Here is a 62,434-nt window from a genome sequence, read left to right as displayed (position 1 = left end):
TTTTTTAGAAGAGATGGGGTTTCACCATGTTGATCAGGCTGGATCGAACTCCTGACCTCAAGTGATTCACCCGCCTCGCCTCCCAAACTGTTGGGATTACATGCTTGAGCCACTGTGCCCGGCCACCATAGGATATTAGAATGTTTAAATTTTACTCCCTTCAAATCCTAGAATTTTATTTAGTCCAACCTGGGTGTGTTTAAGGAAGCATACTGAGCTCTTAGTTTGTGAATTCAGGCAGATCCGTTGTTCCAGGCCCCGAGATCCCTGGAGTTGCCCTGGTGTCTGTAGCTCCTTCTTTAAACTTGTGAACTACCCCATACACTTCAGAAATTCCCTTCTATACTTATGCTAATATACATCAGGTGCCTGTAACTTGCAACCAAAATAATTTGTATTTTATGATTAAGCCCATGGGGTGTGAGGACTGTGTGAAGGGGAGCCTTCTCCACTGGGGACACTGAAGTCATAGAGTAGCCCCAGGAGGCCTGCTTCCTGCTGTCTCCCCAGCCTACCTGCCCTTATCAGGAAGGAGCTCCCTGACATCTGCCTCCAGGCTTCCCTGATCTTGTTCCCTTCATTCACTCTGCCCATTTAGTTCTGTCCTAGCTTTCAAAGCCCAGTTCAAGTTCTACCTCTCTCTGACTCCTCCTAGTCAATTTCATTTCTCAAAATCCTTATGGCATTCATCACCTGACCATTCATTCTTACACCCACTTGCGTTCCATATTTTATTTGGAAGTTTGGGCTGGGTGGTGTCTAAAGTCCTATCAGCTGTAAATTTCTGAATCTGTTGTCTTCCCATATGTCACATCTCCTTGAGGAAGTCTCCATCTTCTCCCTCAAGAAGAGATGAGGAAGGGTTTGAGCAACAGGGCTCAGCACAGGTTTGCAGAGCATCAACATAACTGCACATGGCAGCAAATGCGGTCCATGATCTCCATTCAAGAACCCAAAGGCTTTTATTTTTATTTTTTCAAAATGGAAGTATCTTTTTTCCTTTTATTATATAAGTAACATACTTATGGTCAAGTCAGTCAAATATTACATAAGTTTATAATGTGGAAAGGGAAAATCACCCATAATTCAATTCCTCAGAGATAACTACTATCAAAATATTATTTCAGAGTTCTGCTATACACAAATATGCATGTCTCAGTGGGTACTTCTGGGGACCACATGGAGATCCCTTAAGTTGAAACTGGACAAACAGAACAGTGGATGGTTCTAGCTGAGATTTGGGATAGTTTCTGAATTCAGAAGTATTCACCAGCCACATCGCATGTATTAGCTGGAACCATATATGAAACTACAATATTCAGCTGTTTCTAACCTACAAACACAGTGATTACATATGGCTCAACCTAATGTATATGAAGCCTAGAATGTCAGAACTGATAGAGCCTTAGAGACTTTCAAGTCTATTTCATTATGTTGAAGAAGAAAACGGATGAGAGATAGAAGTGTCCAGCCTAAGATCATATACCACCTTAAGTGGTAGAATCAGGGCTGCTTCTCTTCCTACTGGACCATGTACCTACGTCTCATACTCTGCTTCTTTTAATATAATAATCTTTTAGGTGTGATATCAGTCTTGTCTTGTCTTTTCTTTTCTTTCTTTTTTTTTTTTTTTTTTTGAGACAGAGCCTTGCTCTGTCACCCAGGGTGGAGTGCAGTGGTGCAATCTTGGCTCACTGCAACCTCCGCCTCCCGGGTTCAAACAATTCTCCTGCCTCAGCCTCCCAAGTAGCTGGGAATACAGGCACCCGCCACCAGGCCTGGCTAATTTTTGTATATTTTTAGTAGACGGGGTTTCACCATGTTGGCCAGGCTGGTCTCAAACTCCTGACCTCAGGTGATCCGCCCACCTTGGCAATATCAGTCTTTTAGAAGCAGATGCAATATGACATCCGAAAACTCACAGAGAGTCGTGGTGGCTCACACCTGTAATCCCAGCACTTTGGGAGACCAAGATGGGCAGATCACTTGAGGCCAGGAGTTCAAGACGAGCCTGGGCAACATGGTGAAACCCTGCCTCTACTTAAAAAAAAAAAAAAAAAATATATATATATATATATGTATATATATATATATATATATATATATATATATATATATATATATAAATTAGCTGGGTGTGGTGACAGGAACCTGTAATCCCAGCTACTCAGGTGACTGAGGCAGGATAATTGCTTGAACCTGGGAGGTAGGGGTTGCAGTAAGCCAAGACTGGGTCGCTGCACTGCAGCCTGGGTGACATAGGGAGACTGTCTCAAAAAAAAAAAAGAAAAAGAAAAATTTTCTCACAGAACTCAAAACTGAAGAGGCTGCTTTGGAGGTAGTTTAGTCCTGTTGGCTGGCAATGTGGCTGGGCTGGGAAGTACCTTGTGACTTGGTTCAAGAAGCATATGAACCATAGAGCTAACAAGGCCTAACATTCAGGGTCCTGACTCACATGAGCTCCTTCTTAAGGTCCCAGTAGGGGCCCTAGCAACATATTAATGTGGCAGTATATTTTCATAATGTTTGCAAAAGTAAGATATTTCAGAATTCTTTTTCTTAAAGAGTCCCCAGAATTGTATGACCTTCAGGCCTGGATCCACTCCTGTGTGGCACAGAGTTTTGAAAAGCACTAGGCAAGGAGACCAGAGTTCCTGGGTTCCAATCATGGCACTACTCAGGCCCAAATGGGCGGCACAGCACTTGCCCTGCTTTCTTTATGGGAGTGCGAGTGGGAGTGGGGGCGGGGTGGTGGTGGTAAATCATATCTGTGATATGGGATAATCATCACTGCTTCTCATGGCTTTTGAAGATAACACATAAAAAATGTGTCCCCAGAGCATCTTCCTGTCTCATTTCCCTCTGCTACAACTTCTCCTTTCTCCAACCTTCAGGCCCCCAGTACTTCAGCCACTGAACCAGTTATTGGTCATTATCTGTTGCTACTTTTATATGTTTGTTCATGGACTCCCACTGTTTATAAAGTCTGTCTTTTCCTGGGAAAAAAATCCTTATGCACAAGGCTTCAGTCTACCAGCCCCTCTTCTCCCACCCCAGTGACGACCTCCCTTAGCCCTGTTTCTTGTTGATCTTACAGATAGGGACACTGAGACCTGATGCAGTCCACAGCAGAGTTCTGGAGGCCCCAGATGCAATCCCCAGGTGTCTTGGTCTTCCACCATCCCAGCCCTCTCGTGTTAGATCATAGACACACGGTTCTTGATATACACATGATAGGGGTCACTACGCTTGTCCACTTTGCGGGAGCGGGTGTATCCCAGGATGAGGCTGCCCACAGTGACAGCAAATAGAAACATGACAAAGAGAATGTACATGTAGGAGTTGTCATCACGGCCAGGTAGGCTGGCCCGTCGCTCTTCAGTCTGGTTGTCTGGCCCCAGCCCTGGCCCTGGCCGGCAGAGCAAATTGCTGTGAAGAGTGGCATTTAAAGCCTTCAGCACGGCATGTAGGCTCTCATACCAAGTCTCAGTTCCATTGGTAGTCTCCATAGCAACAGGGATTGAGGTGGGGGAAGACTCGGTAGAAGCTCTGGTGGCAAGAGAAAAGAGAGAGGGCATGGCTCTGTCACCTGCAGCTCAAATGAACTCCTCCCTTCAGATCCCAGTAAAATCCTAGCATCATGGCTGATATGGTTTGGCTGTGTCCTCACCCAAATCTCATCTGGAATCATAGCTCCCATAATCCCCATGTGTCATGGGAGGGACCCAGTAGGAAGTAACTGAATCATGGGGGTGGGTTTTTCCCATGCTGTTCTCATGACAGTAAATAAGTCTCACGAGATCTGATGGTTTTATAAAGGGCAGTTCCCCTGCACCTGCTCTCTTGCCTGCCACCACGTAAGATGTGCCTTTGCTCCTCCTTTGCCTTCTGCCGTGATTGTGAGGCCTCCCCAGCCATGTGGAACTGTGAGTCCATTAAACCTCTTTTTCTTTATAAACTGCCCAGGTTTGGGTATTCCTTCATGGCAGTATGAAAATGGACTAATACAATAGCTTATTCTGGTTACTTGATTACATGTTTGTCTTTTCCACTAGACCACATACTAAATAATAAAGGCAGGGCCTATATTTGTTTTACTCACTGGTATATGTATACTATAATTGTAGTATAAAGCCTTCCCCGACCATCAGAACCCATATTAATCTCTCCTTTCTTTGGATTCTATAAATCACTGAATTTTAGGTTAGAAGGACCTTAAGGATTATTTAATGTAACTCTTGCCATTTTATACACAGGGAAACTGAGGCCTTGAGAGACTAAGTGGCTTGTCCATGATCACAGAATATTGGAGGTAGAGCCAAGACAGAAAGCCCTGCTCCATGTGGCTAGCTTAGAGCTGCTTCTACTTCCAAGCTAGCTCTCAGCAGGACTGTGTGGCACCATAAGAAGACATTCATCACAACTCTCCTTCAGCACAGTTCTCTTTATAGACTCCACAGACAGGTTGGGCACAGTGGCCCACGCCTGTAATCCCAGCACTTTGGGAGGCTGAGGCGGGCGGATCACTTGAGGTCAGGAGTTGGAGACCAGCCTTACCAACATGGTGAAACCCCATCTCTACTAAAAATACAAAAATTAGCTGGGCGTAGTGGTGAGCACTTGTAATCCCAGCTACTTGGGAGGCTGAGGCAGGAGAATCGCTTGGACCCAGAGGTGGAGGTTGCAGTGAGCCAAGATAGAGCTGCTGTATTCCAGCTTGGGCCACAGAGTGTGACTTTGTCTCAAAAGAAAAAAAAAAAAAGACTCCATGGACACCTTTTTGGAAGATGCCTGGGGATGGTTTAAATTTCATCCTACCTGGAGACCAGAAGCTGGATCATTTGACCTCTCAAGCATCTTGTGTCCCAAAGACTAGATATTCCTAGCTATTTGCAGAAATTCTGTTGGAAAGGAGGTGGTCAGGGAAATGGGAACAGGTTGGTAATCACTGCAGGCATTGGAGAAGAGAAGAACAGCTTGGGCCTGAGGGCGGGAGAGTGAAAGGAGTTCTCAGTCTGGCTTGGGGTTTACCTGCCCACAAAAAGAAGACACAAGCACACCAACTATCTTGTCTCCTGAAATAAAGTCATTATGTACCTGGCATATACTAAGTGATTATAAATGTTCCTTTTCCTTCTTCCCAGAGATCCTTAGTCTATAATATAGAAATAACTTTTTTTTTTTTTTTTTTTTTTTTTGAGACGGAGTCTCACTCGTCACCCAGGCTGGAGTGCAGTAGCGTGATCTCAGCTCACTGCAAGCTCCGCCTCCTAGGTTCACACCATTCTCCTGCCTCAGCCTCCCGAGTAGCTGGGGCTACAGGCACCTGCCACCATGCCTGGCTAATTTTTTTGTATTTTTAGTAGAGATGTGGTTTCACCGTGTTAGCCAGGATGGTCTTGATCTCCTGACCTCGTGATCTGCCTGCCTCAGCTTCTCAAAGTGCTGGGATTACAGGCGTGAGCCACTGCGCCCAGTCAGAAAGAACATCTTAAAACAGACTTGCATCCATGTCTCTGAAAAACCATATGTCATTCCCTGTAAACAAGGCCCCACACTCACTTCCTTTAGGGAAGCCTCCGTTCAGTGCTCCCCACCCCTCAGCCACACTACACCGCCTTTATCATCACAGCCTTCCCTTCCCCCCGGCACTTAACATATAAGGCAATATGTGGCTATCCTCTTGTTTTTGATAAGGATATCATCAGGCCACATGCACCTGGTCAGCAGGGCTATGTCTCTTCCTCCAATCTGGAGGACTACCCTGAGACTGGGTGTTCTCCTTTCCCAGGGCACTACCCTGCGACTGGCTAGGTATTCCCTTTTTCTAGGGGACTGCCCTAAGACTGAATGGGTGTTATCCTTCTCTCAATAGTTTCTAGTAAAGATGTCCACTTTAAGGAATTCTCTATGGGCCAAGTATTCAGTCCTCCATCATACGGGCAGAACTGTTAACAAACTAAAGTTAACTAATGTGACTATTAACCATAAGATCTCTTCCCTGGAAAAGATGATCATTCTGACCATGATAAATATTCATCAATGGCTCTATGAAAGCAATTAGCCAGGACTGGGCAGCATTTTATGCAAGGCCTTTGGGGCCCTCTGCCATCTAGTACTTGTGCTGTCCTGGCTGGATGGAGGAGGGGAGAAGAACAAGAGCTCACTGAGTTAAGATCCAGGAGATATACGTTCTCATCTACTACCCCATGTGTCAGGCAAAAGATCTGTGGCTGCTTCTTTCCTCATGTCTGCCAATAGCAAGTAGGAGCAGCATGAGGAAATAAATAACTCAAAAAATCATCCAGATAGTTATCACCAATATGGGCCAGGCCCTGTGATGGGAGCTCGGGGTGGCTCAGATCCAGTGCCTTCACCCAGATCCAGGGGCTCTGATACAATGCAGGGGACAAGCCAGGAGCTACTAAGGCTGAAAGGAATAAGTAATGGATACTGATCAGGGCTCAGAGAGTGTCCACAGTGATGGAGGCATTTGAGTTGGACCTTGAAGGGTTTTTAAGAGGCAGAGAAGACAAAGGAAGGCAACATGAGCAAAGGCGCAACAAAGTGTGTACATGTTTAGAAGAATGGAAAGTAGCATAAAGAGGTTGAAGTGTAAGATGTGTAGAAGAATAGTATAGAATGTGGGACAGGAGAGATAGGAGCCAGATCATGGGGAGCCTTGAGAGCCACGCTGTAGAGCTGAAACTTTATTCTGTAGCTAGGGAAGATAAAATGGTCAGATCTGTGCCTGGAAAGGATACTCTGGCTGTCATATGGACTGGAGGGAGCTGGAATTGAGGTAGTGAGCCCAGCTACAAGAGTCTTGAAATAGTTTAGTGCAAGATGCTGAGTCACGAGTTGAGGCAGAGAGGATAACAAAGTGGGGAAGTGGGGGTAGAGACAGATGTGAGACCTGAGGAGGAAATGGCTAAGTAAGGGTTGAAGAAGGAAGGGGCCTCAGGCAATTTCACAGGTAGACAACAAACAAACAGTGTAAGTGTCTGGAGGAGCCTACTTTGAAGGAAATAAGTTCCTTTCCCTGGTTGGGCTTCGGTTTCTTCATCTACCAAAAGAGATGACCATAGAGTTGTTGTGTGGTAGGTATAGAGTTTCAGTTTTGCAAGATGAAAAGGTTCTGGAGATCTGCTGCACAACAAGGTGAATCTAGTTAACACTACTGAGTGTACACTCAAGAATGACTAAGATGGTACATTTTTATGTTTGTGTGTATTTTAAGCACAATTTTAAAAAAATAGGCCAGGTGCGGTGGCTCACTCCTTTAATCCCAGTACTTTGGGAGGCTGAGGCGGGCGGGTCATCTGAGGTCAGGAGTTCGAGACCAGCCTAGCCAACATGGAAAAACCCCGTCTCTACTAAAAATACAAAAATTAGCCAGGCACATGCCTGTATTTCCAGCTGCTCAGGAGGCTGAGGCAGGAGAACCGCTTGAACTCAGGAGGCAGAGGTTGCAGTGAGCCGAGATCATGCCACTGCACTCCAGCCCAGGCAGCAGAGCAAGACCTCTGTCTCAAAAAAAGAAAAATGATCATCCTTGGCCTCCTCCTTCAAGGCTTGCTATGAGTATACACTTGTATTATACAGAAGATTAAAAACTTTTTATTTTCAAGAAGCAAATATGTACACATAGGTTTAAAAAAAAAAGAATGGACGCAGCACATGCTGTGAAGGTGAAAGCTCCCAGTCGCCCCGAGCTCCAATCTCAGGGCAGGGCAGTTACCATTCAGTTTTCTTAGGTATCATCGGAAAGGGGTTTTAACTGACAGGGAGAGGGAGGGAAATCTCAATCTGGAAGACTCACCAGCTGGCAAATCCGCTGGCTCTCAGTCAGTTTCAGGAGTCTCCTTGTGGACACACTAAGGCTCCTCAACCCCCAAGCCTCTTCAGGATGTCTCTGGACACATCTGAGATCTCAGTATTGACTTCGGAGCTGGGAAAGCCCAGAGCTAGAAAGCAGGAGAGAAGGCAGAAAAGGAAGGAACCAGGGTGGATTGCCCAAGGCCAGGCCCCAAGGATTGTGCAATAGTCCTGCTGTGGGCTCTGACCCCCTCCCACGGCCCCTCCCCTTCCTGCAGCAGCTGGGTCAGGCCAGCCTAGGGTTGCAGTTAAAGGAACTGTGCAGTGACCAAAGGGCCTCTGATTGCTGTCCCCCAACTCCAGACTTAGTGTCTTCATTGGGTGACTTCATGAGAAACCTGTTTAACATGTGGACTCCCACTCAGGGACCAGCTGATGGTGCAGCCTAAAACATTCCCTTTCCTAAGGGTTACCTTAGCAAGGGCCTTTTAGAATCCCAAGGGAATAGACATGAGTGGGAGAATGCCAGCTGGCAGATGCGTTGATATTTTACATAGGAACAAATGATGTGTTACCACCCAATCTATTCAGATAGACAGGATATGAACACGGTCACAGAATGAACACTATCTGTAGCAGAGCTTCGTTGTGAAAATTAAAGAACATCATGTAGTGCTTGGCACTAGACACTGCACAGATGGCGGTGGTTGTATTTTGTAGAGCAGAGGCTGGAAGGGCCTTCAGAGCCCATCTAGGCTATATGCCCTTACTTTACAGTGAAGGAAATGGAAACCCAGGGGGTTGTCCTGGCTCAGCTGCTCCTTGTGTGACTTTGGACATAAGACTTCCCTTTTCTGTGCCTCAGCTTCTGTCTGCATCTGCAAAATGAAGGGGTCCCAGTTGGTTCTAACGTCCTGTGATGATTTGAATCATGAAACCAAGCTGTGACACCATGGGAAGTTAGACAGGCTGATGGGAGAAGCATTTTGGAGGATTTCTAGAGCTTCTCAAATCCCAAGATAGAGAAGGCTGGGGACGTTTTCCTCACAAGTTAAGATGCTTCTGAGCCCTGGGACTGACTTACATCTAATATCTCAGCTGAGCCAAACTGAGGGATTTACTTGTTTTTCCTCTTCACAGCTCACCTGCCAGGATGATCCAGCCTGAGGAGGAGATAGACTCTGCAGAAAGTGGGAGAAGGGGACAGTGTGGAGGTCAGCGGGGGCTTTGAGGCAGTGTTCCATGAGGGGAATAAAGATTCATGAGACCTTTCACACCTCAGGGCCTCTCTGGATAGACTAGGATGTTTGTGATTCTGACAGGAGGAGGAAAGAGGCCATAGTTCCACACCTCTAGGTGCTGGGTTTGTGTGGGAGGGAGGGCCTGGGTGCAAGGGCCTCCTGTCTGAATTAGGAGAGGCAGAAAGCTGATGAAAGCACAGGTTGGTTCTCTATGGGGCTCTGGGACTGCCTCTGGGGCTCAAGCTGGGGACTGGCAGTCAGGAACAGGGGAGTTTTGCCACTGTTTCTGAGTTCCTTGGCTTCCCTGTCCAGGAGAGTCCCCGATTACCAAGATCCTTGGATGGGGAAGACAGAGCTCCTGCCCTGGAGAGGTCTTGCCTTGAAATAGAAGATAGGCCAGTGAGGAAAGAAGGTGAGCAGATGGCCAAGCTGACAGGGACTTTAAGGATCTTCTAGAATCTAGATTCCAGGCCAACCCTCCATTTCGTAGATGAGGGAACTGAGGCTCAGAAGGGAGAAGTGACTAGTCCAAAATGACATGGCCCATAAATGGCAGCACTCAGACAAGAACCCAGGTGTTTGGGGGTACTGTTCAGGTGCTCTTTCCACTACAAATGGCAGTGTTTCCTCACATCTAAGCTTCACATCACACCAGACACAGCCTCCTAGTGTCATGGGGCATCATCTCCTCTAACTTTGTTACTATGGCCTTTTCGTGCACCACAGATTCCCACCAATCTTAGTCAAGGACCCAGTGAGATGGAGCTTGGTAAGCTTCAGAGGAGGAGGTAGCCTTCCTTTATGCTCTCATCTCCCATGCACTCCGCTGCTCCAGACCTACTCCTGATTCCCTAGATGAGCCAGGTTCACTCTCTGTTCCTGCTATTTCCCACACATTAACAGGTTCTCACAAAATGCACTTGCCTTGCACTTGTCCAACCCCTATTTGGGGAATAAAGCTGTGATCTGAGGGATGAACTGGGGATCTTAGTGGGGTTTTCGTTCAGGTTGCTCTGGGGAAAAGTGAAACTCTACCCTTGGGTCTTTCTTTCCCATTGCTCCATTTCAGCTCCTCTTTCCGAATGAGCGTCTTCAGTGTCTGGAAATGAAGTACAGAGAGGCAGGTAGAAAAAGTCACATAAAGCAGGTAGGTGATCCAAAGACAGCTCCTGGGGTGTACAGTTTTGCCACCGTCCCCTCAGTGGTCTTACCACTCCTGTGGGCTGGAGAGCTGGTGGAGTGGGAGAGGAGTTGAAGGAGTAGCCCCTAGCATCCAGTTGGAAGGACAAAGGAATAGAATCTGAGCTGGAAGAAATCTTCATGATCATGTTGTTGGTGCAACCCCCTCATTCAACCAGTGGGAAAATAGACCCTCCTCCCCAAGGCAGTCACCTGCTTAAAGTCTCACAGCCCAGTAGTGGCAGAGTTGGAGCCAGAAACCAAGTATCTTGACTTCCCCTCCACAGACCTTTCCACTATAAGTTCCCTTCTGTCAGTAGGGCAGACTCTAAACTCTTCTGATTACCACTGAAACGCCTTGAAATGTGACTCTGGCACTGGCCTCATCTCCCCATAGCTCTTCTCAGTGGCCTGCACCCATGACACTGAACTACAGGCCACTCTCCAAATACTCCTTGCACTTGCACATCTCTTGCCTTTGTTCATGCTGTTTTCTTAAACAAGAATGCCCTTCCTCTTTTTGCCTGCCCAGCAAACTCCTTCTCATCCTTCAAGACCCAGCTCTAATTCATCTCTGTAGACCTTCTCCTGGGACACCTCCTTCCTCACTCCCTAGCCAGTTAGTCTCTCCCTCTTGTTTTTTTCCCAAAAGTGCTTTGCACGAAGCCTTATTAGAGCACTATGCTGTACTGACATTGTGTGTGTGTGTGTGTGTGTGTGTGTGTGTGTGTAACTGTACTTTGAGGTAAGAGGGCAGGGTCCTGTGCCTCATACATTTCTTTATTTCCCAGCCCTGATACCTAGCAGGCATTCAAGAATAAATGAATCAATGTCTCTTCTCTAAGAACATTCCTCTGCTCTGGCACACACATATACATTCATGAAAACAGCTTACAATATTTAAAAAGCAACCTCCAGGGAAGGGCAAAACAGATTTCATTTGGTCTGGGGAAGGGATGGCTCAAAGAAAAGAAGTCATCTCAGTCAGGTGGGGTGAGTCACAGGAGGAGGAATTCTAAGCTTTCTTTGGAAGCCCAGATGCTCCCTGCACCTGGACCCCATTCAATCCAAAGGGCAAACATTCTTGGCCTCAAAACACCAGCAATGGCTTTGCAACCCTCTTCCCTGTGTACCTACCCAGGGTGTGGCTACATACACCCACCCACTGCACACACACACACACAGTCCAACTCCCCGGTCCTTCGGCCTGTGATCTTGCCGTTCAAGTGTTCCTTTCATGAGTCTAATCTTGGCTGTATTCTTGGCTCTGTGTCCTTGAGCACTGCATTTACTTCCTCTGAACCTCATCTATAAGATGGGGATAATGATCCCTGCCCTGCCTAACTCACATGAGAACTGGAGGAGACAAGAGATGGGAAAGTTTTAGAAATTGCAAACATACAAGAAAATTATCAGGCAGGCCTGGTCACACTGTTTCCTTTTCTGTCTCCATATCTTTCCTTTCCCCCCATATTATCAAGAACAGCCATCTCTATGTCTCCTTTCCCACCCCAGCTCTCCTAGCCTCAGAAGCAACCAGGAGGTTCTTATTCTTCTTGATTCCCAGGAACCTCACCTTCTCCAGAAGCCTTCCTTGTTTCCCACCCTCTCTGATCATCCCTGCAGTCCTTTATCATTGAGGGGTACCATTCCGTAGTCCTGTAGCTGGTGGAGAACACATCAGAGGGGGAATCAGGAGACCTGGGTTCCTGCCCCTACTATGCCAACACGTCTAGTCATGCATTTTGGTTGAGTATCACTCTAGGCCTCATTTTCCTCATCAATAAGATGGAGTTTCTTGTCTTTCTTCCCTCTCAGAAGGTATTTTGACCACTCGCACATTAAATTTATGGACGTGCTTTGAGAGGTATGGAGTAAGTGAGGGATGGAGAAGGTGATGGTTATCATCTCAAGGAGTCAAGAAAATCTGAAAGCAGTTTCCAGGCCCCCAGCATGGGTCTCCTCCATCAGGAACAGACAAAGTGGACGGATGCAAGGAAACAAGGAGGCGCTCACACGTTTACAATATGCCTTTGTAGGTGAAGTGGAGAGAGCCCTGGGCTAGGACTGAGGAAACTTCGGTTCTAATTCTATTTGGTCTCTGTTGTAACCTTAGGTAAATCATCTCCCCTGGGGTATCAGTTTCCTTATATGCAAATTAGTGGGGAGCGGGAGAGGATTTTAGGAGGGGATACTTCGGTGGGCTTTCATGCAAGGACTAAACTCACTTATTTTCGAGATAAGAGACTCCCAGGTCCAATCCCCCTTTCTCCTTCTGTCCCACGGGGTATGCAGGCAACAGGAGCAGGAGGCCCATTTTACAAATGGTGACCCAAGAAAAGCGAGCGCAAGGCGCAGAGCTGAGGGGTGACTACCCGGGTTTACACAGCCTGTAAACTAGAACTCAAGTCTCCCGACTCCCAGCCTCGACCTATGTTACTGGCAGCAGAAGATGATTTGGGAAGTCCCCAGCTTTCCCGGGACTAGGTGAGACAGGGTGAGGGACACAGTGTGGTAGAGGGAATGGGCAAGTCAGCTCCGCAGAGCCAGTGGTCCCGGCCAAATAAGACTGTGCTGGGTCCTGAAGTGTCGTTTCTGCGCGTGCACTGGCTGCCAGCCGCAGGTGTTCGCTTGCACTCCTGTGGGTGTGGAGGAACTTTTCTTGCCGCCGTCTTGAGGGCTGGGAGTAACGGCGCAAGTCCCCACTGTTTCCAGACGGGGCGCGCAGAGCCCAGCTCCCTACTCCCACATGCTGCTCCGCGATCACTGGGCTCGGGAGGATCGGGGAGGACCCTGGAGGACTTGCTCGGTATTTGCAGCGCCCACCCCTGCCCCACTCCCCGTCGGTTCCACAGTCTCATGGAGAGCGCGCCGTGACCCTTGGAAGGGAGGCAGGAAGACCCCTCACTTGCACCCCAGGCTGTAGCTCAGCCTTCCCAGCTCAGTGGGTGCCTTACCTGTCTCTCAGCAAGGCTCTGGGGCGCCCGTTTGCTCGCTGGCCTCTGACCGAGGGTGACCCAGGCACTGCGACCCTGTGCATTCCACCGGCCCCGTTCCACTCCGCGGGTGCCCGGCACCGCCCAGCGCGCTCTCTGGCTCTGGGCTCCCACCCGCGCTCGGCTCCCTTTTCCCTCCCCCAGGCGTCCCCTCCCCCGGCCCCGCCCGGGCCCCAGCACACCCACTTCTCCCGGGGCTGGCCTTGAGTGCCTCCGCCCAGCTCCTTGGCCTCCGCCGGCTGAGGGCTACGACCCTTCCGTCCCCTGCAGCGCCTGCTTCCTGGACCAGAGACCGAAAGCCTCTCGCTCCGCTGGGCCTCAGCAAGCCCAACATGAGGCCGATCTCCAGGGGCCGACTTTGCTGCGGTGTGGCTGTGTGGTGGTGGGCGAGTCGCTGCCCCTCACCGGGACTTGGCCTCGCTGTACGGTTGGTATAGTTCCACCATGCATTCTTCACAGGCTTATGGTTGGGGTCAGATGAGACCTTTGAGTCCAAAGTATTAAAACCAAAGGGTCAACAGCAAATTAATACGATTCTTACACAAACTTTTCTACATAGGATGCAGAGGCCCAGTTGGAGAAGGGATTTGCCCAGGTGGCAGAGCCCAGACCCAAAATCTGCTACACACACCTCTCTCTCTGAGTAGCACCAGCAGGTGTTTCCTCCATCAAGCCTCAAAACTTCCTGACGGTGCCTGGCCAACTTGTGTACCGCCACACCTTACTCATCTCTGTCCCACAACAGTTTATTTTCCACCACCATGCCCTCACTCAAACTGTTGTTTCCTCGCTGGTGACATTGCAGGCTTCAGAGAACTGGGGCAGCTGGGGAATAAAAGCCAGGACGCTAGTGGCAGAGGAAAGAATAGTTCCAGAGAATTTCTCCCAGGGACCCTGTGGAGCACCCTTTTACCAGCTCACTGCCTCAGAATAATTAATAACAGCCTCAGGCCAGCTCTCTCACTCCCTTGCAGAGGTCTGCTCCAGGATATCTGAGGCACGTACTCTCAATTACAGAATCTCAGAATATATCTAAGGCATATTGTACCCACCTTGTTTTGACCCAACTATTCCTTTTTCTCAATCTGGAGATCACCTCTTAGAAAAGTCATCCTTATCACCTAAGCTTGCAATCTCATTTTTCCTTTTTCTTTTTTTCTTTTCTTTTCTTTTTTGAGACAGGATCTCACTGTGTCACCCAGACTGGAGTACAGTGGAGTGATTATGGCTCACAGCAGCCTTGAACTCCTGGGCTCAGGTGATCCTCCTCCCTCAGCCTCCTGAGTAGCTGGGACACACCACCATGCCTGGCTAATTTTTGTATTTTATAGAGACTGGGTTTTTTCATGTTGCCCAGGCTAGTCTCGAACTCCTGGGCTCAAGTGACCTGCCCACCTCCACCTCCCAAAGTGCCAGGATTACAGGCATGAACCACTGTGCCTGTCCTGCCTCAGTTTTCAATCTGCCTAAGAATCCCCATGGGAGTTTGTTTTACTGAGTAGACTCTTGGGCTTCACTCCAGAGGTTCTAATTCAGGACATCTGGAGTGGAGCCCAGAAATCAGCATTTTTAAACAAGATTTCCAAATGACTCTGATGCAGATGGTTCTTGAGACTAGCCATGCAGTCCTGGCTTGGTCAGGGTTCCTTCTCAGATCCTGCCCATGGCCTTGCATTTACTCTGTAGGACTGTTTATGACAGTTATAGAAAGAAACCATTTGTCCACCTCATCTGCTAGGTTGTGAGTTCTTTGAAGATAGGGATTGTCTTTTGTTCTAATAAAATCTTAGAACCAAAGTCTTAGAATCATATCTTAGGATTCTAGAATGTAAACTGGAAGAATTCTCACAAGTTTCCTAGTCAAATCCCTCATGAGCCTAACAGATCCTCCCATTTCTTTATTTTTGGAAACATATCACCCAGGCTGGAGTGCAGTGTGCGATCTCAGCTCACTGCAACCTCTGCCTCCCAGGTTCAAGCAATTCTTGTGCCTCAGCCTCCTGAGTAGCTGGAATTATAGGTGTGCCAAAATATCCAGATAATATTTGTGTTTTTAGTAGAGATGAGGTTTTGCCATGTTAGCCAGGCTGGTCTTGAACTCTTGACCTCAAGTAATCTGCCTGTCTTGGCCTCCCAAAGTGTTGGGATTACAGGCGTGAGCCACCACACCCCACCTCTATTTCATTTTTGACATGAGGCTATCCAGCTTCTCTTGCACACCTCTAGGGAGCTCACTGCCTGCAAGGCAGCCAGACAGCTCGGATTGTTAGGATATTCTCACATTTTAACAAAAACTGCCTCTTGTTGACTTCTATCCTTTGGTCCTTGCACCCATTGGAGACATAAAATAGAAGTCTGATCTGTGTTCCCTTTTACAGTCCTTCAAGAATTTAAGGTCGGCCAGGAGCAGTGGCTCCTGCCTGTAATCCCAGCACTTTGGGAGGCCAAGGTGGGTGGATCACTTGAGCCTAGGAGTTCAAGACCAACCTGGGTAACATAGTGAGACCTCATTTCTACAAACAGTACAAAGATTAGCTGGGCATAATGCCATGTGCCTATAGTACCAGCTACTTGAGATGCTGAGGTGGGAGGATTGCTTGAGCCCAGAAGGTCGAGGCTGCAGTGAGCCGAGATTGTGCCACTGCACTCACTACAGCCTGGACAACAAAGTGAGACCCTATCTCAAGAAAAAAAATTGTTGGGCACAGTGGCTCATGTCTGTAATCCCAGCACTTTGGGAGGCGGGCGGATCATGAGGTCAGGAGTTCAAGACCAGCCTGGTAAATATGGTGAAGCCCCATCTCTACTAAAGATACAAAAAAAAATTAGCTGAGCGTGGTGGCATGCACCTATAATCCCAGCTACTCAGGAGGCTGAGGCAGAAGAATCACCTGAACCCAGGAGGCAGAGGTTGCAGTGAGCCAAGATTGCACCACTGCACTCTAGCCTGGGTGACAGAGCGAGACTCCATCTCAAAGAAAAAAAAAAAGTAGAATTTAAGGTCTATCCTTTACTCCCCCTTCTCTGGGGTGAGGATAAAGCAAGAACCATGTCAGGGAAAGCAGCTGGGCCTTGGAAAGGGGGCTGAGCTGCCTCATGTTCCCCAGCTGTGCCCCGGAGCCTTGCCAGGAGGCTTAGATGAAGTGATGTGTATAATATGCCTAGAGCCGGGCCTAGCATGAGGCATAGGCTTAATAATGGCAGCTTCTATTGTCATTGGATGAGAAAGAGCAGGAGGAAACAGAGTTCCTGTCCCTGGGGATCTCTAGTCTGACAGAGACTTCAAGGAGCTCCCTAATCCAAAGACATTGGAGACATGGCCCTGACCCTGGGATGGGGAAGATGGGGGAGTGGGGTGGATGGTGTTTGAGGGTAGGATGAGCTGATTGAAGGGATAAGGGGAAGACTCACCTAGAGATATGCTGCCAACAAGTCTTGGCTTAAATGCCACCTTCTTGGTGAGGCCTTCCCTGAGCATCCAGTTTATAAATGCTAATTCCTCCTTTCTCCTGTCTCCCTACCTCCATCCCCTGCCTCACTTTTCAGTAACACCTTACCAGATGATTCTGATCTATTTCACTTACTTAAAAAAACAAAGTCTTTTGTTGTTGTTCTTGCTGCATCTTCACCTGAGGCTTATAGCTCCCTCTGCCCTCAGCCCTCTCTTAGAGCTCTCCCTGAGTCTAGATTCCTGTAACCACCTCCTTCTCTTTCCTCTTCAGGCCTAGGGGTGGTAGTGATGCCCAAGTGCTTTCAGCTCCAGGCTATCTCACAACCCCTGTGGTTTCCCCACTCCCTGCACATCTCTGAATAGAGCCTTCTTGAATTATCCATATGAGATAGCCATCTTCTTCCTGCAGGACCTGACTGGCACAGAGGCCCACTTTCTCTGCTCCTACAGCCCCTTGGGCTTTCCTCTCACACAACATTTACCATTCTGTGTTACAATTGTCTCCTCTATCGGTTGACTCCACACCTAGAACATAAATTCATCGAGGGCACCAAGACATTCCCAGCACCAAGCCTAGCACAGAGGAGAATGAGTGAGTGAATAACGGTCCATGAGAGGGAAGACCCCTAGGAATTATGTTATCAGAGAAAGCTTCCAAGAAGAGATAGAACCTGAGAGAGCCTCAAAGGTCAGTAGGAGACTTTTTCAACCTGTGGCCCAAAACTTTCCTCTGAGCATCAAACTCCCATATCCAACAACCTCCCTGATGTCTCTGTTTGGATAACGTGGGGACCGGAACTCTTGACTTCTTTCCCTTTCAATTTTCTATGTCTCAGTCAATGGCACCATCATCCACCCAGATCCCTGTTTGTTTTCTTCATAGAACTCAACCCAATCTTCTGTTTATCTGTTTGGGGCCTGCCTTTCCCATTGGACTGGAAGCGCTATGAGAACAGAGACCAGTTGTGTCTTTTCCACCATGGTATCCCTTGAGTTACATCTTGACTTTTTAGTGCACCTAACCAGATGACTCTGATATATTTGAGGTTTCTAACTCAAGGTCTAGGAAGTGGGGGGGAAATGTTGAGAGAGTGAGTGTGGATGGTACCTGTCAACAGTTTCAGAAGCCTGGGTCACTGGGGGGAAATGCAATGTGACTCACAGAGGAAGTTTAACAGTCACATCAAGTTACTTTATTTCATTACTCATGAGGAGCCCGTGTCTGTGCCTCCAGGGTCTTATCTCCTCCTGGCTTATCAGTTTGGTCCTTAATCCCTTGCATTCCCCAAATCTGAAATGCTATAGCCCAGAAATCAGCTCGTTTCCTCTTCTCTATCCCCTCTTCTTCTCTGTCTTCCAAATCCCTCTCTAAGGGGAGTGCTACGTCCTTCTCACTGATGTGTTTATGAGGTGTCTGAAGATGTGCATTCTGGATTCTCATTCTGATTCCAACAGCAAATATTCATCTTTGGCGGAACTACTTGTCCTCTCTGGACCTGTTTCCCTCTCTGCACAGGATGGTGTGAGACTGTCTGATCTCTAGGGTTCCTACCAGATCTGACCTTCTTCAAGACTCAGCCTTGTGGGGAGGGACAGGCATCACACCACAGTTCTTAGCTCAGACAGGTATGGTGGCTCTTCATAGTCGCAAAAGCATCTTCACACTTGCTGTCTCATTTGGTCCTTTGGAGTCTAGGCTGGAGTCCAAACAGTGGACTTGCCTCTAATTGACTTCATGAATTTGGGCAATTTCTTCTTCTGAAACTCAGTTTCCTCTTCTGAAAACAGGGTCAGTAATACATCCTTGTGGATTTGTTATTTGCTGCAAATATTGTGCTTAGAACAGCTCTGGACCCTCATGAGTTGGACTGGCGAGAGGCAAGTGAGGGGCCCAGCACAGTGGCTCATGCCTGTAATCCTGGCACTTTGGGAGGCCGAGGTGGGTGGATTACCTGAGGTCAGGAGTTCAAGACCAGTCTGGCCAACATGGTGAAACCTATCTCTATTAATAATACAAAAAATTAGCTAGGCGAGGTGGCGGGCACCTGTAATCCCAGCTACTTGGGAGGCTGAGGCAAAAAAATTGCTCAAACCTAGGAAGCAGAGGTAGCAGTGAGCTGAGGTCACGCCATTGCACTCCAGCCTGAGTGACAGAGCGAGACTCTGTCTTGGAAAAAAAAAAAAAAAAAAAAGCATAGGCAAGTGAGGTGGAATTGAGCTGAATACCAATAACTCCTCCCAGGTTTCCAGCATTTTGCAAGGCTTAGCACATCCTGTCCATCCTCTAACTGTGGATTAGGGCTGTATGTCACCAGGGTCCAGGTAGGAAACAGTTGGCACCCTGAAAATGGGTAATTTAGAGTGTGGTGAGGGCTTAGAAAATCAAGACAAAATAGTGCAGTATGTCTGGCTAGCAACAGTGAGGATGGAAACTACTTGGGCTAACAGTGCGAGGGGAGGAAGGGGTTATTACTGGAACTCAGAGAGGGCAGTGGAGGGGAGGGCATCAGGACTGGAGCTGTGGCCTTTGGTAGAGGCTAACCTCTCACAGGGAGAGAGCCAGGGGAACAAGCACATTTCCCTCTCTCCCCTCCCATCCTGTGGTCTTCTACCACTGCCTTCTGTTGGCTCAACCCAGACTGAAGCTCCAGAGTCAGGCAGCCTACTGTGGGTGGAGAAGGGTGGTGAGCCCATGCAGGACAAGTGGAAGGATCCAGCACAGGCAGTGCATCTGTCAGATGGGTAGGGTCCTTCCCTGTTCCTTTTCAGCCTGCTCCAGGCAAGGGGTGGGAGGAAGGAGTAGGAGAACTAAGGAATGCGGGTGGAGGATGCAAGCTTGGGTTTTCACCCCAGAAAGGAGCAGGAGGGGACAATCTCAGTTCTTCAAATACTCACATGCTCTGTGTCATCTTCAGGCCTTTGCTTATGCTGCTTTCTCTGCCTGGAACACCCTACCCTTCCTCCTGGGGCAGGCTAACTCACCCTTAGATGCTACTTCCTCCTGGAAATCTCCCCTGCCCTAAATTAGATGCCTTTGTCTGTGTCCCCTGATGGCTCCCATCCCACGAGTCTCCCCTTTTTCATATGTATCATCCTTGTGTAAGTCCCTGTTCTTGGGAAGAATGGCCCTGACTGCATGGAAAACAGTCTCTTACTGGGAGAGCCCCTAGTCCAAGAGGGAGCAATAGGTAAAGCAGCCCCTGGGGGGATCAGAGTGCTGTTTGTTTTTTGGTGCTTCTAATCTTCTACCTTCAAAGTTATCAATGTTTAGAAAACAAGCAACAGATGTGGGTGTCTTTACTGGAGCTCTGGCTGAACCCACAGAGAAAGGAGGGATTCCCTAATTATTCTCAGCGATAAGAGACCACCTGGATGGTGCTGACACAGGCACAAGCCAAGAAAGGGGTCAGCCAGGGATCATCAGCTCTGGGACCCTGGGCCAAGTCACTGCCTCACTTTGAGCCTCTGTGTTCCTCACTTACACAAGAATCTTGGTCCTGCAAACCTTGCAGGTTTCCAAGGAGCAAATGGATTCGTGGCCGAGAAGGCACATGAAATGCTTATTATTGCCTTCCCCTCAGACCAGGAGCTCCTGGAAGGAGGGGCTGTACCTCAGATGTTATGCATATTTGTTATCCCACCTAAGTAAATAGGACAGTGTGGCAGTAAAACAAAGCAAAAAAAGTGTTGACACTGACTTAAGCTTTATTTTTAGAAGAATGTGTTTGAGGCTATTTTGGATTCTCCCAGAAACAGGCCCTGGGACATGGATTTGAGTACAAGTGGTTCATGTGTGACGTGATCCCGGGAAACACAATTAGGAGAGTGGGAAAGTAACACAGGAGTGAACGGAACCTTTAATAAGGTGTACCTTTAGCAAGCTTAGCCCTGCTAGGGAACCCTAGAGGCCTGGGTAGAACACATCCAGAGTTACCTCTCATTAGAGGCAAGGGGGTTAGGGGAGTCAGTCATTGGCCGAGGGCTGCTCGAGGGACATGAATTCTCCAGCATGTCTAGCCTGACACATGGGTTGATAGCCCTGGTCCCTCCAAAAGTCCTGAGACAAAATGTGCGGATGCTGGCAGGTAGAAATAGACATATTTCTAGAATATGACATAGAATAGAATATGACAATGTTGGTGGCATTTTAGCTTTGAGGAGTAACTTTCTAACAATCAGAACTATCCAAGAATGGAAGGCTGCCTCAGGAGATAGTAAGTGCTCTGTGTCTGGAGAGATGTGTGAGCAGGGCTGGGACAACCACTTAACAGACTGGGTATGTATTTTTTCTTTTTTATCACTTTATTTTCAAATTGTCTATGTCTTTTAATGTTAAAGTATGTTTTTTGATAATAACATAGAATTGCTTGCATTTATAAAAGGTCAACAAATGCTGCCTTTTAATGAGAGTATTTAATCCATTTACATTAAATTAGTATGTTTGGATTTATCTATCATGGTGTTTGATTTCTATTTCTGTTTTCAGATTTTCGTTTCTCTACCTTTAGTTGGAAAATTATTTTTATTCAATTTTATCTCCTATGTGAATTATCATTAATAATTTAATTTGTGTCACCACTATTGAATTTCTGCTTATGTCCATTTGTCTTATTTTTGGTGGTTGCTGTATAGATGCATATGCATCTTCTTTTTATCATTACTTGCCTGCCAAAAATACTCTTGTATTTAGGAATATAAGAATCTTGGTCAGGCGCGGTGGCTCACACCTGTAATCCCAGCACTTTGGGAGGCCGAGGAGGGCTGATCACAAGATCAGGAGTTTGAGGCCAGCCTGGCCAATATGGTGATACCCGATCTCTACTAAAAATACAAAAATTAGCCAGGCATGGTGGCGGGTGCCTGTAGTCCCAGCTACGTGGGAGGCTGAGACAGAAGAATGACTTGAACCAGGGAGGCAGAGGTCACAATGAGCCAAGATCGCACCACTGCACTTCAGCCTGGATGACAGAGCAAGACTCCATCTCAAAAAAAAAAAAATAATAATAATAATCTTAAAACAGTATACTTATAACTTTTTTTTTTTTTTTTTTAATGAAACAGTTTTGCTCTGTCACCCAGGCTATAGTGCAGTGGTGCGATCTCGGCTCACTACAACCTCTACCTCCTGGGTTCAAGATATTTTCCTGCCTCAGCCTCCCAAGTAGCTGGGACTACAGGCACGTGCCACCACTCCCGGCTAATTTTTATATTTTTAGTAGAGACAGGGTTGGCCAGGCTGGTCTCAGACTCCTGACCTCAAGTGATACACCCACCTCGGCCTCCCAAAGTACTGGGATTACAGGCATGAGCCACTGTGCCCTGCCTTAAAACGATATATGTCTGAATACCACCCTACTATCTTCATGGTTATATACTTTACATTCATATCTGCTATAAATTCCACATTATGTAGTATTATTTTGGCTTTATGGTAGTTATGTTCTATAAAGTTGTTGAAATCATGAACACTGAACCATGGCTCCTAGAGGAAATAAAGAGTTAGGTTCCTGTTTGTCTCTGGTCACAACATTTTCTTTTTTCTTTTTGAGATGGAGTCTCACTGTGTTGCCCAGGTTGGAGTGCAGTGGTGCCATCTCAGCTCACTGCAACCTCTGCCTTCCAGGTTCAAGCGATTCTCCCACCTCAGCCCACCGAGTAGTTGGGATTACAGGTGCACACCACCACACCCAACTAATTTTTGTATTTTTAGTAGAGACGAGGTTTCAACATGTTGGCCAAGCTGGTCTCGAATTCCTGGCCTCAAATGATCCGCCTGCCTTAGCCTCCCAAAGTGCTGGGATTACAGGCATGAGCCACCATGCCTGGCCTATTTTCATTAATTGAAAAATGCATATCCTTGTTTTATGTGTGTTTCCATTTCGAAACATCTTATTTCAAATATATTGTTGATTCATGAACACTGAACTCACAGCCAACTGCATTATGAGTCGTGCCTGAACAAAGCTTATGTAACACGTGTATCTTTTCCATAAGGCCCATTATAGTTTTCTTGTGCTTGGAAATACCAGACAGCATTTCAGCACTACTATTGGGAGCCATGTTAAATAGTGAAATTGCCATTGAAAAGCACAATTTTTAACAGACTGGATGTTGATGTTTATCAACAAAGAGGACCAACGTGGAGGCTGCAGGGAATTCCTCACAATAAGGCAAGCCATTAAAGCTCTGCTTCCTTCTGTATGTCAGGTACTGGGATAGTAAGACAAAAACAAAAATAAAAAAGAAACAATCTCTGGCTCACAGTAGAAAAGCTCACAGTTTAGAGAAATTTTTTAAACGTAACACTATGGCCTGATACCAGTGTCTCTTGAACTAGAATAATGCACAGACCACCCTTTGAAAGGAAAAAAAAAAAAATCATTGGGTTACTCATTGTTGATTTAATCTAAATATGTTAAAATTTAAACTCAATATAAACTCCAATGTATATAACTATAAAAGCAAATCTTTTATATAAGCAATTTTTATTCAGTACAAACTTACTGAATATGAACAAAACTAAAAAATGAATAAAATGCTAATAACAACACTGCTGCTGCTGCTGGTCATGATGAGTTCTTTTGAGCGCATCCTGTTGGTCCTGTAGAACTATTCCGGCCGGGTGAGGTGGCTCACGCCTGTGATACCAGCACTTTGGAAGGCCGAAGTGGGTGGATCGTTTGAGCCCAGGAGTTTAAGACCAGCCTTGACATGGCAAGACCCTGTCTCTATAAAAAATACAAAAATTAGCTGGGCATAGTGGCGCATGCCTATAGTCCCAGCCACTTGGGAGGCTGAAGTGGGAGAATCACCTGAGCCCAGGAAGTCAAGGCTGCAGTGATACAGTGAGCCGTGATTACGTCACTGCACTCCAGCCTGGGTGACAAAGTGAGACCCTATCTCTAAAAAAAAAGATTCCATCTGGTAAGTGAAGGAGGAATGATAGCATCTAATAAGATAATGCATCTAAGAAATGATCATTACAAAAAAGAGAGAAAAAAAGCCTGAGATTACTTCCCTCTTGCTGTAAGAACACACTACCATCTAGCAGCAGACACGCAAAAAAAAAAAAAAAAAAAAAAAAAATCATACCTGAATGAGACCAAGCCTCAGGAGCTACCTTTCAATGTTCAGGAAATAGAAGAGATAGAGAGACATGTGAAATGATACCAGGAGGACACAATGAACAAAATCCAGACTGTGGAAAACTTGATAGGACAAACATCTGTTTCCTCAAATAACGAGGGGCAAAGACAAAAAGATGGAGGGGGAACTTACAGATAAAAAAAGACTTAAGAGACATTTGTGAGACACATGAACCAAATACAGTGTCTAGATCTTGTTTGGATCCTGATTTGAATAAAACAACTAAAAGTAAAGAAAAAAGCAACTGGAGAAATGTGAATGTTAACTGAATATTTGTTGATATTGAAGAAGTATTTTCTACATATGGTGATAATGTTGTGGTTAAAGAGTTTAAAAAGAGTCAGGTTTTTTTGTTTCTAAGACAGGGTCTGACTCTGTTGCCCAGGCTGGAGTGTAGCGGTGCAATCTCGGCTCACTGTAGCCTCGACCTCATGGGTTCAAGTGATCCTCCCACCTCAGCCTCCCAATTAGCTGGAGCTACAGGTGTGCACCACTATGCCTGGCTAATTTTTGTATTTTTTTGTACAGATGAGGTTTCACCATGTTGCCCAGGTTGGTGTCAAACTCCTAAGCTGAAGCGATCCACCCACCTTGGCCTCCCAAAGTGCTAGGATTACAGGCATGAGCCACCATGCCTAGCCAAGAGTATTTATCTTTTGGGAATACATACTGAAATATTTATGAATGAAATAGTATGATATTTGTTATTTGCTTCACAATAATCCAGGGGGAGACAGGAAAAGGGTACCAGTTTAGACAAACTTATCTGGCCATTATGAGTTGAGGATGGCTTTAGCTGCATGATGGTTCATTACTGTATGTTTAAAATATTTTATAATAAAAAGCTTTAAGGCCAAACACAAAACCTGTAATCCCAGCGCTTTCGGAGGTGGAGGAAAGAGGATTGCTTTAGGCCAGGAGTTCAAGACTAGCCTGGGCAAAATAGCCAGATCTCATCTCTACTTTGGGGAAAAAAGAAAAAAAATGAGCTAGGCGTGGTGGCACATGCCTAGCTAGTCCTAGCTACTCAGGAGGCTGAGGTGGGAAGATCACTTTAACCCAGAAGGTCAAGGCTGCAGTGAGCCATTATCATACTGCTGCACTCCAGCTTGGGTAACAGAATGAGACCCTGTTTCAACAACAAAAAAAGGCTTTAAAAATAGAAAAAAGACACTTGTCTTTCCAGTCGTCCACTTGGCCCTTTTCCAACTGTACTTTCCTTCCTTTCGTTCCTGCTCTAAAGCTTTTTAACTTTCACTCCTGCTCCAAAACTTGCCTTAAAAAAAAAGAAAAAGCATTCTACAGTGCTGGAAATTTAAAATTCAGGCATTACATCATTACATTGCTGACAGGAGTATAGATTGGTATAACTTTTATGGAAGACAATTATGACAGTGTCCACTAAATTTAAAATACACATATCCTGACTCAGAAAACCATTTCTAGAAATGCAGCTTCGGTACTCACCATGTGTGAAACACACACAGACACACACACGAATTCTCATTATAGCTTTGTTTGTAAAAGCCTAAGATTAGTAATAACCTAAATGTCCTCAATAGAGACTAAATAAGTCATGGTAAATCATTCAATGGAATACTACATAGTCACTAAAAAGAATGAGGATGCCTTTTATAAACTGGTCTGAAACAATCACCCAAGTGCAAGACTGTGCATAGGGTATGCTACTACATAAAAAAGAATGAGTATAGTCATGTGTGCTTATATATGTATAAAATAACTCTGAAGTACATAAATAAGACACTTTTCATTATGTAGGCCTCCAGGGAAGGGATCTGGGTTTACAGGGGAGAAGGGGAGGAGCAAGACTTACATTTCAATGACACTATTCTGTACCTTTTAAATTTTATTCCATATGTATGGATTATCTCTATTAAAAATTGATCAAAGTTAAAAAATAAAATTAAGGCATTCAAATATACAGTTATGAAGACTAGCAGTGTGGGGAAATGTTTGTAGTATGATACTTGGTTTAAAAGAGTACACAGAGAGGGCCAGACGCGGTGGCTCATGCCTGCAATCCCAGCACTTTGGGAGGCCAAGGCGGGTGGATCACGAGGTCAGGAGATCAAGACCATCCTGGCTAACGTGGTGAAACCCCGTCTCTACTAAAAATACAAACAATTAGCCGGACATGCTGGCAGGTGCCTGTAGTCCCAGGTAGTCCCAGCTACTCGGGAGGCTGAGGCAGGAGATTGGCGTGAACCTGGGAGGCGGAGCTTGCAGTGAGCCGAGATCGGGCACTGAACTCCAGCCTGGCAACAGAAGACAGAGACTCCATCTCAAAAAAAAAAAAAAAAAAAAAAAAAAAAGAGTATACAGAGCGGTACGTCCAGCTTCCGAATGGGAACGTTCCTAGCGCCAGCGACAAAAGAGAGAATTAAATATGGGTGATATTGAGAAAGGCAAGAGGATTTGTATTGAGAAGTGTGCCCAGTGCTACACCATGGAAAACAAAGGCAGGGACAAAACTGGGCCTAATCTCCACCTGTCCAGGCCACTGGATTCTCTTACACAGACGCCAGTAAGAACAAAGGCATCACCTGGGGAGAGGATACCCTGATGGAGCATTTGGAGAATCCCTAGAAGTACATCCCTGGAACAAAAATGCTCTTTGCCCACATTAAGAAGAAGGCAGAAAGGATAGACTAGATAGCTTATCTCAAAAAAGCTACCAATGAGTAATAATTGGCCACTGCCTTATTTATTACAAAACAGAAATGTCTCATGACTTTTTTATGTGTACCATAATTTGATAGCTCTCATACATCAGAATTCAGATCATGAATGACTGACATAATATTTTGTTGGGCAGTCCTGATTTAAAACTAAACCCTGGGTTATAGTTAAATGAATATGTTTAGTTTTTTGAATTTTAATAGTAATTGTGATTCAGTAAATGCTATCACTGTTTACCCCTTCTAAAGGTATTAGGCTTTGTTAGTAACGTTCAACTTTCCAAAGATGGTGAATGCTATCTTAAAACTTATTGGAGATTGGGCCAGGTGTGGTGTGGCTCACACCTGTAATCGCAGCACTTTGGGAGGCTGAGGTGGGCAGATCACTTGAGGTCAGGAGTTCAAGACCAGCCTGGCCAACATGGTGAAACCCCATCTCTACTAAAAATACAAAAATTAGCCGGGCATGGTGGTGCACGCCTGTAGTCCCAGCTACTCTACTCAGGAGGCTGAGGCAGAGGAATCGCTTGAACCCAGGAGGCAGAGGTTGCAGTGAGCTGAGATCACACCACTACACTCCAGCCTGGGCAACAGAGCAAGACTCCATCTCAAAAAAACAAAACAAAACTTATTGGAGATTGGTTTTATATTTAGATTAATATAACTGGATATGTGAATATATTTAAATACTGGGGAAATTCCTTCCCTGTCTCAGAACCAAGCAAGGTTTCACCTGTGTTTTGTGTTCGTCACTTCTTAAAGGCAAAGGTTGACGATAAGGTAGCAATGTATACTTTAAATTTTTGGCCTTAACTATGCCAATCTAATTTGAATTCCCTGTATCTAAAATGGTTCCTTTTATTTATTGAAAGGCATTTTGGTGTGGCTTATGTGTAATATCAAATAAGGATTAACACTTCTCACATTTTATAGATGATCTATAAGGTCAAATGCTTTAAAAATAGTAGGAAGTTAAACTTCACTCTTGAATTCTTTACAATCTAAGTCAGACTAAGTTGTAATTTAGGATTGTCTTTAAACAGCCATTCAAAAACATAAAACTGTAGAACTCCTGTGTATTTGTGATTGGGAATGGTGCTTTTGCCAACTTAAAAGGATTAGAGGAGATACATACAAATTTAAAAATTATGTGTGATCATAAGACTTAATTAAAAACAAAATCAAAGATGACGAAAAAAGTATACAAAATTTTGTTCACATATTAGAAGTATATAAAAATATGTCTGCTCATGATCAAATACTGAAAACACACATAAGTGAAAAAGATTGTTAGGTGGGAGTACAAGTATTTTTTGACTTTACAGATATTATAAAGTGGTTTGATAATATGTACAGTAAGTGACAATTTGGTTAAAAAAATCAGATTTAGATTACAAAAAGCTGGTTTCCATGGGAGCTTTCAGAGAGATACTTTTTAAAAATCACTTAATAAATCATTTATTTGTAAATCAACACGTGTACTATAAAGAACCGAAGACTTTAGACAATTTTAATAACCCATAAGCATGCTGTTTCCATTTGCAGATTTAAATTTTGTATAAATAGCAGTCATTGCAGATATACATCTTAAGTGTACTTTGTTTATAATCACATTTATGCTACCGATAATCTTCAGAAAAAAACAGATTCTACTTGGTTCTAGCTGAAGTATTATCAACTCCAAATAATGCTTTGAGGACCTCCAAAGGTAAAGTACTAATCCCTTTGGCCATTTACTGAGAGAGAGAGAGAGAGAAAGAGAGAGAGTTTTGAAGCATCAATGTAACAATGTACCATTCGTAAAGCTGCTGTGCAAAATTACCCCTCAGTCCTATTCTAAGCTTAGAGTTCAGTTGATTTTATTGTCCTCTAAGTATATACAATTCACATATGGGACAAAAACACTAAATCAAGGTGGTTATTTTCACTATTTTGCTTAAGATTCATATTTAAATATAAATCAAGAAGTTAACCTACAGTTTGAGAGATACTTTTTACATTAGAAATGTTTTTTAAAAAGTTAAACTGAAATACAATTGTAAATATTTATGGCATATGTACTGTTTCACATACAATGTGTATCAATCAAATCAGTGTAATTAGCACACCCATCAACTCAAACATTTATCATTTATTTGTAGCAAGAACATTCAATACATTAACTATAGTCACCCTACTGTGCAATAGGACATCCGAACGTATTCCTCCTAATTTAACTTTGTACCCATTAGAAGTGGTTTTGCGTGCAAATAACAGACAGATGTTCTACCCATACATTGTTTTCCAAAATTATTGTGTGGCTTTTTAAAAGAAAACCACATAACAAATTTTAAAAGGCACTGAGATAACATCTGCTTCTAGAGCATCGCTAGGCTCAAAAAAAAGTCTGTTCTACCAGGAATCACAAGTTAGAACTGAGTATTGCCAAAGCAGAAATTATATAGTGTCAGTCATTTCAGGCAAATGCTATTCGGCTTTCATCCCCAACTATGTCAGAACAATTAAAACAGGTCAAAACAGTCAAGCATAACTAGGCTTCATTATATAAGGCCATTTTGTTCTAAGATGCTAATAAACCAAAATAAGAAATATTAAAATCAAAATAAAAGATACTATTTGAGCTATTTTCATACAAACTGTTGGTTCCTTATATCCTCCCTTCTATAACAATAAAGGGCATATTTTACTGCAAAGAAAATTTTACTTTATATATATCACTAGCCATAAATTTTTGAATGTCATTAATTACAGAAATGTTGCCTAGTACCATTAACCAAATAGCATAACCATTTTATGTCCACATTTCATTTCTGTATTTACAAACATATCTATCAGTAAAGACTTAACAATGAGATGCAATCTAACATCCATATTATCTGATGTTTTGTAGACAGCAATGTAGATGATTTTTAATCACCTTTCATTTGAGTGATCTTATATAAAAAATAAGTCAATAATTTAGAGGTTCTAAGTCTCCAAAGGAGATTTTCAAATGTAACTATAGACATGGTTATAGACAATGAGATTTTTAGGAAGCCTCTTTCATGTCTGCATCCTGTTGTAACGGTTGTATCATCTTTTCTTCCAGCTGCTTTCATTTGCCTGAAAGAGGGGTCAAGATAAGATGAGTTTTGCCTGACTTCTTTGATGTCCTGAGCTTTCTATAGTCCTTTATTTTTCTTCAATTTATTCATTATAAATTTAGCTTGGCATTTGTTTGATCTTTCCAACTGTCTTCATTGCATCAGTTTTATTCCATAGTTCTTGCTGGTATTTGACAGGCTCGTTTCTGTATTTTTCAAATTCAAATGAATTATCCACTGTAAGCTCATTATTATCCGATGCTTTACAGAATGCTTTAGTCCAATTTTCGAGAATTGCACTTCTTTTAAAGTTTTTATGCCATTTGTGTTTACACAATCTGAACACCTTGCAACAGCTGCAGATGAATATCATGATGTGGTCAGGGTAGATGGGCCCCAAGTTTTGTCTTATGGGTAAATGGTGGCTATTTTCACAGATAACATCATTAGTCCCATCCCTTACTACGATTTATACAAAAGAGGCTGGAGAAGAAGTACATTTTTACAGCCGGGTGTGGTGGCTCACACCTGTAATCCTACTTAGCACTTCGGGAGGCTGAGACAGGAGGATCTCTTGAGCCCAGGAGTTCGAGACCAGCCTGGACAACATAAGGAGACACTGTCAGAGAGTGATTTTTACACAAAGCGAGGTGCCTGATACCTGGTCATGCTGCCAGAGCTGGCTCTGTTCGGTTTCCTGCCAGCCTCAGAGGGGAACAAGACACTGGACTAGTAACTGCAGTTGGTCACGTCCTCACCCTCAGCACTCATTCACCAGACTCTGGACAATCTGTTTATTTTGAGGAAAAGACTCTGAACAAACAAGAAGAGGCTTTTTCAAAGGAGGAAAGTCAGGGTGTTAAATATCCTCCTTCATATGCTCAGCTTCCTTCCTTAAGGAAGGGCCCTAGTGGGACACCGGAGGTAGGATCTGTCCAAGCAGGAAGGAGAGCCAGGAACCCGCAGCAGTAGCCTGACCTGATGCCACAGCTAGACCTCAGCCTAACTCTGGCCTCCTGTTCTATATCCTCCCGCTTTGCCTACCCACTGACCACCTGTTACTGGGGGCTCCTCCTGCAGGCCTGCCTCACTCGCCCTTCAGAGCCTGCACTGGAATCCCAGACTCACCTTGCCCTTATCAACAGCATGACCTCTCTCACAAGGCACTTGACCTCTCGGAGCCTTGGTTTTCTCATCCATAAAATAACCTTGCCTATCTTGCTGGGTTGCCGGAGGAAGAGACTGCCAGAGGATGAGACAGTCATGTTGTCCCATTCTGTGCCCCTGCACCACTTATTCTCTACTTCTCAATCTACTTGGCCTACTCCTCCTTGCCAGCCCATGCCTCACACAGCCTATGTCTCACACTTATCAGTCCTCTGCTCTCCTCTCTTAGAGCTTCTACACCTAAACCTTCACTCATCCCACTCATTCTCCAGACCCAGCTGCCTCTTGGCTCTCTCTGCTTGCCTCTCCCATGAGTATCTCAAACTTGATTTATCAAAAACTGAATTCATCATCTTCCTCTCCAAACTTGGTCCTTATCTGGTGTTCTCCATCCCAGCAGTATCTTTAGCATCCATCCACCCAGCTGCTCAAGCAAGAAACTTTGATTCTACCCCGACATTCATGGATAGCAGCCGCAGTGGCAGGAGCAGCAGCAGCCATGTTCCACCATGTGGCCTGGGAAAAAGAGAAAGCTGAACTGAAGCAAGACAAAATGAAGCAAACACATGCCACAAAACATGACAGAGAGTGGGAGGGAAAAAGACTACCTAAGTTCCTAAAGGGCTTCACACTCTGGTTCTGTTCTTCAGCTGCTGCCTTACTCTTGGATTCTATGAGACTCTAGTACCTTTTCCAATAACCCCCACCCTTGTTATTTTTTTGGCTCATGTTAGAATTGGCTCTCTACACTTACAAATATAAGAGTTCTGATTAATATAAACAATTACGTTAGTTATAGCAGGCTAGGTTGTGCTGTGACATATACGTGGCTGAACTCCAATGCATGTCCATCATCAGCAGGGGGCTCTGATCACTGCAGTCCCTCAGGAAGCAGCCACCATCTTCAACGTTGTTGGTCACTGTTCCAGAGGGAAACTTTGAAGGGCCTGGCACCAGCTAGTCAATGCTCCAGCTCAGAAGTGACATGCCACCTCCATTCATAAATTAACCAGAAGAATTTGACCTTGTCCCTACTTACCCACGTGGGGGCCACAAAGCACAATCCTGCCATGTGTCCAGAAAGCAGAGAGCCAGAAATATTTGGTGAAGATTAAAAACTATCATACATTTTCTGCTGTCTATTCTGTGCCAGGTCCTGAGCCAGGGGCCAGGGACATAGGGATGAGTAAGTGATGGCCCTTTCTTAAAGGGCTCCCCATGACTATGGTGTAAAACCAATACTATGATGGGTCCACCGAGACTCTGCTGTGTCTCAGAACAAGGAAATGTCTAGATTAGGGGTCACCAACTCAAATGCCTACAGGGGCTAGGAAGCTAATGTCAACAAGTGGGGAAGGGAGGAGAGGTGCTGCAGCCAACTGGAAATTGCAATTTTAAAAACATACCTGCTTCTGGCTGGGCATGGTGGCTCACACCTGTAATCCCAGCACTTTGGGAGGCCGAGGCGGGTGGATCACTTGAGGCCAGGAGTTCAAGACCAGCCTGGCCAACATGGTGAAACCCCATCTCTACTAAAAATACAAAAATTAGCTGGGCATGGTGGCAGATGCCTGTAATCCCAGCTACTTGAGAGGCTGAGGCAGGAGAATCGCTTGAACCCAGGGCGACAGAGTGAGACTCCATCACACACACAACAAAACAACAACAACAAAAAAAACCATACCTGCTTCCAATTGTCAGGCAGATGGCCCAATGTTTCCAGATCTCTCCAATTTTCATGAGAAGCCAGAAAACCAAATTTTTACATGACAATTTCCCATTTTTTAAATGTTGGCAATTATTAAACTTAACCAGATACATACACACATATATAAAATTCCGTAAGCCAAAAAGAACACCCCTGCAGGCCAGCACCACGAGGGCCAGTTTGTGTTCCCCAAGTCCAGCACAGGAAGCAACAGTTTCCTATACTCTGTGCTGGTCTGTCCACACCAAGACTGCTGTGCTCAGCCCCGAGTGCTGCACCTAATGGGACACACATGAGCTGGGGCTGGTGCACAGACAGATAGGCAGGCTGGGAGAAGAGTTTAAACAGTTCAATTCCCCTTAATTGATATGTTCAAATAGCCTTCTGTATGTCAAGCCCACTACTACGTGCTGGAGATGCAGAAGGAAACAAGGCAGAAGCAGCTCTACTCCTGCGGAGCCTATTGCCTTGAGGGGAACTCAAAGGATCTGGGGATAATTTCCCTGGAGAAGGCTCATGGAGGACAGACGGTGATAACAATAATGTTAAGATTTACTGAAGTTTTACTCTGGGTCAACATTACCCTCAATGCTTTACCTATAATTATGTCATCTAATTCTTACCACCATCCTTGTTTCATGTAATGAAACTGAGTTCAAGAAGGTCAAGCAAATCAGCCACTACAACTGTGTACAGATTCTCTATGGTCCAGAAGAATGGAACAGGCTGTCAAATGAGAGCATGTACTTAAGAGGCTAACACAGTATGACTGTATGTGGCACTATACATAAGTGCTGAGTACATGTCTATTTCTTTTCCAGTCTCTGGAAGCATTCAAGAACAAGTTGTATGGTCATTTGTTAGGGCTGCTAGAGAGGGAGGCTGAGTATCAGATAGGTAGAAACACTGTGCATGGCCTTCCATCTATGAGAATCTAACTCCACTTTTCCCGGAATAATTATTTTCCTTTTTGGCAATAATAAAGTAATTATCAATGACTCCTCACTCCCACACCCCTACAACAGCAGCAGTGGCCCTGTGGATGGGAAACTAAGGCCCAGGAAGAATATGGACCAAATTACAGGTGATAAACCATCAGTCAACTAATATTGATGGAATGTCCATGACACTTAAACCTTATTGTTCCAAGCTCTAAATCAGTGTGCACAGCAGGAAAAGAGCATGAGAAAGGGGCATATACCTGAGACTCAGTGCTGGCTTTGGCATTAATTTACTTTGACTTTGAGGTTTTTCCTAATTCTTGTTTTCATCTCTTTACAATGAGGGGGTAGGAATAAACCTCTAAAGTCCTTTTCAGCTTGAATAATTGATATAAATTATTTGCATTAAAAAAATCAGACCTCAGATGTAAGGAGGATTTACCTTTCTTCCTAGAAGCCAGTGAGACCACAGAACCTCGGGAACTCAAAGGGACTTTACATGTGAGAATGGCGGGTCTAAGGCACCATCCTCATGTGACCACTGAGCACTTTTAAAATGTGGCTAGTCCAAAATGAGGTGTGCTATAAGTATAAAATACACACTATATTTTGAAGACTCAGCATGAGAAAAGGAACGTGAAATATCTCAAGAAAACATTTATATTGCTTTATATTGATATTTTTGCATATTGGGTTAATTAAAATACTAAAATTAACATCATAGGCCAGGCATGGTGGCTCACACCTGTAATCCCAGCACTTTGTGAGGCTGAGGCAGAAGGACCCCTTGAGCCCAGAAGTTTGAGACCAGCTTGGGCAACATAGTGAGGCCTCATTTCTTAAAAAAAAAAAAAAAAATTAACATCACCCATTTCTTTTACCTTTTTCACATGGATCCTATAATATGTCAAATTACAATGTGGCTTGCATTATATTTCTGTTGAACAGCACTGGTTTAAGGAGAAACTGAAGACCAGAGAGTAAACGACTTTTCCACAGAGACAGAACTGGAACCAGGGTCCCCTGACTTCTCATTCAAGGCTCTTTCCACTCTTAAAAGGCTGTGGTAGGCATTCTTCAAGATGGCCCCTAATAATCCTCACCTCTCGTTGCCCTAGTTAAGTCCCTTCCACACTGAACAGGGCTCATCTTTAGAAGACTACAGAAATGCCTGTGTGATTTCTGAGGCTGGGTCATAAAAAACATTGTGGCTTCTGGCTTCCAGATTGTCTCTCTTTGTCATGACTTGCTCTAGGGGAAGCCAGTTGCCCTGTCATGAGAACTATCAAGCAGCCCTATAGAGAGGTCCACATGGTGAGGAACTGAGGCCTCTTGTCAACAACCATAACCAACCAGGCAAGCAAGTGCACCATATGGGGCGCCAATCCTAGAGCCCAGCCAAGTCTTTGAATAACTGCAAGTTCGTGGGAGACCCCAACCTAGAAACACCCAGCTAAGCTTCCCCCAAATTCCTGACCCACAAACGATAATTAATGTTTACTGTTAAGTCACTAAGTTTGATGATTTGTTACACAGCAACAGATAATACGCAGCCTTACAAACTTACAGGTCTCATATAAAAAACTCACTTCTATCTTTGGCATTTGTACAGTGTGAGAAATTATTCTTGTTCTTCCTCCAGTCTTTGGCCTAGCTCAGGGTAACCCAACTAAAAACTGCGAAATTATCAAACTTGGGGAATCAAACCCAGGAAGGTAAGATTCCATTTTATTCTTTGAAGGTTCTTCCCTTTTCCCTTTATTGCAGAAAGAACCCAGGTCTCTTGAGAATAAAAAAGCACCATATCGTATCACCTTCACCTGTGCCATTCAGGGATTTGATTTCCACAAAATTGAGGGAACTAGAGCCCAGAATTGCTCAGTTAGACACAGTATTGAGGAAGTAACAATAGAGAAATGACAATCTATGACATCTGAATTTCTCTAAGCTGAGACACTGCTGTCAATAGTAGTGCTAATGTTTTATACAGCATGTGTATACACATCTAGATATAAATAAAACAGGATACATATGAAAACAGTGGCTCAGAGCTCATGGTATGTCCTTAGTTTCATGATCAGTGAATGATACGCCAGGTCTAAAATCTGGGTTTCAGTAGGTGACTCAAGTCAGGCTTCGTGCTTCCCAAGGCAGGAGCATCCCCACTGTTATGAGTACTCTTCAGTTGGGGCTGTCCTCTGAGATCAGTGTGCACTTGTAGATCTCCTTAAAGGCCACAAGGAAAGGTGGCATTACTTCATCCACGGTGACGTGCCTCTGGAGCTCCTTACTCAAGGAAGTGACGCCTGTCCCAACCAGTCCACAGGGCACAATGTGCTCAAACCACGTGAGGTCCGTAGAGCAGTTGAGAGCCAGGCCGTGGGATGTGATGTGCCTTCCACAGCGGACTCCTGCAAGGCAAGTCAAAGCGTCTTAGAGTAGATACCCTCCACTCTCCGGGCTTCGGGGTCCCTCTCAGGGCGATGAGAGAACTGGACTAGATCACTGGTTTTCAAATTTTGTTTCTGGAGAAACAAGGGATTGTGCACAGATGGGAAAAGGAAACAAATGAAAGGAAGGGGTGCGTGGCTTCAAGGCAGCTGCACTCATCATGAGGATTCCAGGAAATGTCTTTTAACAGATTCCAATACTTAAAAAAAAAAAAGTTTGGGGACGGGCGCAGTGGCTCACGCCTGTAATCCCAGCACTTTGGGAGGCCGAGGCGCGCGGATCAAGAGGTCATGAGATCGAGACCATCCTGGCCAACACAGTGAAACCCCATCTCTACTAAAAATACAAAAAATTTGCCGGGCTGGTGGTGGGCGCCTGCAGTCCCAGTTACTCGGGAGACTGATGCAGGAGAATGGCGTGAAACCGGGAGGCGGAGCTTGCAGTGAGCCGAGGTTGCGTCACTGCACTCCAGCCTGGGAGATACAGCGAGACTCCGTCTTAAAAAAAAAAAAAAAAGTTTGAAAATTAGCACCCTTATTGCCATGACATTGTGATTCGCAGTAAGTAACCTGGCAATCCACTTCTCCTGTCTCTCCATTCACAGAAATGCGTGTTGGACTAGATGATGTAACGTGCCTTCTGCTTCTGAATATATGGTATCAGGGAAAGGGCTTAAAAACTCAAACGCAGCGGGTAGCTTTGATTCAAGGCCCGCGCTAGATACCCCTCCTCCCGGCCCGAGTTCTACCCTCACCTCCATTGGTCCAGCCCCGTCAGACCCTGCCCCCAGGCCTCAAGCTCCGACCCCGGCTCTCAGGTCCCGCCCTCTGCCGCAGCGCTCACCGATCGCGCAGATCTTGCGATCGCCCAGCCAGACGCCGGTGTAGGGCGGGGACCGTGCGCGGGCCCCCTGCAGGCCCTGGAGCTCGCACAGGCGCACGGCGCACGCCTCCAGCGCCGCTACGTGCATGCGCAAGCGCAGACCGAGACGCCGCAGGTCGAGTACCGGGTGGCAAAGCAGCTGGCCCGGGCCGTGGAAGGTGGCCAGGCCACCGCGGCCTGTGACGCGCACCTCGGCGCCCAAGGCCCGTAGCCGCGCAGTTTCCTCGGGCGTCAGGCCGCCGCGCAGCCCGGCCGTGTACACGGGCCCCGCGGGCTCGCAGAGCAGTAGCGCGCCCGCCTCAGTCCCCGACGGGGCTTCAGTGCCTGGCTCTGCCTGCAGCCGCCGCAGCCAGCGGTCCTGCAGCCCCAGCAGCTCGGCGTACGGCACCCGACCCAGGCGCACGAGCCGAACGGCGGGTTGCCGCATCGTGCCCACCGCTGCGTCCGCGGGACCCCGCCCTCTCCCTGGGCCTGGGGGCGTGGTATGAGGGGCGGGGACTCAGGGGCACGCCCCAAGCCACGGCTCCCAGGTGCGTGTTAAAAACTGGAGGGGTGATGTGTGATCCCAGCACCCAGCGCAGGCCGGCCTCCTCCGTTCATTCAACAACCAGTATTCAGTGCTTGCTGTGTTCTGCAGGCCCTGCCCTAGGCGCTTGATACAGCGGTGCATAGCGTATGAGAAAGCTCTGTCCTGGTAAGCTTACATTCTTACAGCAGACAATAAATATTTAAGTATTAAGTAAATAAAGTTATTTCATGTATAAGGTGTTAAGTGCTGTGAAAAGAAAAACAGGGTAACGTGGTGTGTCCTGGGTTGAGCCCCTGGGGGTCGCAAGAGGGAGATTAGCTTGCCTACAAGGTTATTGGTGCGGATAGGGAGAACTTAAAGATCAGCACCTGTAAGAAAGTGAAGGAGGAATTTGTAGGCAGAGCGAGAAATTGGCCTGCAAAACGGTTTCAGCAGAGGCCTTTACCAATCTCAAGGGATGTCTGGAGCCTAGGATGACCCTTCAGAGTAGTTCCACATTGAAGCAAGGAGGCCAGAAACTCATATCCTTGCATTGACCAGTCATGGATACAGGCCACACGTGGAGAGGTGCTGTGATTTTTTTTTTTTTTTTTTTTTTGGCAAGACTGCTTCTCTTGATGGAGGGGGGCCCCCAGAGAAGGACTCAGTTGTGAATCATCAGCAACCAACTCCAGAAGCTGAGGGAATGACTGTCTAGGCTCTGAGGGGGTGTCTGGACAATAACATCAGCTATGTTGCAGTTAGAATATCATTTAAACAAGTCTGAATTGAATGAACTTTTACTAAAGACTTTTCAGACACCATAGGTGTCTGAAAAACATTTCATAAACATAGACATAAAGATCCTAAGCAAATATTAGCAAATCAAATCCAGCAATTTATAAAAAGATTAATACATCATGGTGAAGTAGGGTTTATCCCAGGAATGCAAGGTTGGTTTTGCTTTCTGAAATCAAACAATGTAATTTACCTTAAAAGCCTTCATTGGAAGAAATAATAAAACAAAAACTTTTTTTAAATAAAAGCTATGATTATGTTCAATACATACAGATAAATCTGTTGGCAAAAATAAACACCTCTTCTGACCAAAATACTCAGCAAACTAGGAATAGAAGAGAAATTTTCCAGTCTGATGAAGGGTTCAAATTATCAGAGTTTGGACAAGAGAAATCACATATGTATTATTTTAATCAAATGTTTTATTTGAGAAAATTGGAGACTCATATGCAGTTGTAAGCAATAATACGGACAGATTATGTGTATCTTTTACCCAGCTTCCCCCAATGGAAACACCTTGCAAAACTGTAGTACAATATCACAGCCAGGATACTGACATTGATACAGTCAAGATGCAGAATATTTTCATCACCACAAGGATCCCTCATGTTGCTCTTTGTAGTTACACTGCTTGTTAATTCCTGGCGAACGTCTGTGTTGTATAGATGGATGGAATCATACAGTATGCAACCTTTTAGATTTTTTTTTTCACTCAGCATAATTCTCTGGAGACTTATCCAAGTTGTTGCATGTATCAATAGTTCATTTCTTTTTATTGATGAGTAGTAGTCCATAGTATGAATGTACTGCAGTTTATTTAGCCATTCACTCACTGAAGAGCACCTGGGTTGTTTCCAGTTTTTGGATATTCTGAGTAAAGGTACTGTAGACATTTGTGTACAGGTTTTTGTGTGAACGTAAGTTTTCACTTCTCCAGAATAAATGTCCAGGAGTGCAGTTGCTGGGTTGCATGGAGTTACATGTTTCGTTTTTTAAGAAACTATCAAAATGCTTTCCAGAGTGGCTATACCATTCTACATACCCACCACCAGTGTATGAATGATCCAGTTTCTCTGCATCCTCATGAGCATTAGCTTTTATTTTAGCCATTCTAATAGGTGTGTGGTGGTGTCTTGTGGTTTTAATTTGTATTTTCCTATTGACTAATGATGTAAGACATCTTTTCATGTGCTTATTTACCACGTGTATATTCCCTTCAATGAAATGTCTGTTCATGTCTTTTGCCCATTTTCTGATTGTTTTTTGTACTGTTGAGTTTTTAGATATCTTTATACATTCTAGATATTAGCCCTTTGTCGAATATGTGCTTTGTAAATAGTTTCTCATAGTGTATGGCTTGTATTTTCATCCTCTTAACTGTACCCTTTGCAGAGCAAAAGTTTGTCATTGTGATAAGGTCCAATTTATCCACTTTTCCTTTTATTGATGCTTTTGGTTTAATAACTCTTTGCCCAGCCCTAGATCCTGAAGACCTTCTACTGTCTATTTTTTTAAAGATTTTTTAATTTTACATTTAAGTCTATGATACATTTTAAGTTACTTTTTAAAATAGGTGTAAAACTTTGGTTGCTGTTGCTGCTGTTCTTCTTTTGTTTGTTTGCATATGCATGTTACATTACACCAACACCATTTGTTCAAAAGGCTATGTTTCCTCCATTGAATTGCTTTTATGCCTTGTCAAAACCAGTGGCACATATTTGTGTAATCCTATTTCCAGTTGCTGTATTCTGTTCCATTGATCTATATGTTTATTCCTCTACCAATACAGGTTGAGCATCCATAATCTAAAAATCTGAAATCTGAAATGCTCCAAAATCCTAAACTTTTTGAGTACTGACATTACACCACCAGTGGAAAATTTCATACCTGAACTTACGTAAGTTGCAGTGAAAACACAGGTGCACAACACACAGTTCATGCAACATCCCCAAGGGGAAAAGACCCTCCCAGCTCTTTGCTGCAATTTTTCTGTCACACCTGGATTTCCCCATGCATTCCCACAAAGGGTAATTAAATGGCCTGTGTGCAGGCTGGACACACCAACAACACGTTTCCCAAAATGCCCCACATGGGGCCAAGACCTATGTGCATTACTCACTGCATTTTTTTGCTTATTCTCTGCTGTGTGGTGTAAATATATTGTTGAAAATGTCAAAAAGATCTGAAGATACCCCTGTGAATATCAGTGATAAGAAAAAGAGGAAGCATTTATGTTTATCTATAGCACAGAAAGTCAAGTTGTTGGAGAAACTGGACAGTGGTGTAAGTGTGAAACATCTTACAGAAGAGTATGGTGTTGGAATGACCACCATATATGACCTGAAGAAACAGAAGGATAAACTATTGAAGTTTTATGCTGAAAGTGATGAGCAGATACTATTGAAAAATAGAAAAACACTTCATAAAGCTAAAAATGAAGATCTTGATCGTGTATTGAAAGAGTGGATCCGTCAGCGTCGCAGTGAACACATGCCACTTAATGGTGTGCTGATCATGAAACAAGCAAAGATCTATCACAATGAACTAAAAATTGAGGGGAACTGTGAATATTCAACAGGCTGGTTGCAGAAATTTAAGAAAAGACATGGCATTAAATTTTTAAAGATTTGTGGCAATAAAGCATCTGCTGGTCATGAAGCAGCAGAGAAGTTTACTGGCAAGTTCAGTAATGATGATGAACAAGATGGTAACTTGGAAGAATTCTGTATGTCAAGTGAGAAAAAAATAATGTCTGACCTCCTTATGTATACAAAAAATATACATCCAGAGACTGTCAGTAAGCTGGAAGAAGAGGATATCAAAGATGTTTTTAACAGTAATAATGAGGCTCCAGTTGTTCATTCATTGTCCAATGGTGAAGTAACAAAAATGGTTCTGAATCAAGGTGATCATGATAATAATGATAATGAAGATGATAACACTGCAGAAAAAGTGCCTATAGATGACGTGGTAAAAATGTGTGATGGGCTTATTAAAGGACTAGAGCAGCATGCATTCATAACAGAACAAGAAATCATGTCAGTTTATAAAATCAAGGAGAGACTTCTAAGACAAAAAGCATCATTAATGAGGCAGATGACTCTGAAAGACACATTTAAAAAAGCCATCCAGAGGAATGCTTCTTCCTCTCTACAGAACCCACTTCTTGGTCCCTCAACTGCTTCTGATGCTTCTTCTCACCTAAAAATAAAATACAGTGTACAGTAACCTTTTAGTCAAAACATAGCATCATACTTGGAAACTGAAAGCCTACTGTTATTTGTTATTGTTGCTTAACAGCTGATACAGGTATTCTCGTGACACTACTGTGCTGGCTCACTTAACCTGAATACACTATTTTTTTCATTGTATTACTGGTATGTCATATTTTTTACTGTTAAGTACTTATGTGTGAATAAGTGTTAGAAAATGATTGCTTATTGGTAGCGTATAAATTCAGAATCAGGAATGATGGTGATGCCAAACAATCACAGATCATCCATATGGGTGGTGGAGATGTTAACACCTTTGCTTTCTGATGGTTCAGTGTATCCACACTTTGTTTCATGCCAAAATTATTTAAATTATTGTATAAAATTGCCTTCAGGTTGTGTGTATAAAGTGTATATGAAACATAAATGAACTTTGTGTTTAAACTTGGATCTTGTCCTCAAGCTATCTCATTGTGCATGTATAAATATTTCAAACTAAAAAAAAAAAAATCTAAAATCTGAAACACTTCTGGTCCCAAGCATTTCAGATAAGGGATATTCAACCTGCACTGCAGTCTTGGTTGCTGTAACTATATAATAAATCTTGAAATCAGGTAGCATGATTGATTCCACTTTATTTTTTCCTCGAAATGGTTTTAGTTATTCTAGTTCCTTTGCCTTTTCATACAAATTTTAGAACGATATGTATGTCTAAAAAATACTGTTGGAGCCGGGCGCAGTGGCTCATGCCTGTAATCCTAGCACTTTAGGAGGCTGAGGCAGGTGAATCACAAGGTCAGGAGATCGAGACCATCCTGGCTAACATGGTGAAACCCCATCTTTACTAAAAATACAAAAACAAAGTTAGGCGGGCGCCTGTAGTCCCAGCTACTTTGGAGGCTGAGGTGGGAGAATGGTGTGAACCCAGGAGGTGGAGCTTGCAGTGAGCCAAGATTGCGCCACTGCACTCCAGCCTGGGCGACAGAGCGAGACTCCATCTCAAAAACAAAAACAAAAACAAAAACTGTTGGTAGATCTGGATTGGTGGCCACATAAAAATCTTTTTGGGATTTTTATAGGAATTGCATTAAACTTTATTATCAACTTAGGGAGAATTGACATATATGCTACATTGGGTCTTCCAGTCCATGAACACAATATCTCTCACCATTTATCTAGATCTTCTTTGACTTGTTTCATCAACACTTTGTAGCTTTCAGCATACAAATCCTATGTGTGTTTTGTTAGATTTATACCTAAGTATTTCACTCTTTTTTGAGTGATTGTAAATGGTATTTAAAATTTTTGTTTCCACTGCGAGTATATAGAAATGCAGTTGATTTTTGTATATTTATCTTGGGTCCTACTTCTTTACTAAACTCACTTATTAGTCCTATGAGTTTTTTGTAGATTCTTTAGGATTTTCTATGGAGACCATCATGTCATCTGCAAATTGGGACAGTTCTATTTTCTTCCTTTCTGATATGTATGCCTGTAATCCCCCTTTTTTTGCCTTATAGCACTGACTAAAACTTCAGTACTGTGTTGAATAAGAGTAGTAATAGCAGACATCCTTGCTTTGTTTCCAGTCTTGGAGGGAAAACATTAAGTCTTTCACCATTAAATATAATGTTTGCTGTAGGTTTTTGGTAGATGCTTTTTATCAAGCTGAGGAAGTTCTCCCTTTACTGCAATTTTTCTCAGAGTTTTTATCATGAATGGTGTTGAAATTTGAGAAAACTTTTTCTGTACTGATTGATAGAATCATGTGATTTTTCTTTAGCCCATTAATATGTACATTACGTTGACTGTTTTTTGAATGTTGACTAGCCTTGCATAGTTGGAATAAACCCCAGCTGTATAAATCTTTTACTACTTTCTTGCATTTGATTTGCGAATATTTCATTGAAGATTTTTTACATCTAAGTTTATGAGGGTTATTGCCTGTAGTTTTCTTTCTTTTGTACTTCTTTGCCTGATTTGAGTAGAAGGGAAATACTAGCTTCATAAGATGAATTTTTAAATCTTCAACTTTTAAGTTCAGGGGTACATGTGCAAGATGTGCAGGTTTGTTACATAGGTAAAGTTGTGCCATGGTGGTTTGCTGCACAGATCATTCCATAACCTAGGTATTAAGCCCAGCATCCATTAGCTCTTCTTCCTTATGCTCTCTGTCTCCCCACCCCACCCCGATAGGCCCTGGTGTGTGTTGTTCCCCCACCCCATGTGTCCATGTGTTCTCATCATTCAACTCCCACTTGTAAGTGAACATGGGGTGTATGGTTTTCTGTTCCTGCATTAGTTTGCTGAGGATAATGACTTCCAGCTCCATCCATGTCCCTGCAAAGGACATGATCTTGTTCCTTTTTATTGCTGCATAGTATTCCATAATGTATATGTACCACGTTTTCTTTATTGAGTCTATCATTGATGGGCATTTGGATTGATTCCATGTCTTTGCTATTGTGAATAGTGCAAATGAACATACATGTGCATGTATCTTTATAATAGAATGATTCATACTCCTTTGGGTGTATACCCAGTAATGGGATTGCTGGGTCAAATGGTATTTCTGCCTCTAGGTCTTTGAAGAATCACCATACTTGTCTTCTACAATGATTGAAGTAATTAACACTCCCACCAACAGTATAAAAGCATTCCTTTTTCTCTGCAACCTCACCAGCATCTGTTGTTTTTTGACCTTTTAATAATCACCATTCTGACTGGCATGAGATGGTGTCTCATGGTGGTTTTGATTTGCATTTCTCTGATGATTAGTGATGTTGAGCTTCCCCCCGCCCCCATTTGTTTATTTATTTAAGAGACAGGTTCTCACTATGTTGCCCAGGCTGGTCTTAAACACCTGGCCTCAAGCTATGGGCACTTTAAGGGATCTGTATTCTGCTGTTGTTGGATGCAGTGTTCTATAAATGTTAATTAGAATCAATGGTTAATGATATTGGGTGAGTTGTTCTATATCCTTGCTGATCTTCTGTCTCATTGTTCTACTGATTGTTGAGAGAGAGGTGTTGAAATCTCCAACTGTTGTGGATTTATGTATTTCACCTTTGGATTCTGTAAGTTTTTGCTTCACGTATTTTGTGTCTCTGTTGTTTGATACATACACATTTGTGATTGCTATGTCTTCCTGGTGAATTGACCCTTTTATTATTATATAGTGTTCTTCTCTGTCTCTAATAATTTTCTTTCCCCTGAAGCTTACTTTATATGATATTATTGTAGTCACTCTGCTTTCCTTTGGTTAGTTTTACATGATATATCCCTTTTCACCCTCTTACTTTCAACCTGCCTTTATTGTTATACAGTCATATACCACATAACGATGTTTTGGTTAACAACAGACCACATATATGATGGTAGTCTCATAAGATTATAATGGAGCTGAAAAATTTCTGTTGCCTAGTGACAACCTGATGATTGTGATGCTACTATGTGTATGTCTTAGTTTTTTGTTTTTTTTTCCCCAGCTGAGGATTTATTGGCGTAAATGCAACCATACAAAAACATGTTATGAAAAACACAGTCACGATGTGCCCTCCCCATCCCCCCAGCCCAGGCCCCTAAAACCCCCTTCTGTGGGAAGGAGGGAGAGGAAGGGGGAGCCCCGAAACCGCCTAGGAACGCTCAGTCCCTGGGCCCGTGCAGGGCGGGAGAGCCGGGCCTCAGCGCATCCGGTAGTCAGTGGAGCAGGACAGCTCGCACAGCTGGCCCTTGAAGTCCAGGTCAATGGTGAAGTCCAGGTCCCGGTTGTTCTTGGTGTTGAGCCGTGTGCCGATGGTGCCGAAGATCTCCTCGCCCGTCTTCACGGTCAGGTAGTCCTCCATGTAGAACACTGTCTGCTTCCAGTGCGTGTACGGGGACTCAGGGCTGGTTGAGAAGCCGGTCCTCTTGTGGTAGCGCGTGAACTCGATGTTGAAGTAGGCCACCAGGGCGTGCACGTAGTCATTCCGCTTCACTTGCAGGCAGAATGGGGAGGTGAAGGTCAGGTCTTCCACCTTGACGGTGTAGATGTCCACGTCCTTTATGAGGCAGGCGTTGGTGACCAGCTGCTTGGGGTCCACCACATCCACTAGGGGCTCCTTGATGGCCACATCTTTGATGCAAGACATGTTGAAGCCATACACGTTCTCCTACCAGTGGATCTTGTAGTCTTTGTACTGCCAGTCCTCTATGGCCGTCACATACAGCGTGGCCCGGTCTGGGAAGATGAGGCCGTCGGGCACCAGCCACTTGTCCCGGGCGTAGAGCACGATGTTGAGCATGGACTAGTAGAAGAGGCAGTAGCCCATCCACTCGCTGATGATGATGTCCACCTTCTCCACTAGGAGCTCCACCTCCTCCACCTTCCCCTTGATGATGGTCACCACGTGGTCTAACTTGTTGGCTTTGACGATCTTCACGGCATAATCAGAGATACTGGAACACTTGATCCCAATGACCTTGCGGGCCCCGGCCTTGGTGGCGAACATGCAGAGGATGCCGGTGCCTGAGCCAATGTCCAACACCACCTTGTCCTTGAAGAGGTGCCGGTTGTGAAACATGGAGTTGCGGTACGTGAGGGTACGCACCTCGTCCTTCAACATCTCCTCGTGGATGCCAAAGTGGGCGTAGGAGTCAAAGTAGTAATCTTTGGATGTCACGTCCTCAGCATTGGGCTTCTCGCTGCTTTCCGCCTGGCCACGGGACACCTCCATGATGCAGTTCGCAGCCTTGGCTGCTGCCATCTTCACCCGCAACTATTCCTCCTCCAGCTGCCAAGACCCCCCACCGTGTATGTCTTAGTTTTAACTAAAAAAATTAAAAAGTTTTAGAAAAGAAAAAATTTAAAAATAGAAAAAAGCATATAGAATAGGGATATAAAGAAAATATTTTTATACAAGTATACAATGTGTGCTGTAGGCCATTATTATAGAAAGAGTCAAAAAGTTTAAACATTTAAATGTTTATAAAATAAAAGTGTTACAGTAAGTTAAGGTTAACTTGTTTTTGAAGAAAGAAAAATATTTTAAAATAAAGGTAGTGTAACCTAAGTGTGCAATGTTTACACCTACAGTAGTGTACAATAATGTTTTAGGCCTTCACATTCACTCACTGTTCACACACAGACTCACCCAGGACAACTTCCAGCCCTGCAAGCTTCATTCGTGGTAAGTGCTCTATAGACCACATTTTTACTCTCCCTTTACTACGTTTTGATATGTTTAGATACACAGATACTTAACCATTGTTTTACAGTTGCCTACATTATTCAGTACAATAATGTGCTGTACAAGTTTGTAGCCTAGGAGCAGTAGGCTATAGCATATAGCCTAGGTGTATAGTAGCCTTATACCATCCATGTTTGTTTAAGTGTGCTCTGTGATGTTCACACAATGACGTAATTACCTAACAGCTCATTCTCAGAGTATGTCCCTGTTGTTAAGCCATGCATAATTGTATTTAAAGTGAGTTTTTTGGGAGCCCCAGGTTAGAGGATTGCTTGAGGCTGGGAGTTTGAGAGTAGCCTGGACAACAGAGTGAGACCTTGTCTCTACAAAAAAAAAATTCACTAGGTGTGGTAGTATTCACCTGCAGTACTAGCCACTTGGGAGGCAGAGGCAGGGAGGATTGCTTGAGCCCAGGAATTTGAGATTACAGTGAGCTGCAATCATACCACTGCACTGCAGCCTGGGAAACAGAGCAAGACCTTGTCTCTTAATTATTATTATTGTCATTATTTTGAGAAAGGGTCTCATTCCATTGCCCAGGCTGGAGTGCAGAGGCATGATCTCAGCTCACAGCAACCTCTGCCTCCCAAGTTCAAGTGATTCTCGTGCCTCAGCCACCCGAGTAGCTGGAATTACAGGTGTATGCCTCCATGCCCAGCTAATTTTTGTAGCTGTAATAGAGATGGGTTTTCGCCATGTTGGCCAGGCTGGTCTTGAACTCCTGGCCTCATGTGATCCACCCACCTTGACCTCCCAAAGTGCTGGTATTACAGGTGTGAGCCACCGTGTGAGCCAAGACCGTATCTCTTTGAAAATAATAAATAAATAAAATAGTATTTTATAGACAGCATATAGTTAGGTCATTCTTTTTTCCACTCTGCCAATCTGTCTTTTAATTGGTGTATTCTGACCGTTTAGATTTAAGGTAATGTTGATATATTAAAGCTTAAGTCTTACCTTTTATTTTTTGTTTACCTCTTTGTTCTGTGTATTGTTTCTCTGTTTTCTTTTTCTGATTTTCTGTGCTCAGCATCACTAATCATCAAGGAAATGTAAATTAAAACCACAATGAAATTCCATTACATTCTTACCTGAATGGTTAAAATGTAAAAGACTGACAACATCAAATATTGGCAAGGTTGTACTGCAACCAGAACTCTCATATATTTTTGATGGTAGTGTAAAATGGCACAAACACTTTCAGAAATGGTCTGGCATTTCTTATAAAACTAAATATACACTGACCCTATAATTTAGTTTTAATCCTAGGAATTTACTCACAATAAAGGAAAACACCTATACCACAAAAACGCTTATATGACAATGTTCACTGAAAATTTGTTACTAATACCCTAAACTGGAAACTGCTGAAGTATCTATCAATAAAATAATGGATATTCCATGGTATCTTCATGAAATGGAATATTACTCAGCAATTAAAATGGGCAAATTATGAGTTCCATAGTGTGTGGCTCACAGCAATCTCAAGTACTGTGACTAAGCTAAGCACTTCATGAATTTGATCTTACTGAATCCTTCTAGCCTTATGAGCTAATCACTATTATTGCCAAGTGCTTTGTGTTTATTTTCTTAACTTTTACTACCCTCTGAGGTAGCATCCTCACACAAACTGGTGTACAGAAATACAATTTAATTCTGATGCTAACCACCCAGTGTTGGCAATGGACTCCACAGGTTTAATGGCACAATCCCCAGTAAAACTATTTTCACTTCAGATGTCAGCTGCATTTTGGGGGGTCCCTAAGCCACCTGTGCTTCTGACCAACTGGCTGTAAATTCAAAGTTTCACATGACCCCCAAAGGTACAATAATTTTCTAGAATGACTCACAGAACTCAGGAAGGCACTAATGATACAAGTCAGGACCAGTTAAATGAAGATCCGGGTGGGTGGAGTCTGGGAGGGTTCTGAATGGAGAGCATTCATGGCCTCTCCCCCATGGCATCACCTTCCTAGCACATCGCTGTGTTCACCAACTGGGAAGCTCTACTGAGCTTTGGTGTTCAGAGTTTTTATTGGGGTCTCATTACATAGGCATGATTGCTTGGATCATTGGTCACATGACTGGACTCAATCTTTCACAGTCCTCCACCTCTCCTAGGAGATTGACCCAACCCTCTAATTACATTGTTGGTCTTTCTGGTGACCATCCTCACCCTGTGTCATCTCATTAGTTAGCATAAACTCAAGTGTAATCTAAGGAGCTCATAAATAACAAAGACACTCCTGCTACTTAGGAAGTTCTAAGGGTTTAAAGTCTCTTTACCAGAAACCAGGGACAAAGGCCAGTCAAGTTATTTATTACACAATAAGTAGGCATTATTATTATTATTATTTAATAGAGACAGGGGGCCGAGCACAGTGGCTCACACCTGTAATCCCAGCACTTTGGGAGGCCGAGGTGGGTGGGGATCACTTGAGGGCAAGAGTTCGAGACCAGCCTGGCCAACATGGTAAAACCCCATCTCTACCAAAAATATAAAAAATTAGCTGGTTGTGGTGGCACACGCCTGTAATCCCAGCTACTCAGGAGGCTGAGGCAAGAAAATCGCTTGAATCTGGGAGGTGGAGGTTACAGTGAACCAAAATTGGGCCACTGCCCTCCATCCTGGGGTGACAGAGTGAGACTCTATCTCAAAAAAAAAAAAAAAAAAAAATAGAGACAGGGTCTCACTATATTGGCCAGGCTGGCCTGAAACTCCTGACCTCAACCATTTCTCTTACTGCAGCCTCCCTAAATGTTGGGATTACAAGTGTGAGTCATCATGCCTGGCCAATAAAATTATTGTCCTCATTTTAGAGGTAAGTAGGGACCTATATTGATTGCTCAAAGTTACACAGTAACTAGGAGAATTAGGACGGGAACCTAGGTATGTCTGAATACAATCTTGCTATTGTCTACTATATATATTGTCTGAAAGTTATTGCCACATGCTATTTGTTGAATGAATAAATTAACAGGAAAAGATCACAGGTGATTCTGAAATTTCTACCTTGTGGGAACTGAGGAACTGAGAATGATCAAGGCCTTTTTCAGAATTTCATTGATGCTAGATACATTTATATTTGTAGGTCCTATCCCATGTTAAAGTGTGTCTGTATCCCACATCAAGTATTATTTTTTTTTTTTGCTGAAAAAAATATTGAAAGGATTTTTAAAAATTTCTTTAGAAATCATTTGGCTACATGCACTCAAGTTATTATAGGATTTGATTTCATGGCAGTCGCAGTGCATGGGTGGAATGTTTCCAAAGTGAGAAACTTGAACTTACGAATTATTTTCAAATGTAATAAAATGTTTATAAATAGTTCAGTACAGCCTAAGCTGCTATAACAAAGAGACTTCTCAGTACAGTGAGAGTACAGGGCTAGTAGGCAGGATTCTACCTCAGCATCCACTCCAGCTCTTGCCTTAAGGTCTGCATCACAGCCAGGGACAAAGCAGCCACATTCACAATGACAAAGAGCATCATTTGCACAGACTGCACTGCTCATGCGCCCCTGGAGTTGTCCATAGTAGTAACTCTCACAAGTGTGTAGGGAGAAAGATGAAGAAGAGCTCATCCCCTACTGCACAACCAAAAGTGGCAGGTACCACTTATACTCACTTCCCATGGTCAGAACTTAGTCACATGACCACATCTAGCTTCAAAAGAGGCTGGAAGTGTGGTCTTTTACTGAGTGACCCTTGCACCTACCTAAAACCTAGTTCTACTTATAAAGGAAGAAGGGGATATATGGTAGTCACTATCATAATAAAATTGCATACACAAGTAATGAAGTTGGTATAAATTTATGTTGGTAGACATTTAATTAAAAGTTTATTGTTTTTGACTTTATAGTTTTTTGTATTTTGGTTGTTAAAAAAAAAAGTGGGAGGGTTGTTCTTAAACATTTTTTTTTAGGCCCTTGAAAAGTTTGTCAGCTCCAAGTGCTGTGCCTAATGGATACACAATCTCTGTGGATCATGAGGCCACTAACCAGAGAAGGAATGCAGGGTGGCTGTGATTGCTCTCTGCTCGGTCCCCCTTCTAGGTAGGAAGGCAGCCCCTATGAACTGGGTAGGCTAGATTCGGTATGCAATTTGTGGGGCTAATGGAGTGTAGACACTCAAACAAATATTAACTAATCCTTACGTAGCTGGGGTTATAGTCCATGGGGCTGAGGGTGGGACAGGAAGCAGGGAGAGGCAGGGAGAAGGGAATAACAACTAGAATGAGACTAAGGGCCAAGAAATTGGTAAGGAAGACAAAATAACATGAACAAACATGCACAATGATAGGTTTCAGAGCAGATTATGAAAGTCATTGTGAGTCATCGGTGGTAGTGGTGGTGTTTAAAAAGAAACAGTGTCTAGATAACGCTGGGCTCTGAAGGAAAAAGAGGTTGGATTACACACAAGGTCCTGCCTCAGGACATCTACAGTTTATAAATAAATATGCCCAAAGTTGGGAAAGTAACTCTAATGACCTGTTTCCTGTAGAAGATGCTCCAGCCCGAGAACTGTCCTGATATAAAGTAGGAGCTATTAGTAGGCAGGCTGGGAATCTAGGTTCATGTTTGGCCTCTATCACTATTTATTTGAGAATGTGAGCTCCTTTGGAGTAGGTAATGCATAGTTTCATCTGTGGATCCTCACCTAGCCTAGTGCCTGGCACTTACTAAGTTCTTAGTAAATTCTTACAGAATCAATGAACAATTTGTTAAATAACTTGCTGCGTATCCTTGAACTGAGACCTTTTACCAGGGGCCTTAAACCTAAAAGGAAACAGTGGGTCAGGGTGGCCTCCAGGTCCCTAGTGACCTCAAATTTTCAGGATATGAGGACTGATATTTGGCTACTGTCACACTAAGAAGTGCACCTCATAGCATGCAAAATCAAATCTGAACTCACCCCACACATCTCAGCTCAAAGACTGCTTCCCCCACAATGCCTCCCCTACCCCTTTCCTCAACAAATTGTGCCTCTGCTGACACTCTTCTACCTTGGTTATTCTCAGTTGAGTTCATTACCTTTCCTTACCCCCTCAGGCCTGTGACCTGAGAACACAGAGTAAAAGCTAACACTTAGGTAAAATTTACCGTGTGTCAGGTGCTCTAAAGGGCTTAAAATCATCAGTGCATTTAATATCTTGATGACCCAGAAAGTAGGTGCTATGATTATCCTCATTTCAGAGATGAGAAAAGTGAGGTACAGAGTAAGTAACTTTCTTACCGTTAGGCTGCTAGTGAGTGGCAGGGACAAGATTCAAATCTGGGTAGCAATCTCCAGAGTCCGTAACCAGTTCCCTGTCTTGTTCATCTTTAAATACCCCATAATAAACATCCCATGGTCAGCACATAGTAGGTGTGCAGTAAATGTTTGCCAAATAAATGAATAAACAAATGCAGTAAACTAGGAAACAGGGTATCAGAAGGGCATGGAGTTCCCCCAAATACCCATCTGCCTGTTGGGCCTCTTAACCTTTCCCCAACATATTGAGTTAGTTTGTTGGTCCATCCATCCACTCACTTGTCCATCCATCCATTCAATGACTAGTTACTGTCCTAACCACCTCCCCACCACCCCACATTGGGACCAGGGATACAAAACTGAATTGGCACAGACAGATGGACTTATTCACAGACAATGGCAGTACAGCATCACATGAGCTACACAGAAGACAGAGCCACTAACTCTGCCCAGGCAGGGTCAGAGAACACTTTTTAGTCTATGGGACAGAGATTCAACCTGGATTTTTAAAACTCTATCTCCAGGTCCCTCGTGGGCCAGGGTCCTCCCTGACCCCAGCCCATATAGCTGGAGACAGAATAGCCTGTCCTCCCAGCTGCTGGCTGCAAACTTGCCTTGGGGAGTCCATAGCTCTGTCCATGGTCTGAATACTGGTGCTCTTGCCAGCTGCCATGCCCCTAGATTAAGCCATATGTTTTGGATCCTGGTTCTGAGTGTTGACCCTGAGCCTTTAGTGCCAGGCTCACAGCCAAGCATAGCCCACTTGCCAGATCCTTTCAGGTCTCTCCCTTTTAGCTGGGGGTGCAGGGGGTGGGGTGAGGGTGGGAGGACATATGGCATATCCCTAGGCATGTGCTAAGATACAGACCTGGGACCTCTCAGTTACGTGATTGCCAGTTTCATTGACCCCTTCCTCAGACTCTAAGGAAATTCAGGCCAGACTAAGAAAGGACTCAGGCTGGAGCAGGTCCCTGAGGGCTCAACCACACTTGTATATATTCTGCCTGTCAGAGCTGGCCTGGTCCCAGATACCATCTAGGTCCCTGCCTACCCTGAGGCTCTGGAATGGGCATGCAGTGAAAGAGACAGACCTGGACTTCAGGGCTCCTGATCCCAGTCTGACATTTGTTCCACTATAAAAAGGGGGTCTGGAATTCATTTTCAGTAATGAAGCCTTTCTCAATGAAATCTTAACAGGTATATAAAGGAGAATGGCTCGCCTGAAGTAGAGTTAGGGCATCCAAAAGATCACTGTCTTGGCCTCTGCCTCCCTTTCTCAGCCTTTAAGTCACTTCTAATAAACCTGTCTCATTTTTTATCATTCCTTTAATCCCAGTGCTTTGAGAGGCTAAGATGGGAGGATTGCTTGAAGCTAGGATTTCAAGACCAGCCTGGGTGGCATAGGGAGACCCTGTCTCAACAGTGGAAGTTGGTCCGGTGAGGTCCTAAGCCTTTGCGGAAATGGCAACTACTTCCCTCCGGCCTGTTTCACTCACTTCCTTCACCTTCCTCACTAGAACCAGAGACCTTTCAAAAACCTAGGTCTGTCTTTGCTACCCTCCAGTTTAAAAACATCCATTTTGCAGGGCTTGGTGTCTCATTCCTTTAATCCCAGTGCTTTGAGAGGCTAAGATGGGAGGATTGCTTGAAGCTAGGATTTCAAGACCAGCCTGGGTGGCATAGGGAGACCCTGTCTCTACAAATTTTTCTTTTTAATTAGCCAGGTGTGGTGGTGTGTGCCTGTAGTTCCAGCTACTTGGGAGGCTGAAGTGAGAAGATCACTTAAACCCAGGAATTCGAGGCTACAGTGAGCCATCACCACATCACTGCACTCTAGCCTGAGTGACAGAGCAAGACCCTATCTCAAACATCAGAAATAAACAAATTCATTTGTCCAACAATATTTACATAAGGACTATTATATTCATTGCACTTCTAGCTCCTTTCATTGTGGCAGGAACTGAAGTAGGAGCTAGAAGTGCAATGAATATAACAGTCCTTGCCTGTTTGTTGTGGTAGGGGAGCCAAAAAATCTGGTGACAATAAAATAAATTACTAAACAGAATCTGGTGATAGAGCCTAAAACAGGAGAGTGGTCTGAGGAAGCTGAAGGACAAGCCAGTGCCATCCAGGAGAAAACTGTTCAGCCAGAGATAAGAGCCTGTGTTAAGGTTTAGGGTGGCAGCTTTAGGAAAACAGAAGGCTCAGTGATGGTGCTGTGAAATGAGACCAGAGAGATGCACAGAGGCCAGGCCATGGAAAACCCTAAAGATCGCTTCCAGGTTGTTGGTCTGCATCTGAAAGAGCAAAGGGAATACAATTGAATGGTTTTAAATAAGGTAGTGACAAAATGCCATTTTTGTTTTAAGATCAAGCTGGTTGTTATGTGGAGAACAGGCTGGAGGAAGGCAAGAGTAAAGGCAGAGAGGCCTATTAATAAGACATTGATGGCTGGGCGTGGTGGCTCATGTATGTATAATCCCAGCACTTTGAGAGGTGGAGACTCAAGGATAGCCTGAGCCCAGGAGTTCGAGACCAGCCTGGGCAACATAGTGGAACCCCATCTGTACAAAAAATAAAGGTAAAAAAATAGCCAGGTGTGATGGTGCATGCCTGTGGTCCCAGCTACTTGGGAAGCTGAGGCAAGAGGATCTCTTGAGTCCAAGAGGTTGAGGCTACAGTGAAATGTGTTCATACCACAGAACTGTAGCCTGGGACAACATAACAAGACCTTGTCTCAAAAAAAAAAAAAAAAAAAAAAAAAAGATTGTTATAGTCCAAGTGAGAGATGACATTGAGAAGTTGTGCTAAGCATGGGTACTGTATGTTCCATACACCTAACACTCCTTCTTCCAACCTTCATTCAGGCCTCAGGGAAACACTTTCCCACATATCTTGCCCTACAGCCTCAAAACAAAAGATCATATATTTTACATACAATAAAATGCTCACATGTAAGTGCCTAGTTTGAGGAGCTTGCACAAGTGTATACACCTCTGTAACCACCACCCACTCAAGCATGGATAGAGACCATTTACATCATTTCCACCACATGACTATGTCTAAAATTCTATGGGTTGTGCTGCTGCTCACACCGGAAATAGCCACTGCTCTTGAGTGAGGAAAGCAAGTAAGTGGCAGAAGCTCGTGGGTATGAAAAGCACACATCAATTAATCCTATGAAGTCTTTTCTCTCACATAGCATGAATGCCTAATGGGGTATCATTTTCCAGAAAAGCATAGTCCATTTTCTTCCTTCTTTTTGTGTTCCAATTTGTAGTTTTGGAGGAATTCAGGAATTGCTCACTATTTGCAATAGTTGCATGTGGCAGCTAATAAATATGTTGCAGTATTAAACAACTCATACTACTCTAATATTGTGCATGTAGGTCTAGTTATAGACCTACATATACATGATATTGATTCTTTATGGACTTAGCTATTGTGTTAAGGAATGATGAAAATTCTAATATGAGTGGTGGTGATTGATATGATGAAATAAAAATAGAATGTATTATATGTATTTACCATTTTATAAATCTATTTAACATATAAATATAGTTTGTGTTGTGTAATTATGTGTTCCTATATTTGACCATAATATATAAAATTCATGATACTTTTAAAATCTAACGTTACTTTAAGAATTTTATTGACAATCCCTGTTGCTACTGCCTTAGCAGAGCAAACTTTTTCCAAATTGAAATTGATGACTAAAAAAAAAACCTCTAAAACGTACAATGTCCCAATAAAGGTTATTTTGTTTTTGACCTTATTGTCCAAAATATTATGAAATATGTAATTATTGATGAACCATGTATTTCCTTTTACTCATATATTCCTGTCCTGAGCCATTCCTTTCCGTGACATCCATTAAATTCAGTCATCTTTGATATTTTGCTTACTTTCAATAAAAAGTGCCATAGAAGGTGGTGCAAGGTGGAAGACTAGAAGGTCATACCAATTGTCCTCCCTTGCAGGAACAAGAAATTCAACAACTATCTACCCAAAAAAGTACCTTCACTAGAACCAAAAATCAGGTGAGCACTCACAATGCCTGGTTTTACTTCATATCATGGAAAGAGACACTGAAGAGAATAGGAAAGACAGTCTTGAGTTGCCGATGCTGCCCCTTCCACATTGCCCCCACAGTGGACACATGGTGCAGAGGAATCTATGTGCTTGGGAGATAGCGCAGAAATTGTGAGACTTTACATTGAATTCAGTGCTGCCCACTTACAGCAGAAAGCAAAACCAGGCTGGGCTCAGCTGACGTCTGCCCATGAAGGGAGCATTCAGACCAGCCCTAGCCAGTTTGGGTATCACCCATCCCAGCAATTGGAACTTGAGTTCCAGGAAGCCGCACCACCATGGGCTGAAGTTCTCTGGAACCTAAAATAAACTTGAAAGGCAGTCTAGGCCACAAGGACTACAAGTCCTAGTGCTGAGCTGGGCTTGGGGGGCATGTGACATACTTAGACATCAACAAGGGCATCTGAGGGACTGTTTGTGCCCCCCTGTCCCCACCCCCAGGCAGCATATCCCCTGACTCCAAGAGAGACCCCATTCTCCTGCTTGAGGAGAGGAGAGGGAAGAGTAAAGAGGACCAGCTTAGCCACAGCAGGATAGAGCATTGGTCAGAGTTGTGAGGTCCCCATTCCAGGCCCTAGCTCCTGGATGACATTTCTAGACATACACCTGGGAACCTGCTGTCTTGAAGGGAAGGACCCAGTCCTGGTGGGATCCATCATCTGCTGACTAAAGAGCCCTTGATCCCTGAATAACCAGCAACAGTAACCATGTAGTACACACCGTGGGTGTTGGGTGAAACTCTGAGATTTGCTGGCTTCAGATGAGACCCAGCACCTTCCCAGCTGTGGTGGCCATGGTGAGAGACTCCTTCTCCTTGATAAAAGAAGAGGGAGAAGTAAAGGGGATTTTTGTTTTATAGTTTAGATACCACCTTGGCCATAGTGGGGTAGAACACCAGGTGGGCTCTTGGGGTCCCTGATTCCAGGCCTTGGCTCTTGGACAGCATTTCTGGACCTGCTCTGGGTCAGAGGGAAGCCAACTGCCTGAAAGGTGAGTCCCAGGCCTGAAAGCATTCACCATAAGCTGATTGGAGAGCCCTTGGGCCTTAAGTGAACATTGGCAGTAGTCTGGCAGTAGTCTCTGCTGGCATGTGGTGGTGGTGGCCACAGGGTGAGACCGCTCTGCCTGTGGGAAGGGAAGAGAAGAATGGGAAGGACTTTGTCTCATGGTTTGAGTACCAGCTTAGCTACAGTAGTGTAGATAGAGCACCAGGTAGACTTCTAAGATCTTTGACTCCAGTCCCTAGCTCCTGGATGGCATCTCTGGACCTGCCTGGGGCCTAGGGGAACTCATCACCCTGAAGGGGAAGACACAAGTCTGGCTGGCTTCATCACCTGCTAGTTGTAGAGCCCTAGGTCCTTAAGTAAACATAGGCCCTTAAGTAAACATAGATGGTAGCCATGTAGGGCCTTGGGCAAGACTCAGTGCTGTGCTAGCTTCAGGTCTGATGCAGCCCGGTCCCATGGTAATGGCCACAGGAATGCTTATGTCACCTAACCCCAGCCCCAGGCAGCTCAGCACAGGGAGGGAGACTATTTATTTGGGAGAAAGTAAGGGAAGAAAACAAGAGTCTCCACTTAGTAATCTAAAGAATTCTTCCTGATCATATCTAAGACCACCAAGGTGGTATATTTATGAGTCTGCAAAAACCACAGCATTACTGGCTTGGGATGTTCCCTAATGCAGGTAGGGTCTAGATCACAACACCCAAATCCTTTTGAAAACTTGGAAAGCCTTTGAATACTTCAAAAGGACAGGTACAAACAAGCCCAGATGGTAAAGACTACAAGAAATACCTAACTCTTCAATGTCCAGACACTGACGAACATCAACAAGCATCAGGACCATCCAGGAAAACATGACCGCACCAAACAAACTAAATAAGGCACCAGGGACCAATCCTGGAAAAGCAGAGGTAAGTGACCTTTCAGGCAGAGAATTCAAAATAGCTGTTTTGAGGAAACTCAAAGAAATTCAAGAAAACATGGAGAAGGAATTCAGAATTCTATAAGATAAATTTAACAGATTGAAATAATTAAAAAGCAGAAATTCTGGAGTTGAAAAATGCAATTGGCATACTAAAGAATGTATCAGAATCTCTTAATAGCAGAATTGATCAAGCAAAAGAAAGTATTAGTAAGCTTGAAGATAGGCTATTCAAAAGTACACAGTCAGAAGAGATGAAGGAAAAAGAATAAAAAAGCATGAATCATGCCTACAAGATCTAGAAAATAGCTTCAAAAAGGCAAATCTAAGAATCATTGGCCGTAAAGAGAAGGTAGAGGAAGAGATGGGATAGAAAGTTTATTCAAAGGGATAATAACAGAGAACTTCCCAAACCTAGAGAAATCTATCACTATCCAAGTACAAGTACCCAAAGAAGACTACTTCAAGGCATTTAATAATCAAACTCCTGAAGGTCAGTGATAAAGAAAGGATCCAAAAAGCAGCAAGAGAAAAATAAATAATGTACAATGGAGCCACAATACAACTGGCAGCAGACTTTTCAGTGGAAACCTTACAGTCCAGGAGAGAATGGCATGACATATCTAAAGTGCTGAAGAAAAAAAAACTTTTACCCTAGAATAGTATATCTGGTGAAAATATCCTAAAAGCATGAAGGAGAAATAAAGAGTTTGCCAGACAAGCAAAAGCTATGGGATTTCGTCAACACCAGACCTATCCTACAAGAAATGCTGAAGGAAGTACATCAATCAGAAAGAAAAGGATATTAATGAGCAATAAGAAATCATCTGAAGGTACAAAACTCACTGGTAATAGTAAGCACAAAGAAAAACATGGAATATCATAACACTGTAATTGTGTGTGAACTGCTCTTATCCTAAGCAGAAAGAGTAAAAGATGAACCAATCAAAAATAATAACTGCAACAACTTTTCAAGACATAGACAATACAATAAGACATAAGGAGAAACAACAAAAAAGTTTAAAAGTGGGGAGATGAAGTTAAAGTGTAGAGTTTTTGTTAGTGTTCTTTTTGCTTGTTTGTTTATGCAATCAGTGTTAAGTTGTCATCAGTTTAAAATAATGGGTTATAAGATAGTGTTTGAAAGCCTCATGGTAACCTCAAATCAAAGAACATATAGTGGATACATAAAAAATAAAATGCAAGAAATTCAATCATACCACCAGAGAAAATCACCTTCACTAAAAGGAAGACAGGGAGGAAGGAAAGAAGGAAGATAAAACTACAAACAATCAGAAACAAATAACAAAATGGCAGGAGCAAGTCCTCACTTATCAATAGTAACATTGAGTATAAATGGACTAAACTCTCCAACAAAAGACACAGAGTGGCTAAGTGGTTAAAAAAAGAAAAAAAAATCATCTGTTGCTTATAAGGAACACACTTTACCTATAAAGATATACATGGACCAGGGGTGTCCAATCTTTTGGCTTCCCTGGGCCACATTGGAAGAAGAATTGTCTTGGGCCACATATGAAATACACTAATGCAAATGATAGTTGATGAGCTAAAAAAAAATTACAAAGAAGACCTTATAATGTTTTAAGAAAGTTTATGAATTTGTGTTAGGCCACATTCAAAGCCATTCTGGGCCACATGTGGCCCTTGGGCTGTGGGTTGGACAAGCTTGATATAGACCGAAACTAAAGGGATGGAAAAAGATAACTTATGTAAATGGAAACAGAAAAAGGGCAAGAGTAGCTACATTTCTGTCAGGCAAAATAGATTTCAAGATAAAAACTGTAAGAAGAGACAAGGAAGCTCTCTGTAAAACAATAAAGGGGTCAATTCAGCAAGAGGATATAACAATTGTAATTATACATGCACCCAGCACTGGAGCACTCAGATATATAAAGCAAATATTAGTAGAGCTAAAGAGAGAGATAGACCCCAATACAATAATAGCTGGAGACTTTAACACCCTGCTTGCAGCATTGAACAGATTTTCTAGACAGAAAATCGACAGAGAAACATCAGATTTAACCTACACTATAGACCGAATGGACCCAGTGAATATTTATAGACCATTTCATCCAATGGCTAAAAAGTACACATTCTCCTCCTCAGCACATGGATCATTCTCAAGGATAGACCATATGTTAGGTCACGAAACAAGTCTTAAAACATTTTAAAAAATAAAATTAAGCATCTTCTCTAATCACAATGGAATAAAACTAGAAATCAATAATGAAGAATTTTGGAAACTATATAAACACATGGAAATTAAACTGTATGCTCCTGAATGACCAATGGATCAATGAAGAAATTAAGAAGAAAATTGAAAATTTCATGACACAAGTAGTAATGTAAACATGACATACCAAAACCTTTGGGATATGGTAAAAACAACACTAAGAGGGAAGTTTATAGCTATGAGGACTTATATCAAAAAAGAACTAAAGATCAGAGCTGAAGTAATTGAAATTGAAATGAAGAAAACAATACAAAAGATCAACAAAAGAAAAGGTGGGTTTTTTGAAAAGATAAACAAAATTAACAAACCTTTAACTAGACTAAGAAAAAAAGAGAGAAGATCTAAATAAATAAAATTAGAGATAAAAAAGGGGACATTACAACTGATGCTGCAGAAATTCAAAGGATCATTAGTAGATACTATGAGAAACCATATACCAATAAATTGGAAAATCTAGAAGAAATGAATAAGTTTCTAGACACATACCTACCAAGATTGAACCATAGAAATTCAAAACTTGAACATACCAATAACAAGTACCGAGGCTGAAGCCATAATAGATCTTCCAGCAAAGAAAAACCCACAACTCATTAGCTTCACTGCTGAATTCTACCAAACATTTAAAGAGAACTAATACCAATCCTACTGTGTTCTGACAGATAGAGGAGGGAATACTTCCAAATTCATTCTATGAGGCCAGTATTACCCTGATACCAAAACCAGACAAAGACACATCAAAAATAAAAATAAATAAAAAGCTACAGGCCAATATCACTGATGAATATTGATGCATAAATCGTCAGCAAAATACTGGCAAATAAAATTCAACGACACATCAAAAATATTATTTATCATGACCACGTGGGATTTACCCTAGGGATGCAAGGATGGTCCAACACCTGCAAATAAATCAATGTGGTACATCATATCAACAGAATGAAGGACAAAAACCATATGATCATTTCAACTGATGATGAAAAAGCTTTTGGTAAAAAAAAAAAAACCTCTCAAAAACTGGATATAGAAGAAACATACCTCAACATAATAAAAGCCATATACAACAGACTTGCTGTTCATATCAAACTGAATGGGGAAAAACTGAAAATCTTTCCTCTAAGATCTGGAACAGGACAAGGGTGCCCACTTTCACCACTGTTATTCAACATAGTACTGGACGTCTTGGTTAAAGCAATCAGACAAGAGAAAGAAATAAAGGACATCCAAATTGGAAAGGAAGAAGTCAAATTACCCTTATTTGCAGATGATATGATCTTTTATTTGGAAAAACATAAAGACTCCACCAAAAAATTATTAGAACTGATAAACAAATACAGTAAAGTTGCAGGATACAAAATCAACATACAAAAATTGATAGCATTTCTTTAGTAAAAGGTGAAAGATTTATGCGATCTAAAAAATTGATAGCATTTCTATATGCCAGCAGTGAACAATCTGAAAAAGAAATCAAGAAAGTAATCCCATTTACAATAGCTACAAATAAAATTAAATACCTAGGAATTAATCAAACGGGGTGAAATACTGTTGCAATGAAAACTATCTAACATTGATGCAAGAAGTGGGAGAAAATACCAAAAAATGGAAAGATATTTCATGTTCATGGATTGGAAGAATCAGTATTGTTAAAATGTCCATACTGCCCAAAGCAATTTACAGATGCAATGCAATCCCTATCAAAATACCAATGCCATTCTTCACAGAAATAGAAAAAAAAAAAATTCTAAAATGTATATGGAGCCACAAAAGACCCAGAATAGCCAATGTTATCCTAAGCAAAAAGAACAAAACTTGGAAGAATCACATTACCTGACTTCAAATTATACTACAGAGCTATAGTAACCAAAGTGGGATGATACTGGAATGAAAGAGATACATAGACCAGTGGAACAGCATAGAAAACCCAGAAATAAATCCATACATCTACAGTAAACTCATTTTTGACAAAGGTGCCAAGAACATACATTGGGGAAAGGCCACTTTGTTCAATAAATAGTGCTGGGGAAACTGGATATCCATTTGCAGAACAATGAAACTAGACTCTTATCTCTCACAACATACAAAATCAAATCAAAATGGATTAAAGACTTAAATCTAAGACCTCAAACTATGAAACTGTTAAAAGAAAATATTGGGGAAACTCTCCAGAATATTGAAGGGGCAAAGATTTCTTGAGTAATACCCCACGAGCACAGGCAACCAAAGTAAAAATGAACAAATGGGATCACATCAACTTGAAAAGCTTCTGCACAACAAAGGGAACAATCAACGAAGAGACAATCCCATTGAATGAATCCCATTCTGTGGGTTGTCTCTTTGCAAACTATCTGTCTGACAAAGGATTAATAACCAGAATATATAAGAAGCTCAAATAACTCTATAGGAA

At 43.4% G+C, this 62,434-nt stretch overlaps 3 protein-coding genes and 2 pseudogenes across 12 annotated transcripts; 2 read left to right on the top strand and 3 right to left on the bottom strand.

Annotated features, from left to right (window-relative positions):
- Nucleotides 1-2,922: 2,922 nt before the first annotated feature.
- On the bottom strand, nt 2,923-13,348 carry KCNE3 (potassium voltage-gated channel subfamily E regulatory subunit 3). 8 transcript variants are annotated; one of them, XM_030917908.1, is made up of 5 exons: nt 13,196-13,333; nt 10,095-10,158; nt 8,589-8,999; nt 7,823-7,967; nt 2,923-3,549 (listed from the first exon to the last, which is right to left on the bottom strand). In XM_030917908.1, exon 5 carries the CDS (start codon nt 3,507-3,509, stop codon nt 3,198-3,200), a length of 312 nt encoding a protein of 103 aa, XP_030773768.1. In that variant the 5' UTR covers nt 3,510-3,549; nt 7,823-7,967; nt 8,589-8,999; nt 10,095-10,158; nt 13,196-13,333; the 3' UTR covers nt 2,923-3,197. The 8 variants fall into 8 exon arrangements, 6 of the variants coding, with proteins under 6 accessions (XP_030773768.1, XP_030773767.1, XP_030773769.1 ...); XM_030917907.1 differs by having other exon boundaries at nt 7,823-8,696; nt 8,903-8,999; XM_030917909.1 differs by having other exon boundaries at nt 8,903-8,999.
- Nucleotides 13,349-26,209: 12,861 nt separating this feature from the next.
- On the top strand, nt 26,210-26,537 carry LOC115893566 (annotated as a pseudogene).
- Nucleotides 26,538-32,376: 5,839 nt separating this feature from the next.
- Nucleotides 32,377-37,399, bottom strand: LIPT2 (lipoyl(octanoyl) transferase 2). 2 transcript variants are annotated; one of them, XM_010366821.2, is made up of 2 exons: nt 36,724-37,399; nt 32,377-35,840 (listed from the first exon to the last, which is right to left on the bottom strand). In XM_010366821.2, the coding sequence occupies exons 1-2, from the start codon at nt 37,187-37,189 to the stop codon at nt 35,611-35,613; spliced, it is 696 nt and encodes a 231-aa protein (XP_010365123.2). In that variant the 5' UTR covers nt 37,190-37,399; the 3' UTR covers nt 32,377-35,610. The 2 variants fall into 2 exon arrangements, with proteins under 2 accessions (XP_010365123.2, XP_030774214.1); XM_030918354.1 differs by having other exon boundaries at nt 35,721-35,840; nt 36,686-37,213.
- On the top strand, nt 36,871-41,730 carry LOC104665118 (jerky protein). Its single transcript, XM_010366822.2, has 2 exons — nt 36,871-37,456; nt 39,858-41,730. The coding sequence occupies exon 2, from the start codon at nt 40,238-40,240 to the stop codon at nt 41,294-41,296; it is 1,059 nt and encodes a 352-aa protein (XP_010365124.1). The 5' UTR covers nt 36,871-37,456; nt 39,858-40,237; the 3' UTR covers nt 41,297-41,730.
- Nucleotides 41,731-44,763: 3,033 nt separating this feature from the next.
- Nucleotides 44,764-46,062, bottom strand: LOC104665116 (annotated as a pseudogene). The gene has a single exon (XR_748372.2). The product of XR_748372.2 is annotated as a protein arginine N-methyltransferase 1 pseudogene (transcript).
- Between the last annotated feature and the right edge of the window lie 16,372 nt (nt 46,063-62,434).

Source organism: Rhinopithecus roxellana, chromosome 15, assembly GCF_007565055.1.
Source record: "Rhinopithecus roxellana isolate Shanxi Qingling chromosome 15, ASM756505v1, whole genome shotgun sequence".
Classification (NCBI taxonomy): Eukaryota; Metazoa; Chordata; class Mammalia; order Primates; family Cercopithecidae; genus Rhinopithecus; species Rhinopithecus roxellana.
Note: the sequence above shows the minus strand (reverse complement) of the source record. Positions and strands in the feature narration are given on the sequence as shown.

Coding starts and splice junctions, on each gene's coding strand:
- KCNE3 (XM_010366823.2), bottom strand. CDS start 13,278: ATGCACAGGGTCGCAGTGCCTGGGTCACCCTCGGTCAGAGGCCAGCGA. Junction 3,550..13,195: donor AGAGCCTTGCTGAGAGACAG/GTAAGGCACCCA, acceptor TCTTGCCACCAG/AGCTTCTACCGAGTCTTCCC.
- LIPT2 (XM_010366821.2), bottom strand. CDS start 37,189: ATGCGGCAACCCGCCGTTCGGCTCGTGCGCCTGGGTCGGGTGCCGTAC. Junction 35,841..36,723: donor TCGCAAGATCTGCGCGATCG/GTGAGCGCTGCG, acceptor CTTGCCTTGCAG/GAGTCCGCTGTGGAAGGCAC.
- LOC104665118 (XM_010366822.2), top strand. CDS start 40,238: ATGTCAAAAAGATCTGAAGATACCCCTGTGAATATCAGTGATAAGAAA.